This window comes from Crassostrea angulata, chromosome 9 (genome assembly GCF_025612915.1).
Source record: "Crassostrea angulata isolate pt1a10 chromosome 9, ASM2561291v2, whole genome shotgun sequence".
In the NCBI taxonomy this organism is placed as follows: Eukaryota; Metazoa; Mollusca; class Bivalvia; order Ostreida; family Ostreidae; genus Magallana; species Magallana angulata.
The window spans coordinates 17931539-18003627 of record NC_069119.1 but is presented as its reverse complement, the minus strand read 5'-3'; the positions used below and the strand labels follow the sequence as shown (position 1 = coordinate 18003627).

The 72089-nt window shown below is 33.4% G+C and overlaps 7 protein-coding genes and 1 pseudogene across 8 annotated transcripts; all 8 read left to right on the top strand.

Moving 5' to 3' along the window:
- Positions 1-1676: 1676 nt before the first annotated feature.
- On the top strand, positions 1677-9406 carry LOC128162171 (uncharacterized). Its single transcript, XM_052825359.1, has 6 exons — positions 1677-1749; positions 7367-7395; positions 7824-7904; positions 8150-8203; positions 8969-9031; positions 9317-9406. Exons 1-6 carry the CDS (start codon positions 1677-1679, stop codon positions 9404-9406), a joined length of 390 nt encoding a protein of 129 aa, XP_052681319.1.
- A 7014-nt stretch (positions 9407-16420) lies between these two features.
- Positions 16421-19156, top strand: LOC128164360 (uncharacterized; annotated as a pseudogene).
- A 13114-nt stretch (positions 19157-32270) lies between these two features.
- On the top strand, positions 32271-34705 carry LOC128162930 (uncharacterized). The gene is made up of 8 exons (XM_052826358.1): positions 32271-32294; positions 32401-32457; positions 32705-32782; positions 32906-33010; positions 33339-33437; positions 33719-33763; positions 34212-34283; positions 34622-34705. Exons 1-8 carry the CDS (start codon positions 32271-32273, stop codon positions 34703-34705), a joined length of 564 nt encoding a protein of 187 aa, XP_052682318.1.
- A 2561-nt stretch (positions 34706-37266) lies between these two features.
- On the top strand, positions 37267-39567 carry LOC128162115 (uncharacterized). 2 transcript variants are annotated; one of them, XM_052825314.1, is made up of 2 exons: positions 37267-37758; positions 38319-39567. In XM_052825314.1, exon 2 carries the CDS (start codon positions 38327-38329, stop codon positions 39101-39103), a length of 777 nt encoding a protein of 258 aa, XP_052681274.1. In that variant the 5' UTR covers positions 37267-37758; positions 38319-38326; the 3' UTR covers positions 39104-39567. The 2 variants fall into 2 exon arrangements, with proteins under 2 accessions (XP_052681274.1, XP_052681273.1); XM_052825313.1 differs by having other exon boundaries at positions 37267-37761.
- Positions 39568-48306: 8739 nt separating this feature from the next.
- Positions 48307-50287, top strand: LOC128162170 (uncharacterized). Its single transcript, XM_052825358.1, has 5 exons — positions 48307-48324; positions 48722-48802; positions 49031-49084; positions 49840-49911; positions 50189-50287. Exons 1-5 carry the CDS (start codon positions 48307-48309, stop codon positions 50285-50287), a joined length of 324 nt encoding a protein of 107 aa, XP_052681318.1.
- Positions 50288-51720: 1433 nt separating this feature from the next.
- LOC128162169 (uncharacterized) lies at positions 51721-55546 on the top strand. The gene is made up of 8 exons (XM_052825357.1): positions 51721-51744; positions 51858-51914; positions 52097-52174; positions 52286-52390; positions 53988-54068; positions 54297-54350; positions 55099-55170; positions 55448-55546. Exons 1-8 carry the CDS (start codon positions 51721-51723, stop codon positions 55544-55546), a joined length of 570 nt encoding a protein of 189 aa, XP_052681317.1.
- A 1464-nt stretch (positions 55547-57010) lies between these two features.
- Positions 57011-60750, top strand: LOC128162168 (uncharacterized). The gene is made up of 8 exons (XM_052825356.1): positions 57011-57034; positions 57148-57204; positions 57387-57464; positions 57593-57697; positions 59180-59260; positions 59489-59542; positions 60303-60374; positions 60652-60750. The coding sequence occupies exons 1-8, from the start codon at positions 57011-57013 to the stop codon at positions 60748-60750; spliced, it is 570 nt and encodes a 189-aa protein (XP_052681316.1).
- A 1424-nt stretch (positions 60751-62174) lies between these two features.
- On the top strand, positions 62175-64425 carry LOC128162848 (uncharacterized). Its single transcript, XM_052826254.1, has 8 exons — positions 62175-62198; positions 62312-62368; positions 62550-62618; positions 62754-62858; positions 63194-63292; positions 63572-63616; positions 63983-64054; positions 64375-64425. The coding sequence occupies exons 1-8, from the start codon at positions 62175-62177 to the stop codon at positions 64423-64425; spliced, it is 522 nt and encodes a 173-aa protein (XP_052682214.1).
- Positions 64426-72089: the final 7664 nt, after the last annotated feature.

The following is a 72089-nucleotide window of genomic DNA, read 5'->3' as shown; positions in this document are numbered from 1 at the left end:
TGGAGCGTGGTTCTGGACCCGTGAAAATGTGAAAAAAGGGCAATTTTTAAGAAAATTTTGAGACCGTCCCTGGCTATTCTTTATAGTGCTATATGTAAGTTGTACTTGTTTTATTCTGAAATGTTTAAAAATTCTCAAGAGTCGGAACCATGTGTCCCCTGCATGCAAACCAATTTTAGCAAATATAAAAATCCACTGAAAAATTAAATCACATATATGAGCGCTATCTGCCTCACATTTCCTCGACCAAAAAAACTATCCCCTGCCACCTAATCTATGCAAAAGGCCAACGCATACATACACAGAATCAACAGCATTAATGAGAGCAGTATGCAGAGTTGTCGATCATACCTCACAAAGGTATGAATATTTGTTATCCTAGCCACGCTAGCGCTGATCCAGACAATTTTTCCAGTATATGTCCAAGAAGGTAAAATTTGGTTTTCCAGGCCGATGGGTGGTCCGCGACCTATTTATGGAAATCTATGTTAATTTCATATTTGAATTTATTTTTGCGGAAGAGGTAGTCCGGACTCCCCCTCTCCCGGACCGGCGTAAGACCTGCATCTTGTAAACCTTTGAATATTGATAAAATGTTCTGTTGGATCAAATTACAGGAAAAACACCAAAAACTCGAGGTAGCCCATTGAGCGTTAAAAGTGTCCTTTTTCTAACGTTTTTCAATTACCTACGGTTTCAATGCAATATAACATTTCATGCGTGACTCAATCGGGTTGATGCACCTCAAATTGTCCACACCGATATAGCATTGTTTTCTATCGTTAAACTGAGCGTGGTTACAAATGGAAACACACATAGAATCAAGAGAGGTATTTTAATTTTAAATTGAAAATTTCTCTTAATAGCCATCAGCAATATCTTTATTATGGTTTTTTTTAAAATCAGTTACTTTTATGAAATATCTTGATTTTAAAGGGAATAAAAAAAATCAACAAATATCCTGCAATGGATCTTGGTTAACAACAGAAATGTAGGGAAAATTACAATTTTTTTCACTACAATTACCATTTGTACTAAGATTTTGTTTAGAAACAAGGATTTACTTACAATTAAGTTATGTTTCTCTATGATGTACTTGAATACAACAAATTAATTTATTTCTTTAAAAGTTATTACAACGCTCTCGTTATTAACCGTCTTTTAGCTACATGATTTTAAGTTTAGATATTATTTTTTTTTAATGTAACCTGTTACATAAGACATTTAAAAGTACTCAACCAAATTTGAATGCTGATGCTGTAAATATAGATTCTATAGATTCATTCTCTTATAATAATTAATGCTGAATTGGTATGCTGATACAGGAAAGAAATATCTCTCTCTCTCTCTCTCTCTCTCTCTCTCTCTCTCTCTCTCTCTTTACAAATACTATGAATCAACTTACAGGAAAACATGAATTACTATGAGGCACAGCGAGCGGTGAGAATTTCAGCGATTCTAACGTTCTTCAATCGATACCGGATAACAGTATGTACATGCAAACAACTTTAAATGACTTGAAAACTTCTTTTTACCATTTTTGTTCGGCAGTTTGTTTTGGGTTTCGGTTTTTACGTTAGTATGCGCGGTTTATTTTACTGACATTTGTATTATTTTTTTCTTTCGTGCATTTTTTAAAACAAACCTTTTCGTTAGTTGAATGAAAAAAATTAATAATGTGTTGTTGGAAATCAGGTCTCAGGCTGTCTGGAAATGCCTTTGGAGGTGTTGGAGACACATCTTTTAGAGGTAAGAACTATTGTACATGTAGTTTGATCAAATTCTCTATTCTCATATAAATTCATCTGTTGAGTAATATTACCAAAATTTCTACCTGCTGCTCGCTGGGTAAAAGAAAAAAAGGAAAACCATACAAGAAATATCATGCTACCGGTATGTTATAACTTAGCCCAATCTGGCTCATACTTCACCCACAGAGCGCCTTTGGATAAAGGGTGTACAGTGACCTTGAACTATGTTTCTATATAGGTCTAAGCTGAAGGTCATAGCAGAATTATGCTTTTCATCCTATGTCTATTATTTAAGTGGGACCCTTTGGGATGGTCACCATCCCTATGTTTTCTAGTTTTTATGAAAATGGCACCTTTCTTCAAGCAAAAGGTTCATTTTTCTACGGCCATTATTCTACGTCGAAAAATGACCCTTGTCATTATTCTACCGGAGTCATTATTCTGCTTTACACCGGCTGACAATGAAATACACATGCCTACGTCACATTATCGTTTGACACAACTTGCCGAAGTCCAAGGTGTCGTTAAAATATATCTATATCTGTATTAAATTTTTCTACTATCGAAGGTGATTAAAGTAACATCAAAAGTTTTGTTATATGATATATGTGACAGGGTGAATTATTCATTGATACGATATTTCTTTTAATATATTGATATATAATGTCCTAATATTCATATATCATTTTCATAATCCTCTATAAACATAGCGAATTACAGATCACTGGAATTTACTATGTTTCCACATTTCATTCATATTCATGGTGTTTTACATTCATTGGTTGAGTTTGGAGTGTGAAAGGTCAAAGGTGTTTGGGTCATATGAGAGTTGTATGATTGGTTGATATTTAAGAAATTGCGAATGAGTGGTGTTACAAGTTTTTTGACATAACATTGTACATTTTTTAATCAAATTACCACACATGCGCGGATTAAGACTTTTTTTCGGTGGGGTCCCAGGGATATTTTTGTTTGCCCGGGGAGGGGGATCTTTGTTGGTATTTTCCGGTAATTTGGTCATTTTCAAGTTTCATATTTAGGCATTTTGCTGCTGTTTGACATAATTCATATATTCTAATAAACATGCATAAAATACTTATTAAATGTTTACAGTAGGAACCCCCCTCCCCTTCTAGATCCAAGCAAACCACCCATCACAAGTGAAGAAATAACAGTAGATAGCGATGATTGCAGAGGAAAACTAACTTCCAAACCCATAACGCCGGAAAAAAGCACGAGAGCCGTCCCTGGGGCCATCAAAGTTATAGTCAAGCTCACTTTTGATCTCAGTCACACTTTTTCAAAAGGCATATGTAATGGAAATGTGAGACTGAGGACAAAAGTGAGCTTGTCTAAGTTTTATGGCACCAGCGCCAGATCAGGCCAGTTGCCGAGCGACATTAAATATGGTTTAATCATTTAGCACTGGGTCTCGTATTTTTATGTGTAGATTGCCCTTATTCGAGTCTGAACACATGTCTTATCTTTCGCTTCAAAACTCTTAAGGTGGCTCTATACACCCACAGTTCAATAGAAGACCACAAAACATATACTTATCAAATATTAAAATAATGATAGGGATAATATAGGTGTTTTAAAAGAATTTTTAACGATTTTTTTCATGTTTTCGTAAAATATTTTTTAAAATAACAGCTATTAACAAATTGAGAGAATTTTTTGTCATATGATGGATATTTCCTTCGGACACATAAAAAATATAACACTTCTTAACATTCAAAAATGTTATCATTGCAATTTTTTTTAATATTTCCCCAAAACATAGTTTTTCATATTTCTTACTCTGTTTTCAAATCATCTGAAAAAGTTGCTTGATGTTATAAGAAAATGTATTTTAATAAATGTGACATAAAAAGAATTAATGAATATCATTGCAAATAAACACAAAAAATATTTTAAATTTTATTTGGTCTGAAAGTTCCTCAGGTAAGGGTTATCGTTCCTAAGTCCCAAGGCCCAAACACCTTGGGGACTTTCCATTTCTGAGTTGAAGAAAATTTCCTAAATATAATGTTGGAATGATAAATGCTTTAATGCAAAACTAAGAGTCAAAAATATAAAGGTGAAAATTGACTAGGCTAATAGGATTTATGTATCCCAACCTGAGAGAAATTCAAAGCAATCCTCCCATCCTTAAGGTGTCAATATTAATGTGCATTAAAGTATATTATAATTAAAATATTTTCACCGGTTCAGAAATTTTTTTCATCGTATTCAACCAAAAAATACGTTTTATAAAATGTTGGAAAGTTAAAAAATTTATTGTTATCAATGGGAATCGAACTCATGACCTACAAGGTTTGTAGTGAACCCACTAACCCACTGCGCTACGGTGTAACATATCGATGATGGGGAAAAACTATTCAAAAATTTATACTTGATTTTATTGTTTATTTCGATAAATAATACGACACAACGTGAAGGTGTCACATACCACATTATTTGTAAGTAATGAATTTTCCAATTATCAAATTAAATCTATTAATTTAACAAATTTTTCAAAAGAGCGGTCCCATACAATTCGCCTCAGTTTATATCAGCCAGTACCGAAATTGCATGCTTCCAGATTTACTTTTTTGCGTACTGCATCATCAAAAAGTGGTGTATAGAGCCACCTTAAAATCTAAAATATTTTTGGCAGAATTTCTGGAACATATATACATGTACCTTCCCAAAAAATTCGAAAAGAAAGACAACTCAAATTACATGTTCCGATGAAACAAAAATAAATGAGCAAGGTAATCTGCTGTGCACAATGCAACTATATGAGCAGATCCAGAAAAAACTTTTCTGTGGAGGTTTTTAAGCCTATTACAGGGAACTTAATTACTATGTGAATACTCTAAGCGGCCTACCTACCAACCTAGTCCTTGTTGCACATGGGGGAACATAGGGCAAGGTTCTAAGCGGCGGAAGGTCTGAACCCATCCACTCCCACCCTCGACCCCCCTCTAGATCAACGCGTGAAATTTGTTTTACTTATTAGAGGAGATTGTTAGTATTTATCATTTAACACACAGGCAGTCTGAATATGCCCTTAGAAGAACTTGAAGAGAAATACCAGTTGACTAGAAAGTACAGGATTCGACGATTCATACAAGATTGAACAATGGTACGTGAAGTTTGATCGAAGTATTCTTTCAGATGCATATCATTTGCCTCTAATTATATGAAATAGTTGTTGACCTAATAATGTGTATTCAAATAAGTATATGATATGCAAATTTACATCTAATTTACTATATGTTATGTGTGCAACCGTTGGAACTGTGGAACACTTGAAATATTTTGTGCATTATTGTAAACTGGTTGAACACTTGATCAGCCCCCCCCCCCAACATTTTAGACTCCAAAATGTTTAATGTTTATATTATATTATAATAGAGAGGTTAAGCATTTCAACGTGTACGTGTACGTGTAATTAGGGGAATCCCCTAATTTTATGTGTATTACGTCACAATTTCTGTATACGGCATAATTCTACAAGTTGTACAAAACGTGTAGAACCAAAAGTACACGTAGATGAAAACTTGTAGCAATTTTTGATAAGAATATAGACTAAGTGTACATAAGATGTTGTGTAATGTAAAGCCGACGGAAAATTTAGGACAACTATGCTTTTGGTTTCATCAAAGTCATAGAATTATTTCGTAAACAATGAGAGTTAACTGAACATGTTCAAAAGGTTGAATCTAATTATTTTACACGTACGCGTACACCTTCATATAACCAAATTTTGGTACGTGTTAACAGACTTGTAGTTTCACACGTACCCGTAGACGTACACGCTTATAAATGCTTAACCTCTCTAATATGTAAATTGTAAACTGATGGGCTGTGAGGCCAAAAGTTGTATTTCGGAATAAATAATACACCGCTTTGAATGTACAGTTTTGAGTCAACGATTATCATTCATAACTAGAGGTATAGTATCAATGCAAACATATGTTAACATTGAATTGAATTGAAACAATTGTTTCTTAAATACATTGAATGAGTTGCATGCTGTGTGGAAAATAATTATTACGGATTAAAAAAGCACTTTTGATATATTTAGCAAGGTCAACCAAGTTAGATACGTGATCTGAACCCAACAACTGAAGTACATGTAATTTAAAAAACTTGAAGGCTAATGATACTATCAGTTTATATATATTTTTCGTAGATTGTAATATTTTGGACATTGTATAATGAAATGAAACTCGTCTTCAATTTGTTGCATATCACAAACATCATCGAGCCTGCCTGCTCGTACCTTGATATCTTCCTGTTTTAAAATTTAAAAAAACAACAACGTGAAGACAGTCTTTTACATTAAGTATGTATCTTAATATTAATCTGGATTTGTTTTGTTATAATATATGATCATAAATGATCATTCATATCTTTCAATCCTGTTTTATTATACCCCCCGCAAACAAAGTTTGGGGGGTATATAGGAATCACCTTGTCCATCTGTCTGTCCGTCTGTCTGTGCAATCGTGTCCGGTCCATATCTTTCTTATGGGGAAACATTGGAAGTTTTTACTTCACACAAAGATTGCTTATGACCTAAGGGTGTGCCATGACCTTGACCTACGGTCAATTGAGGAAGTTCAAGGTCATTGTTTCAAAAATGCTAAATTCTGTCTGTGTCTTGTCTTGTATTAATGGAAATATTAGAAGCTAAAATTTGAAACAAAGCTTGCCTGTATCAGGCCACATAAAACTATTTTTAGACTATCATCCCCGTCTCTCTGAAAATGGCCTGCCCCGATGAATTTTTTTTGGAAAAAAAACTGTGTGGAAAAAAAATTTCGGAAAAAATCCGGCTCAGTATACCAATAATTCAAAATGTTTACATATTAAATTTTTCTTAGCGGGGGGGGGGGGGGGGGGATCAATTGTGAGCTTGCTCACAGTACCTCTAGTTTTAAAACAATCAACATAAATGTTGGGCGATCCACTGAATATACTTTTGCCAAATTGGCTAGGAAAGTTAGTTTTAACATGCACATGATTTAACATTTACATTATTTATCTACAGGTACATGTACTTTGGTGTTCATTAATTAAACGAATTTTTTTAAACGTATTTAAGAGAAATGACTATGAGTTAGAAATGTTTTAAAGCTAAGAATTATTCATGAAAAAATTGTAAATGAAACGCCTATTATTTTCCCTTTTTCCGAGGCTAAATAAGATATTATGATGAAATATTTAATCAAATAACTTAAATCAGATAACCGAAAATTGTCAACGATGATTACAATTTCCATAAAAACGAGAGTTTGTAAAATATCTTCATTATCAAAGATTAAGGATGAGTTTCATTTCATTCTAATCTGTCCATTTCATAAGGAAGTAAGAAAGTTGTATGGAAAAAAAAATTATGAAAAGCCCTCTGTCTTTATACTTGTTCAATTACTCTCGACAAAGATTATCAATGAGTTGCGTAATTTGGACAAATACCTTTATAAATGCTCAAAATTAAGAAATAACAGTAGATAGCGATGATTACAGAGGACAACCAACTTCCGAACCCCATGTGCCAGACCAAAGCATGGGAGCCGGCCCAGGGGTGGTTAACCAGGTCATGAGCTCGGTTACATTTTGAGGTTGTTGGATCATAATTAACAAGCAAATTGTAAGTGAAATTAAAATCTTCTTCATAACAATTACCATTTATACAAAGACTTTGTGTAGGAGCAAGAATTTGCTTAGAGTTAAGTTCTTTTTCTCTATAATGTACTTGAATACAACAAATTAACCTCCATTTCTTTAAAAGTTATTATTATAATGCTAGCCATAATAGCCGTCTTTTAGCTGCATAATTTTTAAGTTTTAGTTATCAATTTTTTATGTAACATGTTCTATAAGACTTTTAAAAGTACTCAACTAAATTTGAATGCTGTAAATATAGATTTGATAGATTCATTCTCTTATCATAATTAATACTGAATTGGTCTGCTGATCTCTCAAGAAATCTCTCTCTCTCTCTCTCTCTCTCTCTCTCTCTCTCTCTCTCTCTCTCTCTCTCTCTCTCTCTCTACAGTACTATTAATCTATTTACAGGAAAATAACGTATATGAGGAGGCCAAGAGAGCCTTGAGGATTTCAACAATTCTCACATACCTTAATAGACAATGGATATCGGTATGTATATACCTTTTAAAAGACCTGAAAACTTATTTGTATGTATCTTTTTTTTTCTTTTTTTTATTCATAATTTCTTGTTCTGCTACTTGTTTTGGTTTTTTGTTTCTTTGTTTCAGTCATTAGTATGCGCGGTTTTTTTTTTATTGACATTTGTATTAATTTTTTTTCAGTCTTTTTTTTTTTAACTATTTATCGTTTGTTGTATGAAAAAAATTTAATATTGATTTGTTGGGTGAAATCAGGTCGAAGGATGCTTGGAAATGCCTTTGGAGGTGTTGGAGACACATCTTTTAGAGGTAAGAACTATTGTACGTGTAGATTGATCGAATTCTATATCCTCACAAAAATTCATCTGTTGAGTAATATTATCAAAATTTCTACCCACTGCTCGCTGGGTAAAAGAAAAAAAGGAAAACCATACAAGAAATTTCATGCTAGGCTATAACTTAGTCCAATCTGGCTCATACTTCACCCACAGAGCGCCTTTGGGTAAAGGGTGTGCAGTGACCTTAAACTATGTTTCTATATAGGTCGAACTGAAGGTCATCGCAGAATTATGCTTTTCATCCTATGTACATTTATATTTATTTAAGTGGGGCCCTTTTAATTGGTCACCATCCCTATGTTGTCTAGTTTTTATGAAAATTGCACTTATTCTTCAAGCAAAAGGTTCATTTTTCTACGGTCATTATTATACGTCGAAAAATGACCCTTGTCATTATTCTACCGGGGTCATTTTTCTGCTTTACACCGGCCAAAAGTGAAATAGGCATGCCTACGTCACATTATCGTTTGACACAACTTCCGAAAGCCCAAGCTGTCGTCGAAATATATCTATCTCTGTATTTAATTTTTCTACTCACGAAGGTTATAAAAGTAACATCAAATGTTTTGTTATATGGTATATTATTTTACTGCTGGTGATATATACATGATTGTAGTAAATTACATTTTTTTACAAGAACAATCTCTGCTTGAGAATTACAGCTTATAATCTGTATAAAAATAAGACCATTGCCAATTTATCTATTATTCTGCCATTTTAATTTCCCAATTTTCAGACTACAAATTACCAGGATACCCCGTGGTATTATCCATGCTGCATCAATATTCAGAGACAAAACGTAGAAACTAACCTATAAGTATCGTCTTTTCGATTTTATACTTCTTTTCTTTCATTTAAAATATAGCTTTTATACATGGGTGTACCGTTTCATGAATAATATACTAAACACAAAACAAACATATCAAGGGTTAAAATTATATTTCATTGCCTGCTTTAGGATAATTACATCACTTCGAAAACAAACTTTTACGAGTCAGATTTCAGATAAAGTTTTGAGGTTCATAATTGACAAATTGTTAAAAATAAGTGCATGTTAGATATGTTTTCTACTTTTTCTCGCCAGGTTATGGAACCAAAAAGAAAGAAAAGAAACACTGGAGGACTATTTGGAAGAATTCGGAAATTCTTCAGCCGACGGATTGAAAAGAATTAAAAACTTGATAATGCTGATAACAAACGTTAACGGTGTAATACTGGTATATATATTATTACATGTATAAAGTAATAAAGTATTGTTAATTTTGCTTCATTGTGTGACCTGCTTTTCTTCTGATGGAGAGAGGACATTTCATCTCAAAGAGTGAATGATTAATCTCTTGAATACAATTTTGACATTTCATTGTAAATTTTTTAATCAAATTACCACACATGCGCGCATCAAAATTTTTTCCAGTGGGGTCCGAAGGATATTTTTGTTTGCCCGGGGAGGGGGATCTTTGTTGATATTTTCAGGTAATTTGATCATTTTCAAGTTTCATATATAGGCATTTTGCTGCTGTTTGACCCAATTCATATATTCTAATAAACTTGAATAAAATACTTATTGAATGTTCAAGTGTACAGGAGGAACCCCCCTTCTAGATCCAATAAACCACCCATTACAAGTGAAGAAATAACAGTAGATAGCGATGATTACAGAGGACAACCAACTTCCGTACCCCATGTGCCAGACCAAAGCATGGGAGCCGGCCCAGGGGTCATGAAAGTTATAGACAAGCTCACTTTTGATCTCAGTCACACTTTTTCAAAAGACATATAATGGAAATGTGAGACTGATAGGGACATTAAATATGGTTTAATCATTTAGCACTGGTATTTCTATCTCAAGGTATCGCTTTTTTATGTGTGAGTTGCCCTTATTCGAGTCTGAACACTTGTCTTAGCTTTCGCTTCAAAACTCTTAAAATCTGAAATATTTTTGGCACATTTTCTTGGACATATAAACATGTACCTTCCCAAGAAATTCGAAAAGAAAGACAACTCAAATTACATGTCCCGATGAAACAAAAATCACTGAGCAAGGTAATCTGCTGTGCACAATGCAACTATATGCGCGGATCCAGAAAAAAACTTTTCTGTGGAGGTTCCTAAGCCTATTACAGGGAACTTAATTACTATGTGAATACTCTAAGCGGCCTACCTACCAACCTAGTTCTTGTTGCACACGGGGGCACATAGGGCAATGTTCTAAGCGGCGGAAGGTCTGAACCCATCCACTCCCACCCTCGACCCCCCTCTAGATCAACGCGTGAAATTTGTTTTACTTATTAGAGGATATTGTTAGTATTTATCATTTAACACGCAGGCAGTCTGAATATGCCCTTAGAAGAACTTGAAGAGAAATATCAGTTGGCTAGAAAGTACAGGATTCAACGATTCATACAAGATAGAACAATGGTACGTGAAGTTTGATCGAAGTATTCTTTAAGACGCATATCATTTGCCTCTAATTATATGAAATAGTTGTTGACCTAATAATGTGTATTCAAATAAGTATATGATATGCAAATTTACATCTAATTTACTATATGTTATGTGTGCAACCGTTGGAACTGTGGAACACTTGAAATATTTTGTGCATTATTGTAAACTGGTTGAACACTTGATCAGCCCCCCCCCCCCAACATTTTAGACTCCAAAATGTTTAATGTTTATATTATATTATAATAGAGAGGTTAAGCATTTCAACGTGTACGTGTACGTGTAATTAGGGGAATCCCCTAATTTTATGTGTATTACGTCACAATTTCTGTATACGGCGTAATTCTACAAGTTGTACAAAACGTGTAGAACCAAAAGTACACGTAGATAAAAACTTGTAGCAATTTTTGATAAGAATATAGACTAAGTGTACATAAGATGTTGTGTAATGTAAAGCCGACGAAAAATTTAGGACAACTATGCTTTTGGTTTCATCAAAGTCATAGAATTATTTCATAAACAATGAGAGTTAACTGAACATGTTCAAAAGGTTGAATCTAATTATTTTACACGCACGCGTACACCTTCATATAACCAAATTTTGGTACGTGTAAACAGACTTGTAGTTTCACACGTACCCGTAGACGTACACGCTTATAAATGCTTAACCTCTCTAATATGTATATTGTAAACTGATGGGCTGTGTGGCCAAAAGTTGTATTTCTGAATAAATAATATACCGCTTTGAATGTACAGTTTTGAGTCAACGATTATCATTCATGACTAGAGGTATAGTATCAATGCAAACATATGTTAACATTGAATTGAATTGAAACAATTGTTTCTTAAATACATTGAATGAGTTGCATGCTGTGTAGAAAATAATTATTACGGATTAAAAAAGCACTTTTGATATATTTAGCAAGGTCAACCAAGCTAGATACGTGATCTGAACCCAACAACTGAAGTACATGTAATTTAAAAAACTTGAAGGCTAATGATACTATCAGTTTATATATATTTTTCGTAGATTGTAATATTTTGGACATTGTAGAATGAAATGAAACTCGTCTTCAATTTGTTGCATATCCCAAACATCATCGAGCCTGCCTGCTCGTACCTTGATATCTTCCTGTTTTAAAATTTAAAAAAACAACAACGTGAAGACAGTCTTTTACATTAAGTATGTATCTTAATATTAATCTGGATTTGTTTTGTTATAATATATGATCATAAATGATCATTCATATATTTCAATCCTGTTTTATTATACCCCCCGTAAACAAAGTTTGGGGGTATATAGGAATCACCTTGTCCGTCTGTCTGTCCGTCTGTCCGTCTGTCTGTGCAATCGTGTCCGGTCCATATCTTTCTTATGGGGAAACATTGGAAGTTTTTACTTCACACAAAGATTGCTTATGACCTAAGGGTGTGCCATGACCTTGACCCACGGTCAATTGAGGAAGTTCAAGGTCATTGTTTCAAAAATGCTAAATTCTGTCTGTGTCATGTCTTGTATTAATGGAAATATTAGAAGCTAAAATTTGAAACAAAGCTTGCATGTATCAGGCCACATAAAACTATTTTTAGACTATCACCCCCGTCTCTCTGAAAATGGCCTGCCCCGATGAATTTTTTTTTGGAAAAAAACTGTGTGGAAAAAAAATTTCGGAAAAAATCCGGCTCAGTATACCAATAATTCAAAATGTTTAAATATTAAATTTTTCTTAGCGGGGGGGATCAATTGTGAGCTTGCTCACAGTACCTCTAGTTTTAAAACAATCAACATAAATGTTGGGCGATCCACTGAATATACTTTTGCCAAATTGGCTAGGAAAGTTAGTTTTAACATGCACATGATTTAACATTTACATTATTTATCTACAGGTACATGTACTTTGTTGTTCATTAATTAAACGAATTTTTTTAAACGTATTTAAGAGAAATGACTATGAGTTAGAAATGTTTTAAAGCTAAGAATTAATTATGAAAAAATTGTAAATGAAACGCCTATTATTTTCCCTTTTTCCGAGGCTAAATAAGATATTATGATGAAATATTTAATCAAATAACTTAAATCAGATAACTGAAAATTGTCAACGATGATTACAATTTCCATAAAAACGAGAGTTTGTAAAATATCTTCATTATCAAAGATTAAGGATGAGTTTCATTTCATTCTAATCTGTCCATTTCATAAGGAAGTAAGAAAGTTGTATGGAAAAAAAAATTGTGAAAAGCCCTCTGTCTTTATACTTGTTCAATTACTCTCGACAAAGATTATCAATGAGTTGCGTAATTTGGACAAATACCTTTATAAATGCTCAAAATTAAGAAATAACAGTAGATAGCGATGATTACAGAGGACAACCAACTTCCGAACCCCATGTGCCAGACCAAAGCATGGGAGCCGGCCCAGGGGCCATGAAAGTTATAGACAAGCTCACTTTTGATCTCAGTCACACTTTTTCAAAAGACATATAATGGAAATGTGAGACTGATAGGGACATTAAATATGGTTTAATCATTTAGCACTGGTATTTCTATCTCAAGGTATCGTTTTTTTATGTGTAAATTGCCCTTATTCGAGTCCGAACACTTGTCTTAGCTTTCGCTTCAAAACTCTTAAAATCTGAAATATTTTTGGCACATTTTCTTGGACATATAAACATGTACCTTCCCAAGAAATTCGAAAAGAAAGACAACTCAAATTACATGTCCCGATGAAACAAAAATCACTGAGCAAGGTAATCTGCTGTGCACAATGCAACTATATGCGCGGATCCAGAAAAAAACTTTTCTGTGGAGGTTCCTAAGCCTATTACAGGGAACTTAATTACTATGTGAATACTCTAAGCGGCCTACCTACCAACCTAGTTCTTGTTGCACACGGGGGCACATAGGGCAATGTTATGCAAATTTATATTTAATTTACTATATGTAATGTGTGCAACCGTGGGAACTGTGAAACACTTAAAATATGTGAATTATTGTAAACTGGTTGAACACTTGATCAGCCCCACCCCCCACCCCCCCCCAACATTTTCAGACTCCAAAAGGTGTAATGTTTATATTATATTATAATATGTAAATTGTAAATTGATGGGCTATGTGGCCAAAAGTTGTATTGCTAAATAAATAATATCATACTGCTTTGAATGTACAGTTTTGAGTCAACAATTATTAGTCATAACTAGAGGTATAGTATCAATGCATAACATATGTTAACATTGAATTGAATTGGAACATTTGTTTCTTAAATACATTGAATGAGTTACATGCAGTGTGGAAAATAATTATTACGGATTTATAAAGCACATTTGATTTATTTAGCAAGGCCAACCAAGCTAGATACGTGATCTGAACCCAACAACTGAAGTACATGTAATTAAATTTACTTGGAGGCTAACGATAACACTCGTTGTTATATATTTTTTTCGTAGATTGTAATATTTGGACATTGAAGAATAAAATGAAATTCGTCTTTAATTTGTTGCGTATCACAAACATCATCGAGCCTGCCTGCTCATACCTTGGTATCTTCCTGTTTTAAAATTTAAACAACGTGAAGACAGTCTAATGCGAGAAATTTGTATCATATTATGAATCTGGATTGGTTTTGTTATAATATATGATCATATATGATCATTCATATCTTTCAATCCCGGTTTTTTAAAAAACAAATAACATAAATTTTGAGCAATCCCCTGAACATACTTTTGCCAAATTGGCTAGGAAAGTTAGTTTTAACATGCACATGATTTAACATTTACATTATTTATCTATAGGTACATGTACTTTGTTGTTCTTTAATTAAACGAATTTTTTAAACGTATTTAAGAGAAATGACTAAGAGTTAGATGTTTTAAAGCTAAGAATCAATTATGAAAAAGTTGTAAATGAACCGCCAATTATCATCCCTTTTTCCGAGGCTAAATCTATACTACTATATATTAAAATAATAGACTCGAATTTTTGGGCTTTAATACCGAGAAATCGGAGGAGTACCGTCTTTTGTTTTATATATTCTAAACATCATTGGTACTTGAAGATTACCAATTTGTTTTTATTTTTTCTCAATCAAGCTTCGTTGAAAATTCCTTTAAAAAATCCGGAAATCATCTGGGTTTTTTTTTGGATTTTACAATCTTGCGCATGCACATTACATTCACGCTAAATCACGGGAGGCTCTTTAGTTTATGTTTCCACAATATTACATTTGCATGGATGAACTCAGAAACGATAATAGAAATACGTGTAAATTTTCATTGAAAAATTGTCTTATATTCTGTTCATCAAAGAAAACATGGCAGATAACTCTAACTCAGTGCATTAAATATGAAAAATCCCGAGAGTTTGAGTGTCAACATGGTGTGTAAATTTGAAGCCAGTGAAAGACGTTGGTAAAAAAGTGTTGAATTATTCTTTAATATGGATGAAATTTTTAGATGAAAGGTACTCACAGCCTAAATGGTTTGTTATGAATAATTTGACTGTTAATTTAAATGCAGCTTCATTAATTTTCGGGCATGTTGCATCGGGGGGGGGGGGGGGCGGCTTTTTCTTAATATTACATATAAAAAATCGAATTAACATGGAGTCCCCCCCCCTTTTTTCTGTGACCATGTTAAAATTGAATTGAAAATAAGGAAATAAACAGTGAAATTGAAGTGAAAAGTATACCTACCTCCCCCCCCTCCCACGGCTTAGGATTTTCAGGATTTTGGAGATTTGTTGCTATATTACGGATGTATGGGAGGCATTTTAACTGTGGCAATGGCCTGTCCTGAGACAGTTGGATAAGTCTAACTAAGCAGAGTGTAGTGAAATTAATAGCATTACTGTAGGCTTAAAGCTTGGTTCTGTAAATGTCAACAATACGGTGTGTCCGATATCATATATATAATATGTCAACCCGTGCACGCACTGGTCAAAGTCTAGTATGATATTATGATGAAATGTTTAATCAAATAACGTAATTCAGATAACCAAAAATTGTCAAACATGATTACCACTTCAATAAAAACGAGAGAGTTTGTGCTCATGCTACATGTGTATCCATGTCCTTAAAGAGAGAGTTTGTAAAATATCTTCATAATCACAGATTAAGGATGAGTTTCATTTCAATCTAATCCGTTCATTTTATAAGGAAGTAAGAAAGTTGTATGTAAAAAAAAATATTATGAAAAGCCCTCTGTCTTTAAACTTGTTCAACCACTCTCGACAAAGATTATTAATGAGTTGCGTAATTTGGACAAATACCTTTATAAATGCTCAAAATTAAGATAAAAATATATTGTTTTTGTTTTGAGAATATACTCTTCATTATCATGTTTACTTTTATATTAATTTTATCATATTCATTTTTTCATTGTAATACATATGTACACGGCTATAAACACTGCTATGTAGGCTCTTACGTCCACCCGCAGGCGGATTTTAGATTGCGATTTTAAAAAAAAGTCAACTTATGTACACTTTTCTTATGTATATATGTTAAACCTATAAATCGTATGGTTATTGGTAAGAAACAACCCACAATACCAAATCGGTGTAGACAAGGTTAGATGAATCCACCCGATCGAGTTACCTGGGTTTGGGGCAGATTGAGACAACCAGCGTATCACGTATCAAGTATATCTTAAATTTCCTTTCAGCGAGTACTATTGGACAAATTTCCACATGATGTTTTGTTGATGAGGTTAACCAGGTCATGAGCTCGGTTACATTTTGAGGTTGTTGGATCATGGTTAACAAGCAAATTGTAAGTGAAATTACAATCTTCTTCATAACAATTACCATTTATACAAAGACTTTGTGTAGGAGCAAGAATTTGCTTAGAGTTAAGTTCTTTTTCTCTATAATGTACTTGAATACAACAAATTAACCTCCATTTCTGTAAAAGTTATTATTATAATGCTAGCCATAATAGCCGTCTTTTAGCTGCATAATTTTAAAGTTTTAGATATCAATTTTTTTATGTAACATGTTCTATAAGACTTTTAAAAGTACTCAACTAAATTTGAATGCTGTAAATATAGATTTGATAGATTCATTCTCTTATCATAATTAATACTGAATTGGTCTGCTGATCTCTCAAGAAATCTCTCAAGAAATCTCTCTCTCTCTTTCTCTCTCTCTCTCTCTCTCTCTCTCTCTCTCTCTCTCTCTCTCTCTCTCTCTACAGTACTATTAATCTATTTACAGGAAAATAACGTATATGAGGAGGCCAAGAGAGCCTTGAGGATTTCAACAATTCTCACATACCTTAATAGACAACGGATATCGGTATGTATATACCTTTTAAAAGACCTGAAAACTTATTTGTATGTATCTTTTTTTTTCTTTTTTTTATTCATAATTTCTTGTTCTGCTACTTGTTTTGGTTTTTTGTTTCTTTGTTTCAGTCATTAGTATGCGCGGGTTTTTTTTATTGACATTTGTATTAATTTTTTTTCAGTCTTTTTTTTAACTATTAATCGTTTGTTGTATGAAAAAAATTTAATATTGATTTGTTGGGTGAAATCAGGTCGAAGGATGCTTGGAAATGCCTTTGGAGGTGTTGGAGACACATCTTTTAGAGGTAAGAACTACTGTACGTGTAGATTGATCGAATTCTATATCCTCACAAAAATTCATCTGTTGAGTAATATTATCAAAATTTCTACCCACTGGTCGCTGGGTAAAAGAAAAAAAGGAAAACCATACAAGAAATTTCATGCTAGGCTATAACTTAGTCCAATCTGGCTCATACTTCACCCACAGAGCTCCTTTGGGTAAAGGGTGTGCAGTGACCAAGAACTATGTTTCTATATAGGTCGAAGCTAAAGGTCATCGCAGAATTATGCTTTTCATCCTATGTCCATTATTTAGGTGGGACCCTTTGGGATGGTCACCATCCCTATGTTGTCTAGTTTTTTTTTATGAAAATGGCACTTATTCTTCAGGCAAAAGGGCCATTTTTCTACGGTCATTATCCTATGTCGAAAATGACCCTCGTCATTATTCTACGGGTGTCATTATTCTGCTTTTCACCAGCCAACAATGAAATAGACATGCCCACGTCACATTATCATTGACACAACTTCCCGAAGTCTAAGCTGTTGTTAAAATATACCTATATCTATATTAATTTTTTCTACTTACGAAGGTTATAAAAGTAACATCAAATGATTTGATATATGTCACAGGGTGAATTATTCATTCATACAATATTTATTTTAATATATTGATGTATAATGTACTAATATTCTTATATCATTTTCATAATCCTCTATAAACATAATGAATTACAGATCACTGGAATTTACTACGTTTCCACATTCATATTCATGGTGTTTTACGTTCATTGGTTGAGTTTGGAGTGTGAAAGGTCAAAGGTGTTTGGGTCATGTGAGAGTTGTATGATTGGTTGTTATTTAAGAAATAGTGAATGAGTTTTATATTTAAGTGCGCATGCTTGGCGGCAAATACTAAATCTATCACACTTCACCCCCAGAGAGCGGAGAGAAAGGAAGACTTTATCTCCTTCTCCATAATTATATGATCTATTTTATAATTATAGTAATATAAAAGATCTGTCAATTCGGTAAGTTCATTTACCACAGTTACCTATGTTATTTGTTGAAATGATCAATCATCTAAAACAAAGATTAACAATATTCAAACATCTTAAAATATATCTAATGCGTGAATCTTAATTAGTTGTGTGAGTGTGTATTTTATTATATTCATTTCTGTAATAATTGTTACAGATCACCATCATTTTTATATATTGAAAAATATAAATTACACGAACACAAACAGCTGAGTTGTTCATTTTATCAACAACAACGATTTGTGTTAACATCAAAATACGGCTGTGACATGTATTATTTACCGTTGGTGATATATACATGGATGTAGTAAATTACATTTTTTCCCCAAGAATAATCTCTGGTTGAGAATTACAGCTTATAAACAGTACAAAAATAAGACCATTGCCAATTTATTTCGTATTCTATCATTTTAATTTCTTCTACAGATTACAAATTACCAGAATACCCCGTGGTATTATCGGTTAATTCATGCTGCGTTAATAATCAGAGACAAAAGGTATAAACTAACCTATAAGTATCGACTTTTCGATTTTATACTTTTTTCTTTCATTTAAAATATAGCTTATATACATGGGTGTACAGTTTTATGAATAATATACTACACACAAAACAAACAACACGGGTTAAAATTATATATCATTGCTTGCTTTAAGTTAAATTCATCACTTCGAAGACAAGCTTTTACGAATCAGATTTCAGATGAAGTTTTTCACTTTAGTTTTGAGGTTCATAATTGACATATAATTAAAAATAAGTGCATGTTTGATATGTTTTCTACTTTTTCTCGCCAGGTCATTAAACCAAAGACAAAGAAAAGAAGCACTGGAGGACTGTCTGGAAGAATTTGTAAATTCTTCAGCCGACGCTCTTCAGAAATTAAATGACGATTGGAAAGAATTAAAAAATTTATATTGTTATATTTACATTTTCAACTGTCTTTGTCTGTAATAACATTACAAATCAATTTTGAACCCTAAAACCGAATAACATCAAAAAATATGAGTGACACAAAATGGGCGTGTCTTATAGCAAAACCGAAAAACGGTATTGGCTGCGCGGCACGTGAAGTAATTCATTGCATGTGCTAAATAGTGGTTTTGAAATGTTTTCTTTTCGCACACAAAATGAATGAAAATTAAAATGAGCATGTTAAGATTACCATTTAAATTAAAATTTATAGAAAAATATCTTAATATGCAATTTAAACATTTTAAATAAACGACCGTCTGCTGATGAATAGATTTCTTATCATTATCGTCTGCTGATCAGTTCAATTCTTATTTCAATCGAATGCAGCCACCATGAATATACACCACGATATATCAGATGCGGTAAAATATGGCGATTTTGAAGTATTTAGTGGGGATAATTATGAAGCCCTCCTGCCATAATTAAAATTAGAAGGTATTGATTCTGATTTTGACATTTTTCTATCCGAAATGGTCGTTTCGGACATCGATATAACTTTAACCAACAGGCATTTGCCGATTTGAAAAAATCCGATGATTCCGGGTTGCCAGCCCCAGAAACGTCAACAAGTAATCGTTTTGCGAAGCTTTCCGACGACGAAATTAAAGGATTTCAGGAACTCACACAATCAAAGGCTAAAAAAAAAACACCAAATGGGGTTGTAAAGATTCTTACAGGTACGCTTCTTTTTTCTAAAAAAGTGAATACTAGTAAGCAGCAATTAAACGCAAACAAAAACAGCCCATTTCATGCAGTTATAGTTTTTTCTCAAATAACTGTCAAAACATTGATATCATTTTGCGTTTTCTATTACAGATTGGCGTATTGAAACGTTTGGAGTCCCTCTAGATCTGGCTGAGATTTGCGAGGAGGATCTGGCGAAAAATCTCAGTCGCTTTTACTGTGAAGCAAAATCCTAAAACCCGAAAAAAGGAGCATACCTCCGAATATCATAAAAATACAATGAAAGCAAGCAGAGCCGCCATAAACAGACATTTATCCAACATCGGTCGAAATATAGACACTGTAAACGATAAAGCGTTCAAAACTGCAAAAAAAAGTTTGACCGGTCTCATGAAGCATAGAATGGTCACTGAAACTTCTCGCCCTACAACTCATAAGGAGATCATTTACAAATTAGATTTACAGAAAATTTCTGCTTACCTGGAGAGTGCATATTCTTCTCTAGTCAATCTGCGACTTGCAATGTGGTACATCATAGCGATACATTTTGTGTCTCGTGGTCTTGAATTCCATCATCAGCTTCGTGTAGATTCCTTTGATTTCAAAGTTGACAAAGAAGGCTCCATATATGCTTGTTTGAAGCATGAAACAAAACAATAAAACTATCAAGGTGGCATTCACAAACTTGAAGCACTGAACGACAAAAGAATGTATGAAACTGGAAACTAAACTTGTCCTGTAAAGATGTTGAAGTTCATCTTGTCTAAAAAGGACCCCAATGCGTATCATCTTTTCGAAAAATGCGTTAAAGGTGCCATTTCTTACCCGAAAGATTGCAACATATGGTACACAGACGATCCCATGAAAAAGCGATCAAATGTTAATTTCCTTCCGGATATTTGCAAGGCCGCAGGATGCAAACGTTACACAGCTCACTGTGTAAGAGCGACAGCAATTCAGGCCATGAACGACGCTGGATTTGAAGCAAGCAACATCATGTACTTCTCTGGCCATTGTAACGAAGCTTCCATACGTAGCTATTATCGTGAACTGTCTTCTACCCAAAACAAAAGTGCGAGTGCAACTTTATCTACAATAACCACCACAAGTGTCAAAACAAATGATCAATCTGAAGATTCATGTGTAATTTCCGGTCAACAATCACAGAATCTTCAAATCGTTCCCTATACACAGGATGAATCTCTGCCATTCAGTCAACTGAAAGGTAAATGAAATTTGACTGAACGGCATAGCTATGCCATTCAGTCACCTTTCCAGACCATTCAGTTAACATTCAGTTGACTGAATGGCAGAGATTCATCCTGTGATAATTCTGTAAATTCCAACTTACCTATCAAAAATGAACTTTATTGTTCAACCATGTCCCACTCGAGCATTAAATCTGGAGTTTTGAATAATTATTTGTGAATGATCTCCTTATGAGTTGTAGGGCGAGAAGTTTCAGTGACCATTCTTATTTTGTAAGTGAAGGAGATATTGAGCCTTACTTAAAAAAACACTGGCGAGTTTTACAATATCTATAGATCCAATTTATTATTATCTTATCCAAACTTAAAAACAGAAAACTTTTTCTGAAAAATTATAAAATATGGCAACTTATCATGTACTGTGTACATGAAGGCAAACACCTTCGATAGTTTAGGATAAAGGAAGATAACTCTTGCTGATTGAAGCATTCTAAACAACAATGTCATATTACGAGCTAAGAGGCATCGTTTCATTATATATTGTATGATGCATTGACAGCGTTTGTAACTACTTATTATTTTCATTTAATATTTTGAATTTTATACTGCGATGGTAAAAATTTGCTTTTCCTATTTGCTATTATGATTATCAAATACATTATCATTTTTTGACATATCTAGCAGCGTTTCATCACTTTTACTTTCTTTTGTTTGAAGGTAATGATATTGAATGATGAAAATCAAATCAGAGAACATTTAAAATATGAGGGACAATTTAAATTTTATGATTTAGAACAGAGGGACATAACATCTTAAAGAGTGAATTATTAAGCCCTTAAATTACATTTTTGACATTTCATTGTAAAGTTTCTATTCAAATTACCACACATGCGCGGATAAAGTTGTTTTTTTTCAGTGGGGTCAGAGGGATAACTTTGATTGTTCAGAGGGTAGGGGGTATCTTCTTTTATTTTCCGGTAATTTTATCATTTTCAAGTTTCAAGTTGTAGGAGAGAACATATATAAGCATTGTGCCTGCTGTTCGATCTAATTCATATATTCCTATATACTTGAATAAAATACTTATTAAATTAAATTTTCAAGTTTACAGGAGGAAACCCCTTCCCCTTCTAGATCCAAGCAAACCATACAGCACAAGTAAAGAACAAACACTTGATAGCGAACGGGAGCGCACGGGAGCTGATCATGCTAGTTGTCAAGCGACATCAATTTCTATTTCAAGGTTTCGTATTTTTATGTGTAAATTGCCCTTATTTGAGTCTGAACATACATGTATGTCTTAGCTTTCGCTTCAAAACTCATGAAATCTAAAAAGTTTTGGCAGGTTTTCTTGGACATATATATACATGTACCTTCCCAGGAAATTCAAAAAAAAAAGACAACTCAAATTACATGTTCTGATGAAACAAAAACCAATGAACAAGGTAATCTGCAGTGCACAATGCAACTATATGCGCGAATCCACATAGGGCAAGGTTCTAAGCGGCAGAAGGTCTGAACCAATATATCCCAATCCTCGACCCCCTCTAGATAAATGCGTGAAATTTTTGTATTAGAAAAAATTGTTAGAATTTATCATTTAACACACAGGCAGTCTGATTATGCCCTTAGAAGAACTTGAAAAGAAATATCAGTTGGCTAGAAAGTACATGATTCGACGATTCATACAAGATAGAACAATGGTACGCGAAGTTTGATCAAAGTATTCTTTCAGACGCATATCATTCGCCTCTAGTTATGTGAAATAGTTGTTGACCTAATAATGTATATTCAAATAAGTATATGATATGCAAATTTACATTTAATTTACTATATGTAATGTGTGCAACCGTGGGAATTGTGAAACACTTGAAATATTATGTGAATTATTGTAAACTGGTTGAACACTTGATCAGCCCCCCTCCCCCCCCCCCACAATATTTTAGACTCCAAAAGGTTTAATGTTTATATTATATTATAATATGTAAATTATTGTAAACTGATGGTCAGTGTGGCCAAAAGTTGTATTTCTCAATAAATAATATTGTACAGTTTGGGCTCAACAATTATCATTCATAACTAGAGATATAGTATCAATGCATAACATATGTTAACATTGAACTGAATTGAAACATTTGTCTCTTAAAGGCCGAACATTTTACGAACGCCCCTTTTTTACCTGCATCGACTTCAATCAATTGCCGCCTGTCAATCAAGTAGGAAAACAATAGCGCTAGACTTGATTGACGTGATCGCCAGAGCGTGAAACTACCTGGACCGTACAGCGATCAGGTAGCGCAACTAACTTTTTTCTCTTTTATTTGTACCGCCAGGTAAAAATAGTAAATCAAAATTAATTATAGGAAAAGCGCGATAATGATGAGTACGTAATTATTTTATAATTAAATATTACAGAATATTTGAGTGTGTGTGCATTTGTTCATTTGTTTGAGAGAAATCCATACAACATGACTACGAGAGTAACTGTCCGTCTTTTCGAGGAAAAGTTAGCAGCGATCCAGGCCTTATTTGCCTATAATGACTGGAGCTGGGACCCCGAGGATGAGTCTGACCAAGAATATCCCGTAACAGAACATCGTCCGATCATTCCACCATCAGATGGACGTTTTGAGTGCCCCGACTGTTTTTGTAGGCCGTGTGTCACGAGCGACCAGAATCGGCAGCTTTGGTGGCCAGAAAGATGCAGAGAAGGCTCGCAGAAAAACAAACACTACAGAAAAGGACTTTACAAAAAGTTCTAGACAATGTTGTGCCACAGGGGACTGTGACAGGATGAACGATAACTAGCAAGGAAGTCCGTAGCAGTTCGTATTGACAGTCGTCATCGCTGTTTTGTATGGCAGTCCCACGCTTACAAGCGAGAATTTATGCCGGATTGTGTTGTGCGGCAGGTTAGAGAATGGTTTCCCAATCTGCCAAGTCAGCCATACATGGGACATTTGTGGTAGTGATGTTGAAATAAAGTTATGAAAACACATATGCACACATACATGCAGTTAAAAAAAAAAAGGCTCTACATAAGGGAGGCCTCCACGTGGCTAGAGCTGGAAACATTATTCTTTACAGTGATCAGATTTTTATAAAATATTATTTCCATATCTAAATGATCGCTGTAAGAAATAATGGCTGACGTCCTTACACATTATCTGAATTTACATGTATATATGTATGTGTGTGTGTAATAATTAGATTTTTACACAAATTTACACAAATATATGCACATGATAGATAATTTATATAATTGATAACTATCACTATGAAGACGAGTGATCGCTGTAAGAAATAATGGCTGTCGTCCCTACACATTATCTGAATTTACACGTGTATATATATATGTGTGTGTGTGTAATAATTAGATTTTTACACAAATTTACACAAATATATGCACATGATAGATAATTTATATAATAGATAACTATCACTATGAAGACAAGTTCATGTGGACCAAAAACACTAGTAAGAGAGGGGGAAATACATGTACACCAGACAGGGGGTAAGGGGGGGGGGTTATTGTTGCAGTACAAACAATGTTTGTTGACAAGCAATATACACTGAGTATAAAGTCACCATACTGAGATCACTTCGTTTACGTTTCTCTCCGAGTGAACACGTATCTTTTGAAAATCTTAGTGTTTGTGTAGAGTATAAAATATTGTATTTTTCGAGTATCATAACGATGGATAGCGCCCCTTCAACGCCCAAAACTCCAAAGACGCCAGAGAGTGTGAGAAAAAGATCGGCTTCCTTCAGACTAGAATTACCCAGAGGAGATGCGTTGGCCTCAACGACACATCAGAAGATGGTGACGCTGAAGGAAAAGTTCAGAGCCAAGGACCAGCGCCTAAACAACGCCGACATCATCGAGAGGGCCTTGGACGCATTACTTTATAGTGACTTCGAGTCTCCCGATTTTTCTCCTCCGGATGTGAAAGTTGAAGATACCAGCTCGGCTACTTCAGTCAGCTCATCACCACAACAGTGCCTGCCAGAATCAGCTGTCCTTCAGACCGGAGCAAACCTTGATGTGCGGGACTGTCGCGGTTTTCCATTTTTCTTGTTCGTCGGGACATATATTCTCGTGGAGTAGTTCTGTTTATCTCTCTAACGGAACTTTCCTAGCCAACGCCAGATGGACCCATTCATTACTTAGCACAGGACTTTTACCAAACCAAGTGACACGTCTTCAGGAACCATCAAGTTCTTTCCCTTACGTGATGAAGATGCGGAAGATCTGCTGTCCAAGTATACCACAGCTGTGCTGACTGGACAGGATTATTCGTGTGACCAAGCCCTTTGGGAAGAAATCGTCCAATCTCAGGACAATGACGGCGCTATCAGCATCCTTACTGACGCGAGGAATGGATTTCGGAAGAACTCAAAGGACACGAACGTTGTGTGCATCGGGAATGCAACGCATAAGGTGATTCGTGAAGAACATGTCACTCGGACGGATGACCAGAACACGGAGACTCTACGAGTTTTTTGACAGCAACATTCCTAGCATCGGCGGTCCAGTTACAGTTCATCTCCATGCCCATGACCGTAATGCCAGTATAAATAAATTCATCAGAGAGGAGCGCCCTGATACCACAAACCAGAACGACACCTGGTATGCGGCGAAAGCAGCTGAGAAAGAAATATCAAAAGTGTCCAAAGGACCCAAAAAAAAAACCTTTGGTGTTCCTGGCATGAAGAACTTACAGTCAAAGTCCATTCCGTGCGTCTACACCTCCAGTATAGCATGAGGAATTGCAACCATAATCCAGATATTCTTTGTCAGCGACTTGACAACATAGTCTTCCGCTATAAGAACATCCATGCCAACTGTCCTGCAGAAAGCCGATGCAGCACGGATCAAAACTATGAACCAAGCAAGATTGTGATTGGAGATCCTGTGGCAGAAAATCTCCTCAACAGCACCGTCCGGAACACAGTCGTGTACAAGTGCCCAGAGGACTACATATTCGCAATGGATACTTACTACGTGGGGTCCTTCAACAACGTCCTCAACATCTTCCATGACAAGCAGATCAGCTTTGGGGATGACTCCTACGAGATGAGAACTGCACTAGCCATTTGTCACTGGACTGAAAACGTAGACAGGCACAACACAAGTGTGTACGAGACATTATCTGGAAAAGTGAAGAAGACATTGGTGCGCCGGACTTACGCATATCGACACAAGATCTGGTTCAGGTTCCTGGACTTACTCAAAAACTGAGCGTAACCAATTCAAAGCTGTCACAGGAAAAAAATGAGAAAAAAACCCCACAAAAAACACGCACACACAAACATGGCTCTACAGAGAGGAGGCCTCCACGTGGCTAGAGCTGGAAACATCTGCCAATTATGCATATTTCGTTAATAAAAATAAATGCATAATTGACCAATGGCCAACGTCCTCTGAATTTATTTTTATTCAATTATAAATTCAACTTCATTGATAATAATATCGTTACAATCTTCATCCGTTATTCTGCAGTTTTCAGTACATTCTCTCAACCAATTTACGCATTCTGCTTGATAAAAAAAACACAGTTTTAACATAATTAGATTATTACATGAATGAGTTTACATGGATATAATCAATGGTATCAAAATAAATATTGACTTCTTTTTTATTCCTTATTTTCCAACATGCAATGTATGAGCCATACAGGTACATTTTAGCAGCTCGAGTATTGTCTGTGTAAAGAATCATTTCCTGTGTATATGAATTAGCAGCGTTGACGACCACGCGTAGACTTCAAGCCCTAGAGGCATTCAAGCATGAAAAAAATTAAGCCCCGCCCTAACCTGAGATTTACCACCCGGTAAAAATGTTCGGCCTTTAAATACATTGAATGAGTTACATGCAGTGTGGAAAATGATTATTACGGATATATAAAGCATATTTGATATATTTAGCAAGGCCAACCAAGCTAGATACGTGTTCTGAACCCAACAACTGAAGTACATGTAATTAAATATACTTGGAGGCTTAAGATAATACTCGTTTATAAATATTTTTATCGCAGATTGTAATATTTTGGACATTGAAGAATGAAATGAAACTCTTCTTCAATTTGTTGAGTATCACAAACATCACCGAGCCTCCCTGCTCTTACCTGTTTCTTCCTGTTTTAATATTTAAACAACGTGAAGACAGTCTAATGCGAGAAATGTGTATCTTAATATTAATCTGGATTGGTTTTGTTATAATACATGTATATGCTCATATATGATCATTCATATCGTGAAATACCGGTTTTTTTTAAACAATCAACATACATTTTGGGTGATCCACTGAACAACAGACTTTTGCCAAATCGGCTAGGAAAGTCAGTTTTTACATGTACATAATTTAACATTTACATTGTTTATCTATCGGTACATGTACTTTGTTGTTCATTAATTAAAAGAATTTTTAAACGTATTTAAGAGAAATGACTAAGAGTTAGAAATGTTTTAAAGCTAAGAATCAATTATGAAAAAGTTGTAAATGAAACGCCAATTATTATCCCTTTTTCCAAGGCTAAATAAGATATTATGGTGAAATGTTTAATTAAATTACGTAAATCAGATAACCGAAAATTGTCAACTATGATTATAATATCCATAAAAACGAGAGTTTGTAATCTATGCTCATTATCACAGATTAAAGATGAGTTTCATTTTATTCTAATCCGTCCATTCTATAAGGAAGTAAGAATGTGTATGTAAAGAAAAAATTGTTGTTAATAATCAATACAAAACAAAACGCAATGGTGCGAACAAGCTGATCCATGATCGAGTCACTTTGGCGATGTTTCATCACGATTTGGGGCGATGTTTCATATGCTCACTAAAGAATAAAATGTCCCCTATATACCATTGGACAAACTTGTCCACGTGATGTTTTTTTATGAAGTTAACCAGGTAATAAGCTCGATTAAATTGTGAGGGCAGACAAACATGGATTTTACAAGCGAAAAACAGTTATGTTAATTTCAAATTAAAAGTTTCTCTCAATAGCCATCTGCAATATCTTTATCATGTTTTCTTTGAAAATCGGTTACTTTTATGAAATATCTTCATTTTAAATGGGAATTTTAAAAAATCATCAGATTTTTGGATCTTGGTTAACAACCAAAATGTAGGTGAAATTACAATCTTTTTCATAACAATTATACCATGTATACAAAGATTTTGTGTAGGAGCAAGGCTCTCTCATACTATTTATCAAATAACAGGTAACCAAGGGATGTATCGAGGAGGCCAAGAGGGCCTTGAGAGTATCAGCCATTCTGACTCTCATCAGAAAACGGCGGAAAACAGTATGTACATGTATATATCTTTTAAAGACTGTCTGTATCTTTTATTTCTTTTTTTTACCATTTTTGTTCTGCTATTTGTTTTTAGGATTTTTTGTCGTTTCAATCATTAGTATGTGCGTTTTCCTTACGAAATTTGTATTGATATTTTATTTCATGCATTTAAAAAAAAAACAATATTTCGTTTGTTATATCAAAAAATTAATATTGTTTATTTGTATGAAATTAGATTGCAGGATGTCTGGATATGCCGTTAGAGGATTTAGAAGAAGTCTTGATAAATGTAAGAACTATTGTACGTGTAGTTTGATCAAACTCTCAAATAAATTCATCTGTTGAGTAATACTATCAAAACTTCTATCCGCTGCTCGCTGGGTAAAAGATAAAACACTTACAGGTAATTCTAAGATTTGTAATAACACAACACAATCAATATGGTCACTGGTCAAATATTTGATACATGTATGTACGTTTTTCTTTAAATACATTTTTATAACTATTTAATACTTATTTATTTTCTCAATATTTTCAATTATTTTTCTTATTATAATGTGAATGTTTGTACATTTCACATAATATTTCTGTGACAGGCACGTAGCTTCGTTTTTTGAAAGTGGGGGGGGGGGGCACTCTAATCCGAATAATCTTGACAAGATAAAAAAGGAATCCGCAAATTTTCAAAAGCCTAATCCATGGGGATGGAAGGGGGGATAGTGTAGTACCAAAAACTTATATTTTAGGCTTTAATATATTTATTTACCTAAAATGTTTCCATTCCTCTTCAAAGTGGCGTGGGGGGGCACCTTCTCTAAAGTTTAGTTTTCTGTATGTTAATTCTAGAAAAATAGTGTCCCCTCCTCAAAAGACCCATGTACCTGCGTAAAAACATATAGTAGCATCAGATAATGGATTTTATTATGACTTTGGATGGATTTTACTGAAAAATATATCATGCGTTTTTTATTGTAATAAAATAAATGAATATTTTAACATATTACTATATTTTACTAAAAAGAATATTCCCCCTCTGTTTTATTTTTGTCCTCGTTGTCAGCTTTTAGACAGCAGGAGAATTCTTAGGTTTTACGATATCTCTCTTTCAACACACCCCTGTGCCTGGGTAAATTCAAGGCAGAGTGAAACCGTTTGCAAGTGTAGAAGGGCGAAAATTTCCCTGTTAAATATAATATGACCACTGTCAAGCTTTTTATTCTTTTATTAGACAGGTGATCAACACCAGAGTACCCCTTGGTACTACTGGTTTATACCTTGCCGGCACAGTACCCCAAGACAAAGGTATATATTTATTGACCTATAAGTATTGTCCTTTTAGTTTCATAAATATAATTAAAAAGGTGCTTGTTTAATATCTGGTCTTCTTTTTCAGGCCAGGTACTGACGCAAAGGAAAAAAAAGGAAAAGATTGAAAGAAAAAGTGAAAGAACTTAGCAGTTGTTGTTTAATATGGAAAAAAAAGTAAATTGAAAATGATGTTTTTAAAATTTTAGTTTGTTAAGATTATGATTTAAAGATGTTTTAAAGATGTTGAAAAAAAATGTGTTAGAACAAAATATTCTTTCATAAAATGTTTAAATTATTTAAATTGTTATTTGTATTTCGTCAGAGAGAGAGAGAGAGAGAGAGAGAGAGAGAGAGAGAGAGAGAGAGAGAGAGAGAGAGAGAGGGGTTGTGATTCTTATGGATATGATAACGTTCTTGATGTTTTAGGCCACAGAATCTCTGCATGGAAATTTTTTATTTCTTTCTTTATAGCTTGTTCACAGGCGTAAATGTATTATGACTGGGAGAAATCATGACTTAGACAATTGCAAACCCTCTAGACTAAGTTAGCATCATTTCAAACAAATAACAGTTCAAATATTCAGAATTGAATAAGTGTTTTTTGTTCTGAGAAATGAAGTGTCAGAATTTTTTTTATTTAAAAAAAACCCCCACCAATATCACATATTGTATAAAACTAGATCAATATCCCGATATAAAGATCACACACCATTTTCCTTTGATTCCCTTTTGTGTTTTAGCAAAATGCTCTGGTTTACATTTTAACACATAGATCCAATTAACTATTATCTTATCGAAACTTAAAAATAGAAAACTTTTTCTGAAAAATTATAAACTATGGCAATTTAGCATGTACTGTACATGTATGCAAAACCTTCCATATTTTGCGATAAAGAAAGATAACTCTTGCTGATTGAAAGTGCTATTCTGAGCTAAAAGGAACCGCTTCATTATATTTTGTCATATGAATTGCCAGTGTTTGTAACTTGATATTATTTTCATAATCATTTAATATTTTTAGTTTTATGCTGAAATGGTAGATATCTGCTTTTTCAATTCATTATGTCTAGTTTCCTTAATAATTTGATAAGACACATTAACAATTTTCGAAATTTGTTTCATTCAGACATTTGAATGTAATGATATCAAATGATGAAATATATAGTAAAATTAATAGCAGAGGGGCATTACATCTTAAACAGTGGATGATCAAGCCCTTAAATTACAATTTTGACATTTCATTGTAAAGTTTCATTGTAAAATCAAAATTACACGTGTACCACACATGCGCGGATTAAGAATGTTTGCCCCACTGGAGGTCCGAGAAATAATTTGCTTTGCCCAAGGGGGAGGGGGTACATATATAATATCTTCGTGTTTTTTTCCGGTAATTTAATCATTTTTAAGTTTACAGGAAAAGCCTCCTCCTTTAAGCAATCCCCCTATTACAAGTGAAGGACAAACAGTTGATACGTTGTTGAAAGCGATGATTGCAGAGGACACCAAACTTCCGGGCCCCGGGCCCCGGACCAAAGCACGCAATCTAATCAACTGAGTGTACGTCTTTAGATTGTCCTTATTCGAGTCTGTAAAAATGTCTAAGCTTGCGCTTCAAAACTCTTAAAATATGAAAATATTATTGGAAGAATTTCTTGGACATAAATACCTTAAGGGAAACGAACTTCGATCTTTCGAAAAGAAAGACAACTCATATTAAAAGTTCTGATGAAGCAAAAACCATTGAACATGGTATTCTACAGTGGGACACACACCACAATTATTTTTCCCTTTTATTCCTTTATAAAACAAAAACTCATGTAAAAAAATTCCAGTGGCTCAAATCTATTCAAATATGGCATAATAACAGACAAACATTTGTCCAGCAACATGTCCAAAAGTACAGGAAAATCAATCGAGAGGGGGCTGAGAAATGGCCCCTACAATAACCCCCACCTTGCAATATCCACTTTCACTTCGGAATATTTATAAACATTGGCCTCTTAACACCCTTCCTATTGCGCCTTTAAAGATTGATTTTACCAATTTTTTACAGCTAGTATTTTTTTTTCAAACTTTCTTCTTTCCATCCATGCCCTAAAAGGAACCAAATTCGCCCATTCGCCCCTCAGAATTTTTGGAAAAAAACATACATTTTTAGAACTACTTGCGCGATAGTGGTATGTGACCAGTGTACAGAATACTAGTAAATTAATTTAATAATCAACAGGATCTTAATTTTTAAAACTTGTATAATTCCTTAAAAACGTCAAATGTGGATTCGCTCCAGCTACAAATCTCCTGATGCGTGTTCTTCAAAATAATTTCCCTTTCCACTGAAGCGCAACGTAATACGCCAAATCGGAGACTTGACGGAAAAGGCCGAGCGGTGTTCCGATTGGTAATACGCCATCTAGCGAGAAACTTATGACGTAGTTATTCTATTGTGACGTCATCAGTATTGTTAATCACCTATTCATCAAGAGAGTAGTAACAGTGTTTGTTGCAAAGAACGTTTTAGCGATATGGACAAGACCGACATTACAGAGGTAACCGTATAGTTTTTAGTTTGAAACATCATTGTCTTACATATATATATGTTCCAATTTTTATCTCATGATACCAGAAACTAACGAAATATCATAATTTTGTAAGGAGATCATGGAAAAACCACAAGAAATTATGCGATGGTTCCCGCCTACCAACCTAAAGGTATGGTAAAATTAAATTTATTTCATTACATATAAGCGTAGTACCGTTTGTGTAAAGAACACATTCCTTAATGATATAAAGGAAAACTATCAAACATTTACTTCTTAAAAAGTTACAGTGTGTTCGCATCTATAACCTTAATAAAGCAACATGCACACAGTATTATTTTAGATATTATATTTCATTCATATGACCTACATAAAACTAATTCAAATCTCTGGTAAAATAATGCCGAATTGGTTTGCAGAAACTGGACGTTTGTGTACGTCTTCAGGAAGATTTCGGGAATCCCCATCAACCAGCGACTGATGATTCTCAGTATCAGGTTACAATCTCTCTCTCTCTCTCTCTCTCTCTCTCTCTCTCTCTCTCTCTCTCTCTCTCTCTCTCTCTCTCTCTCTCTCAAGATAGCCATTTCTTCTTTACAATAACATGCATAAAATTACAGGAGCACTATAGCTACACAATTTTAAGATACGGAAACGACTCTGAGGCCCAGCGAGCACTGCGAATTGGGACGATACACACATTCTTTCACAGCCATAAAATCACAGTATATATGGATTTTATTTCAAAATACCAGAAAAAATTATTGAATCTTTATTATTACTGAAGATTTCGTTGTCGTCGTGGAATTATTAAATTCGTGGTGTCTCAGTGTTTGTGCTCTTCGTGGGTAGTCTTACCCAACTAACTTCCATCCTCAAAGGAAAGTTAGTATTAGAGATATCTTTCTTTCTAAAACTGAAAATGGATGCATCAACGAAATTACATCCCCGCGGATTAGCAAACAAACCCACGAAGTCAATGATTCCGCGATAATGAATATGTTCAAGTTTTTCCTATTAGGTTATTATGATAATTGCTTTGTATGTAAACAGGTGGCTGGCGCTGAAAACATGAGCCTTGAGGAGCTTGAAATGAAATATCAGCTGGCAAAGCTATTCATGTATAGGAGACTTGTACAAGAAAGATTCATGGTAACCTTTGACACTTTCTTTCCTTTCGAAAACTATGTTTTAAAGCAAGGTTTTCAAATTTTGGGGCACTTTGCATGTCAGTATTTTTACTTAAATTTTTTAAAAAGCCAATCAATATAATTTTAAAAAAAACAAGTAACAAATTAAACAATATACATGTAAGAAATAATGAAAACAAATTGTAATCAAACAAACCTAAAATAATTAAGCTGAGTACTCATCACTCTATACAAAACCAAACCTATTCAAGTTGATTAGAACAACTTTATTTTTAATTCTAGGCCATGGAAAGGGAAGAAGGGAAGTCAACATGTATCATTACAGAGGTGAATAAGCATGCGCAGAGAGATTGATGTATTTTCTACTTACGAAGCACGTGCAGATCGTAATTTGGGGGGGGGGGGGGTCCAGACCCCCAAGACCCCCCCCCCCCCCCCTGTAAATTCAAATTTCTTTAAATTTAATAAAGAGATAATAAATTTGTATGATAACATCATAACCTCTTTACATTACAAAATTATCAAAAATATGCCTCAGGCCTCTCCTGGCAAACTATCGGAACCCCCATCCCGGAAAAATTTTCTGGATCAGCGCATGCGAAGGTTTTAATAGCAACATCAAATGTTTTGTTATATGAAATAGTTTTCACTATTAGTGATAAATACATTAATTTTTTCCAAGAACAATCTCCGCTTCAGAATTACGGCTTATACATTGTATAAAAATAAGACCACTGGCAGTTTTTTTTATGTTACTGTTTAATTTCCCCCACAGATTACAGATGACCAGGATACCCCGTGGTATTATCGGCTAATTCCGTGCTGCCCAGGTACCCAGAAACCAAAGGTATTGACTGACTTATACGTATCATCTTTTCGATTTTACACATTCAATTTGATTTCTTTTATTCAAAATATAGCATAGAACCCGTGTACATGAATTTACTGTTTCTTGAATAATATACTACATACAAAAGCACACAAAACAAAAATATCAAGGATACAAATTATACATAATTATATTGCCTGTAATTATATTGCCTATAATTCCATATCTTCCATGATAAACTTTTACGAATCAGATGTTGTAAGCAAAGACAGTTTTTCACTTTAGTTTTAAGGTTCATAATTGACATTATTAAAAATAAGAGTATGTTAGATAAATTTTCTACTTTTTCTCGCCAGGTAAAGAAACCAAAAAGAAAGAAAAAAAGCACTGGAGGATCCAGACTGTTCTCAAGAAGTCGGAAATTCTTCTGCCGACGCTGAGCTGTCAGAAATTAAATGAAAATTGAAAAGGATTTAAATTTGAAAATGTTATATACATGTATTTTAAGATTATGAGAACAAAGAAGCTGCAAATAATGAATGTTTAAAATAACGTTTTTCTATTAAAGTATTGTTTGATTTGTCTGATTGTGTGACCTGTTTTTCTCCAGAGAGAGAGAGAGAGAGAGAGAGACTGAATACTAATACATGCCCAAAATTATGAATGCAAAAAGTGATATAGGTTTTAAACCTATATAATACCGATCAAAAAAAAATAAGGGGGGGGGGGGGCGCTATGTAGTGAAAAGCATGCAAGTCAAAATCAAACCCTCTTATATAAGCAAAAGGCCAACGGCTTTTCGCATACATACACATTTGATTGAGAAAGAATACATCAACAGCATTAAGAGCAGTATGCAGAGTTGTCGATCATACTTCACAAAGGTATGAATATTTTTTATGCGCTGATCCAGACAATTTTTTCAGTACATGTCCAAGAAGGTAAAATTTGGTTTTCAAGGCCGATGGGTGGTCCGCGACCTATTTTCGGCAATCTATGTTAATTTTATATATTTGAAATTTTTTTGCGGAAGAGGTAGTCCGGACTCCCCCACTCCCCCTCCCCCGGATCGGCTCAAGACCTAAATTCAACCCTCAGCTCACTCTGATCATTGTGAAGTAATTCTGCATGATGATAGTTAAAATTGCTATTCATAATTTCCGAGGCATTTCTGATTATGATGAATGTGCATAAAAATGTATATGGATTTTTTTTTTGTTTATCATAGTATTCATTACATATAGAAGTGTCTCTTTTCTGAACGATCCCATTCATAGAATCAAAGTACTGAGAATACTGAAAGACGGGGTCTTGAAAGTTTGAATTTGTAATTGTCCTGGATTTCCTCGAATATGCTTCCAAAATTTATGAGTTTGAATTAGTTGTTACAATCTATGTTAATTCGGCTTTTTCGCAATTGTCTGATACTTTGTCTACTAAATTTTACTCAATCCCGGCCTTCATAATTGTAGAAAATTGACACAACGGTATATTATGTAAAATAAGACCCGAAGGAAAATTTTTAAAAATTACTACTAACCGGGAAATCAAACAACTATATTAAAGTAGATAATTTCAATCATTAGATTTATTCAATTTTGTGATCCAAGGGAAAATCCACAAGTCGGACGGTATCCGTAATTAAAGTTTTATGAAAATCCCGAAAACTCTAAAACTGCTGAATTAACAAAGAAAGTGAACATTTGTATACCGATAACAAACACAGGCACCTGACGTTAGAAATATTTTTTTGATTTTTGATTTTTAAGACCGACTTATCTGACACGATTTTTTTTTCATTTGCGATTCATGCAAAATTAATAGGTAAAAATAAATCCGTTCGCCACTTACTGCCTCGGGGAAATTAAATAACCACTAGAGATAGTATTACCTCCAACAAAAACTTGACTGTGGTGTTTACAAACTTGTTGACAGCTGACAGTTAAAGTGACGTAGTCAAAACATCGCGCGACTAAATGCCGCACTCTGATTGGCTAATGTAGACAAAAAGGAAGATCAGCTAAATACTCAAAAGTACTCAAAAATTAGAATTACAATTATATTATGACTAGACTACTATTTTTGGTACCAGCATAAAAATAACATATCACAATTTACATAAATGCTATTATTTACAATAATGCTGTATTATGTAATATTGTTGATCTGTCTAGGATTGATAGAAAAATATAAAACTTGGTTGTGTGTATGTACTGTAAAAAAAATATACAGCACATAAACACATCAGTTTACTTCTGACCTGTGTTATGTTATGTGTAACCACATCATGCACATAGTATAGATAAATGTTATACATGAATCACACTTTGAATAATGTCCAATATAAGACAAATGATAGGGAATTGTGATGAGAACTGAATTTTGACATACAACAAATCTATGCATTGAATTAAAAACACGAACAATGCATATCAGATACAATTATAATACACAGCAGTTAACTTCTGAACTGTGAAAATCTTACAAGAAAAATATATATACATAGCATTTCCTATACATATTCAAAATGTAAAGCTTGACAAACGTGTGTATCTGCAAATAGCATCAGATTTTCATCTTCCCATTTACTAAATGCCGCACTCTGATTGGCTAATGTAGACAAAAAGGAAGATCAGCTAAATACTCAAAAGTACTCAAAAATTAGAATTACAATTATATTATGACTAGACTACTATTTTTGGTACCAGCATAAAAATAACATATCACAATTTACATAAATGCTATTATTTACAATAATGCTGTATAAAGTATTTACAGGTTCATGTTCACTATCGGGTTCAAATTTTATGACTTATACAAGATTGCTGTTTCGCTTGTAGTTCTCAAAGTAAGGTTGGTCCCGTAACATTTACCGGTACACGCTAATGGCGGGGTTGACAATCTCTGTTATTTATGTCTCTGATTTTCGGAGTATAATTTTTAATGAAAGGAACGGTTGTATCGTAATTCGTGTAGTTGATGCACGAGTTTACACAAAAAAGTAGGCTCCGTCCAGACAATGGCGATAGATGTTTGTACACGTATAATCGGTCATTCGTTCATTCGCCGTTCGAACGACTCTCACGATCTACGGAATTTCTGAATTTCCTCAAACCTCACACTGTGTGTTTCATCCGTGAAAATGACTTGTGCCATGCGGATCCACGGAAAGTGACTACTGACATTTTGTCATATGCGGAATACCTCAATGAGGGGGTTGGTATCCTTACAGTTATTATAGGGCAACTACTTAGACGTCAACCATGGGCCTCTCGGACATCCTTCAATGATGTCATCATTGTCATGACTGTGAACAGCCAGCTCAAGTCAGAGACTGAAAAGCTTCATGGAATTCATTTTTGGTCTCATCGTGGTTTCTGGGCGGACCTGACCTACCTGGGGAGAGATGGGGGTCAACATTGAATCTGGTTCTCGCCACATGGAGAAATACCTTCACAACATTAGAATAGCTGTCCTTCAACATTCAAGATAAGCAGTCTGACATATTTTTATTATTCTTTGAGCTAAATTGCATTCATAGTGTTCAATATATTCACAGGCATATGCATTCAATTCAGTCGTGTGTACTAATTTTGATTCACGTGCAGAGTCGTGTGTACTAATTTTGATTCCCATGCACAGTCGTGTGCAATATTTTTTCTGGTTCACGTGCAGAGTCATGTGCACTATTTTTCTGGTCAGCATGCAGAGTCGTGTGGACTATTTTTTCTGTTTCTCACTCATGGTCATGTGGACTATTACTAATGCACATGCAGATTCATGCACACATGCTTTATTTGTATTGTTACATGTAATTGTATGTAAGTTTACATGTGAATCGAGAGATATACACTGTTTTGGCGCAAGTCCTATAATTTCATTTTCCTATTTAATGTTTGTGTGTCAAAAATTGCAATTAATCACATAATAATTAGCTCGTGTGCACCTATATCCGCATGATTTGAGTGAAAATTTGTACACTCAAAAGTTGCATTAATTGTATATTGGGTACATTTAGAAAATTGATTTTAACAGTTTTGAAATATCTTGTAGGCGTTACCATGCCAAAACGCAAACATCCTGTGGAGACAAGTGAAGGTACTAGAGCAAAACATAAACCTCAGGCTGAACCAATCGATTACCAAAGACTTGCGCAAGAAATTGTTAAATTGCAAAAACCCAACTCTGATGCATCAAGCAGTACAGTGGTACCCCTAGAAAATGCTGCATCTGCTACATATGCAAACACCGTCAATGAGTTACCTGCACCAACGACTGCTTCTTCGTCTATGCAAGATAACCCTATATTGTCAGTTGTATCTCAACTTTTAGAAAACACAGGTGAGCCAGTAGGCACAAACAAAGGTTTCTTCAATTCTGATAATCTTATCTCTGTAACAGAAGGTATTCCTCTTGGTGCGACAATACCACAAAAGATAAAGGCAAAAATTTGGTCGAATGATTTTTTTGATTTAAAAGTATTATTGTCGCACCAAGATGAAGAACCTCTTACGTTGTGCATTACTCCAGGGGTCATTAATGTGCAGCAAAGTTTAAAATCAAAAACCCCCATGTTCATCAGTCAGTGGACTGATGCCTTTCTTATCTTTATTAACATTAGAATTCAGAAACACCCATCAGAAACTCCCCATTTATTAAAATACATGAGCTTTATTAGAGAAATGAAAAGACTGCATGGGGATGTTGCTTGGAGATCATATGACGAATCTTTCAGAAAGTTTAGGGAGTCTTTGGCTGTAGATTGGCAAAAACCTATTGAAGAATTAAGAGGTAAATGTATTGCCATGTCCAACATTTGCAGTGAAAAATCTTACTAGTATTATTGATTTTGTTGGTTTGAACCCTGCTCTATACAAGGGTCACAGCTTCAGGATAGGGGCAGACACTCATGCAGCACATTTGGGTTATTCTGAAAACCGCATTCAATAAATGGGAAGATGAAAATCTGATGCTATTTGCAGATACACACGTTTGTCAAGCTTTACATTTTGAATATGTATAGCAAATGCTATGTATATATATTTTTCTTGTAAGATTTTCACAGTTCAGAAGTTAACTGCTGTGTATTATAATTGTATCTGATATGCATTGTTTGTGTTTTTAATTCAATGCATAGATTTGTTGTATGTCAAAATTCAGTTCTCATCACAATTCCCTATCATTTGTCTTATATTGGACATTATTCAAAGTGTGATTCATGTATAACATTTATCTATACTATGTGCATGATGTGGTTACACATAACATAACACAGGTCAGAAGTAAACTGATGTGTTTATGTGCTGTATATTTTTTTTACAGTACATACACACAACCAAGTTTTATATTTTTCTATCAATCCTAGACAGATCAACAATATTACATAATACAGCATTATTGTAAATAATAGCATTTATGTAAATTGTGATATGTTATTTTTATGCTGGTACCAAAAATAGTAGTCTAGTCATAATATAATTGTAATTCTAATTTTTGAGTACTTTTGAGTATTTAGCTGATCTTCCTTTTTGTCTACATTAGCCAATCAGAGTGCGGCATTTAGTCGCGCGATGTTTTGACTACGTCACTTTAACTGTCAGCTGTCAACAAGTTTGTAAACACCGCAGTCAACCCACCCTCCTTCCCCTTCATCACCTTTGTAGTTGGGGATTTATTTTGCAATGTATTACACATGTTTGTTGCTGTTGATGTATGAAATGCTGTTTTTGTTCAACAATATTTTTGTTGCATGTATATTTGGTACATGTTATAATGTATACATCTTTGTTTAATATGGGGGAGGTCATTTGCTCACCTTTTATAACTTACATTCAATGTCTGGTAATGGATATTATGACTGTTTGAAGACCTCCCCTTATTGCCTAATTTTTCTTATTAGCAAAAATAAATGGCAGTACATACACACAACCAAGTTTTATATTTTTCTATCAATCCTAGACAGATCAACAATATTACATAAATCATGTTTTATTTATGAAATATTTACAATAACTCTTTATTTAGTTTTTAAATTACTTTTTAAAAACTTATTGACTTTTCACAAAGTAATAGTAATGCATTACTTTACTCATGTAATGGTAATGTAATGCATTACTTCAAGAAAATTAAGTAATGTTAATGATATTTAATGCCCTAATTCATGAAGTAATGGTAATGTAATGCATTATTTTACAATGTAATTCAGCCCAAGCCTGATTCCAACTAAGCCGGAAAACATGCATGAACATTAACATTTAACTTGGTTCTTCAATCGATAATATTGTATATATTATATGATGTATAAGTCTTCCAAAATGTATAATCTATTATAGATTATGCTTACAATGCATTGTTTAAAATTTAAATTCAGTTTAATCAACTAAAGAGCCAACGAATGAGAAGACAAATCCAGACTTGTTTTTATTTTCTTTGTATAAAATTCCTTTAGAGACGAACAGCAGTCATACCGCAAGTAGACAGGAAGCCAATGAAACAGCTATTTAATTTGTGAAACATCTGTGTATAACCCGTCCCGATTTTAACTTCGGCTTGCGCATGAATCGAAGTTTGGTAGTATTCAGGTGAAAGATTGTCAAAATAAAATTCACAATTTTTTTCAAAAATGGCACATTGCGTTTGGGAACTTTAATTTCGATTCCACCATCAACCTCTTCTATTGATTAATGAGCTCGTACACCAACTGAATCGTCAACGGCGCTGTGCATTCAGATACGTAACTTATTCCACATTTGAACCCGAGCAAGAATATTTTGATCAATAATATACAATTAGTTAATGCTTGAGCAGTCAATAGACCAGAATATTTTTCCCGAGGTGCAGGGAACAGATCAGTATGATCTATTGCCCGAGGCCAACGGCCGAGGGCAATAGATCATACTGAGCTGTTCCCTGCACCAAGGGAAAAAATTCTGGTCTATTGACTGTTCAAGCATTAAATAATTGTTTTATGACCTAATTCCTTTTTTAGTTTTCGGGGTTTACAATTTGCATATTGTAGGTGGTTTTCGTGCCATTATGCAATATACTAAGATTTTTTTTCCTCTTTTACATGCACAAAACCAGTTGCATGCATTACAGCATCTCAATTTAATATTAGTTTACACAAAGAAGGTGGTTTTCAACCCATTAGATTTTAAATAGTCTTTGACCTTATATGAGGCTTTAAAACTGTTGATTATTTGATACTCCATTTTGATAACATTGTATTTGGTTTCACCAAGCACTAAAAACAGCGTCAATGTAAAGGAATATACATTCCTTGAGAACTATCGAAAGGATGTAACATTAACATACCCGCGTTCTGATATACGTTGCCGGTCCAATAGATCGCAGTCTATTGACCGGTGTAATGAAGAATAATGACCCCCGTAGAATAATGACCGGGGGTCATTTTTCGATGTAGAATAATGACCCCCCTAGCTGAAGAATAATTGGATTTTTCTGAAGAAAAAAGACCCAGGGGTTATTTTTCTTCATGTTAAACATGAAAAAAAATGACCCCCATAGAAAAATGACCCCTTCCCCGTAAACATGAATAGAAATTGGTTACACCGTATCCAAGATATGACTTTGAAATTTACTTAATTTTCACTCTGTTCAACTGCTTTTGAAGTTATAAACACCGAATTTGTAAATAAATCGCTGTATATAGTTTTTCATATCGGTAGCAGGCATACACAAAACACTCTTATATTGCCGCAAATTGATTATTAACAGTTACGTCACTTCTCTCATCGACATACGGCGGGAAATGACGCAAACAAAGACAGATTCATACACATTGAGCATATTGTGTGATAATTAACGAACAATAATCATGAAAGAATAAGTGTTGTAATAATATTAGCAATATTCACTGGTGAATGAATTGTCAATCTTAGAATGATACATGTATATATCTTTATGGAAAAAGACTAAGGGGACAAGTAACGTAGGAATATGAATTCTTCTTATTTACATTTTTTGAGGAAAGCGATTTAAAAAAAATCATTTTGCGTTAGTTTGGTTTACTTCTATGTGATACATGAACATCAATATTCTAAACATTTGTTGTAATGTTGTATTTGTGATCATGAATAGACTTTGTTCTGTGAAGAGTACCTGACTATAGTAGATCTTAATACATAATAAACACTGATCGATAATAATAAGAAAAGATTGTTTCTAAAAGCGTTGATAAGAGGTTAGGGCCCATGTTAGGGGTTTATATCCCCCTTGATTTTGATCACACGATCTTTTTTGTATCCAAAGTAACCAATGCTCATACAAACTATTGTTGCATTAATCATCTTGATATTAACTAAACTTACTAAAGTATGCCGACGATAAAGTAAAGTATATTTTCTCAGTACTTTGACGATTTTCCTTATTGGCTGTTAACCTCTACTGGCGTAATGGCTGCTGTCAGTGCCTACTAACATCAGCTTGGTTATAATGCCTAACAGTGGAGTAAACTTTTCATAATTTTGGTTTCATCATTAATTCCACTTGCATACCCAGCAGTTTGTAATAGTGGAAATCCTCAAGGCATGTATAATTCATGAACAATAGGAAGAATATAAAAGATGTGACGGCGAAGCGCGAAGATGCAAAGACGAAAGTGCCAAGTTGCGAAGGTGAAGAAGTGATACTACTATCGCTTCTTTGCCTTTGCAACTTCGCAATCTCGCCTTCGAATTTTCGCGCTTTCGCCTATTTAGCTCACCGAGACGAAGTCAAGGGGAGCTTATGCTATACTCCCGGCATTGGCGTCCGGATCTGGTTAAAGTTTTTGGTGCAGGTCCTGTATCTAAGCTATTACTACTTCACCTAACCTGAATGGATGGTGAGTCCTATGATACAGATGCACCTGACAGGCACGTATGCTGAATCAGAGCCATAGGTTAGGGATGCTTTAGGAGGTAAAGGTTTTAATTGCTGGTGCCCTCTGATGATGATATCTTAGTTATTACTGGTCCTAACTTCACCAAACTTTCATGGATGGTGCGTCTTATGATACTGATGCACCTGACAGGCTTGAATGCTGAATCTGAGCCATAGGTTTATGATGCTTGATGTGGTTTAGTTTTTCGGAACAGGTCACACGTTTTATAGATGATAGCTTGCATAGTTGATTAAACTATATTATAAATAAAACGCAGAGGTTGCTTCAGATGCAGAGCCTGATCTCCATTATCAAGGATGCTAAAGAAATCTCCTACCTCACTCAAACCTGCTTGATAGATAGATGTAGTTGTTGTTAAATGATATAACATGATTCCTATGATATAGTATTGTATGATATGAAACACTATTGTTCAATAGAATACAATATAATACCATATGTTATATTGTCAAACGTTATATGATACGATATAATATTGTATCATTTTAAAAAATATTTTATGATATGATATTATATCATGATATTGTTCTGTATAGTATTGTATATTATGATACAATATTGTATAATATTATATTGTTTTATTAATTAATTATTAAATCACATTATACTATTACATATGATATTGCAAAATATAATATTGCATTCTATAATATAATATTGTATATTCTATGACATTTTATCATACAGTATTGTATAATATGATATTGGTTTCTGTAATATAGAATTATATCAAATGAAATTGTATATATGATTTTGTAATATTATAAAATATCGTATCATAAGATATCGTATGATATTGGTTTATATGATATATTATCATATAACATGAAATTTTATTTTATGATGTTGTTATATATAGTATTGTATCATATGATACAATATGTATAATATAATTGTATTATATAATATTTTATTTTATCCCATGATATTGTTTCATTTGATATGAAACAATGTTGTATCAAATTATATTGTTTCATATAATACAATAACATATTTTTTATCAAATATGATACAGTATCATACAATACAATATTATACTATATAATACAATATAATAACACATGTTTCAATGTTATGATGTTTAATTGCAATATGATATTGTTTCATATAATAATATATTGTATTATGTTTTATGATATTGTTTTATTTGATCAAATACAATAATGTATAACACAATACAATGTCATATCAAACGTTACAATATCATATCTCACAATTTTTGTACGGTATTTTATGGTATTATATGATGTATATTGTAAGTATATATGATGCAATTTTTAATTTCATATTATCGTATTGATTAACATATGATCATATGAAAATCATACAATTTTTTAACAGATGATATACGATAATGTGTCAAAACAGAATCCATGAATATCCAAGATCATAAAGGATGAATTTCATATAATATGATAAAGGTAATCTCATAAAGGTGATGCCTCGTCTCGGTTTGTAATCTGTGATCACCTATGTTTTATAATTGCGGAGCTCTCTATCGTTTAAGGGTTCCAAGGCATATTTTGTAAATTTTATTTTTATAAAATTAATAAAATTAAATTATTCAGGGGGATACTGTCCAGACCCCCTCTCCCCTTTTACTGCGTGAAATTATTAATATTGAATTGTCCCTGGGGGACGGACCCCCTCTCCCCCCTTTAGATCCATGCATGAGCAAGGAGTGTCGCATAATGAAATTAGAATTTTACTGTGTTTGGTCCACGGTAAACAGACAGCTGGTAAGTGATAGGAGTCTGGAAGTGCATACATGTATGTACACATTATGGTGGACATTAAATTTTGTGTGAAGTATATAATGATTAGGCATAGCCAGCATTGGTAAACATATATGTCACATGTACACATTAAAATATTTATAAACATTCATAGTAAGCGCGATGGCCTAGCGCATGCGTACCAATAACAGCCTGGATTAATCGAAAAACCTTGGCGAGTACGGTGCCTGCATTAAATTCTATGTATTCGACTAAGACTTGCTGAATGCAAAGGCGAAGGCGAAAGTGCGAAGATGCGAAGGCCAGAGTGCGAAGTTGGGAAGGAGCGTATCGCTCCTTCGCCTTCGCATTTTAGGTATCACATCTTCGCGCTTCGTCGTTGCATCTTCGCACTTTTGCTCTTTCGCCTTCGCACTATCGCCTTTTCAACTTCGCATCTTCGCCCTATTTAAGGTCGGAGTGGCCCTATCGGAACACCATAGATATATGTAAATGTAATTGTTAAAGGGGCATGGTCACGATTTTAGTCAAATTCTATTTTTCTGTTTTCATTATTTACAATGCTTAAGGAAAGCATTTCTACTAATCAAATGAAATTTGAGGGTCAGTTGTAAAGTTATAAGCAAGATACAGGGCTCACAATTCTTTGTCATGTAAACAAGGCTCGTGCCCTGTTGTTGTTTACATAGGTTCAATATACCAGTAAAAAATCTTTTTCAAGCTGATTTGTCTATCGTCTTATTCATTTTAAGTATAAATAAACAGTTCCTTAAGTTTAACACATTCACTAGGTCTAAAATTAGAATTTTCACTTCAACATTCAAAATGTAAATAATGACACTCAAATTTTGGTTGCCTATTAAAAACGCCTTACTAAAGCATTGTGAACATTAAGATCGGAAAAAAAATTTTGGACTAAAATCGTGACCATGCCCCTTTAAGATGACAACCATACCCCGATGCAATACGTCAATGTCTTGTTATAACGGAAGGATTTTTATTTTCTAACCTATACCCCTTCATTCACTTTAAGTTTATTTGAATATGAATTATAATTTCTGTTACTTTTGTAAACTGCAGCAGTAAAAATTACAATAGTGTAAAGACTATTTCACAAATACTAAAAAATATACTGAAAAACTTTAATCTACAAGGGGGTCATTATTCTACAGGGGTCACATTTCTTCATGTGGAGTGTGCTCATTTTAATGAAAATGACACTTATTCTTCAGGCAAAGGGGTCATTTTTCTACGTAGAATAATGACCGGGGGGTCATTTTTCGGCGTAGAATAATGACCGGGGGGTCATTATTCTACGTCGAAAAATGACCCCCGGTCATTATTCTACGGGGGTCATTATTCTTCATTACACCGGCAGTCCAATAGATCGAAGTCTATTGACCGGCGGTCTAATAGATCGCAGTCTATTGACCGGCAGTTCAAAATAGACGCAAATATTCAATTTGTAATATAACAACAAAATCCTTTTGATTAGGTAATAATACTATTTGTTTATTTTCTTAATAGAACTTTATTTATACACAGAGGATTTATAAAGATTTAATGTGTGTTTTCATGATACGTATTTACTAAAATGCATGAAAACTTTCTGCACTAATGTCTCCTTTGTTGTTTTTTTCGGATAAGATCTTTTTCTCCATTTGTTAAGTTCAGGGAGCAATGGAATATTGCGCTAAATAAGGGCGGGAATTTTCCAGTACGATCGCCGTATGTAAGGCTATTTTTTCGCTTGAGGAGCACCAGGCGTTTATGCGACGTCGACTAGAAACTTATTCAAAAGAATGTATTTTTAATTGATCGAGACATCATCAATGAAATTTTTTTTACTAATACGCAAATATTAAAAACTTATCATATCTTAAATTTTTCTATAAATTAAACAGATTAAACACATTTGAAATTTTACATACATGCGTATAACGTTTTTAACTTACATTGATCAATTTAGCCTATAAATCGACAGTAATGTAATTGATAGCAGAAATTCTAAAAACGATATTTATTTAAAAAATGAATATGCAAAAAAAAAACATTTCCAGCAAACATAGAAGAAAAGGAAGGATTGAGTTTAAAAAGACGCGGATCCAGAAATATTTTAAAAGAATAGGAGGGGTGATGGAAAATTTGGATGTATGAAGTACATGTTCGCTTGCAAGGGTTTTCAGAGGGAGGGGGACTTGAGGCTGCATAGAAACTCCAGCTATGTTTAGGAGGTCCATGCAGCGAGGCAGTCAGTGGCTCCTTTTTTTTTTTAGATTTGAATTAGTATAAACGAAACCGTTAAATTAGCATCTGCATTGGTGTCCCCGTAATCTATGAAAATTTCATTACAACCAAAAGTTGCACAAACACATTTTTCAGCAAACCTTTATTAATGTAAAGAAATTTCTTACATGTCTGGTTGATTTTCTTTTCCCTTTCTCTCCCTCTCTTTTGTTTTTGGTGTTTTTTTTTGGGGGGGGGGGGGTTAGGGTCAAAAGGACGGAGGTGGGAGGGGTACCCCCTTCAAAATCCGCAACTCTAAAACCTTTAAAATATGAAAAAGAAACAATACGATAATCCAGGATTGTGAATCATACCATGGACCTATCACATCTGATGATAAAATGAACAACCACCCCCCCCCCCCCCGAAAAAAACCGACTGACATAAATTTTTTTTACAAAATGGAAAAGTCTTAGACCTAACTTTATATGAAAATGTTTTTCATCTCATTATATATCTGCATTTATTTTAGATTGTGATTTTAAAAACATGTCTACAAATGTTTGTACACTTCACTTATCTGTATTTGTTAAACCTATTAATCGTATGAGATTCTTGCTTGTAAAAGGCAAAATCTGCACACCCGATAAAGTTACCTGGTTAAAAGTTAATATGGAAACACTATATATATAGCCTATTTGGGACAGCATTACATGAAATAAACTGATGTGAACACCCGATATAGTTTCCTGATCAACTCGCGCTTAATAAGGAAATACTACACAATAACATAGAATACCTGTAAATAGCCTATTTGGGACAGCATTACATGAAATAAACTGATGTGAACACCCGATATAGTTTCCTGATCAACTCGCGCTTAATAAGGAAATACTACACAATAACATAGAATACCTGTAAATCCTAATACGCGATTTGTCAAATTTCCACGTGATTATAACACCCATACACGTAGTTTGTTGCAGAGAATTGTGCTGCAAAATGAAGAGTTACAAGACAGAAAGAAGAGAGATATTTTATTTTTAATTTAAAAATGACTCAAAATAGTCAACCAGCAATACCTTTATTATGTTGTCTTTAAAACCAATTAGTTTTATGAAATAACTTATTTCAAAAGAGAACAGAAGAATCAACAGATATCCTGCAATGGATCATGGTTAACAACCAAAACGTATGTGAAATCACTTTTTTTCATTACAATTACCATTTATACAGAGATTTGTGTAGGAGCAAGGATTTGCTTAGAATTAAGTTTTGTTTGTCTATGATGTACTTGAATACAACAAATTAACATTATTTCTCTAAAAGTTATTACAACGCTCGCTTTAATAATCGTCTTTTAGGTACATGATTTTGAGTTTTAGATAATAATTTTGTTTTCATGTAACCTGTTACATAAGACTTATAAAAGTATTCAACTAAATTTGAATGCTGTAAATATAGGTTCAATAGATTTATTCTCTTATATAATTAATACTGAATTGGTCTGCTGATATACAGGACATACATCTCTATCTCTCTCTCTCTCTCTCTCTCTCTCTCGACAAATACTATGAATCAACTTACAGGAAAACACCAGATACGAGCTGGCCCAGCGAGCGTTGAGAATTTCAGCGATCCTCACGTACTTAAATCGATACCAGATAACAGTATGTACATGTATATAACTTAAAAAGACTTAAAAACTTATTTGTATGTATCTCTTTTTACAATTTTTTGTTCTGCTATTTGTTGTGGTGTTTTGTTTTGTCGTTAGTATGCGTGGTTTATCTTAATGACATTTGTATTAATTTTTTATTTCATGCATTTTTTCAAACAAACTATTTTTCGTTAGTTGTATGAAAAAAAATGATAATGATTTTGTTGTGTGAAATCAGGTCGCAGGCTGTCTGGAAATGCCCTTGGAGGTATTAGAAGAACGACTGCTAGAAGTAAGAACTATTGAACGTGTAGTTTGATCGAATTCTCTATTCTCACATAAATTCATCTGTTGAGTAATATTATCAAAATTTCTACCCACTGCTCGCTGGGTAAAAGAAAAAAAGAAAACCATACAAGAAATTTCATGCTATGTTATAACAGATAATGTTATAATATCAAATCTGGCTCATACTTCACCCATAGAGCGCCCTTGGTTTAAGGGTTTGCAGTGACCTTGAACTATGTTTCTATATAGGTTGAAGCTGAAGATCATAGCAGAATTATGCTTTTCACCCTATGACCATTATTTAAGTGTGGTCACCATCCCTATGTTGTCTAGTTTTTGTATGAAAAAGGCACTTATTCTTCAAGGAAAAGGGTAATTTTTCTACGGTCTATACGTTGAAATATGACCCTCGTCATTATTCTACGGGGGTCATTATTCTGCTTTACACCGGCCAACAATGAAATAGACATGTCTATGTCACATTATCGTTTGACACAACTTCCCAAAGTCCAAGCTGTCGTTAAAATATATCTATATCTGTATTAAAATTTTCTACTTACGAAGGTTATAAAAGAAACAACAAATGTTTTGTTATATGGTATATTATTTTACTGTTGGTTATATATACATGAATGTAGTAAATTTCATTTTTTATCAAGAACAATCTCTGCTTGAGAATTACAGCTTATAAACTGTAAAAAAAATATTAAGACCATTGCCAATTTATTTCTGATTCTACCATTTTAATTTCCCCCACAGATTACAAATTACCACGATACCCCGTGGTATTATCGGTTTATTCCATGCTGCGTCAATATTCAGAGACAAAACGTAGGAACTAATTTATAAGTATCGTCTTTTCGATTTCATAATTTTTTTCTTTCATTTAAAATATAGCTTATATACATGGGTGTACACAAATCAAACATATCAAGGGTTAAAATTATATAATATCATTGCTTGCTTTAAGATAATTTCATCACTTCGAAGACAAGCTTTTACGAATCAGATTTCAAATAAAGTTTATCATTTTAGTTTTGAGGTTCACAATTGACATATCGTTAAAAATAAGTGCATGTAAGATATGTTTTCTCCTTTTTCTCGCCAGGTCATTAAACCAAAGACAAAGAAAAGAAGCAATGGAGGACTTTTTGGAAGAATTCGGAAAGTCTTCAGCCGACGCTCTCAGAAATTTAATGAAGATTGAAAAGAATTTAAAAAATGATATTGTTATAAACACGATAAGATAAAAGACACTGCTGATAACGAACGTTAACGGTTTAAACTATGTATTATTATTAAAGAATTGTTCATTTTGTTTGATTGTGTGACCTGTTTTTCTTCAGAGAGAGAGAGAGAGAGAGAGAGAGACAGAGAGATGTTGAGGTGTCATTTCTGGTCGAAAGAAGATGGGTGTTAAATGCCTATACACGGACGATTAAGATACTGAAAAATAAATATATAAAAAAAAATCTGATATATTTTTTGAATGATTATTAAAAACAATATATATTTAACATATCATCGATTTGTAACGCTTAAAGGTGTTCAATACTTTTTTTGGTTGTTTGTTAAATATATTAAAACTGAATATATGTAGAAACTGTGCTTTTAAAATAATTACGCACATTTTTGCTAACATGAATTTGGGGTTTTCCGACAAGTATTCCGAGCACAGGGGCCAAGCCCGTTTTAACATTAATTTCAATGTAACCAAAACGGGCTTTGTCCCTGTGATTCCGAGCAGTAGATGGAAAACCCCCTACATATGAATCATTGTGAGAAACATTTAAAGAGAGAATCTCTACGATGCATTATCAAATATGTATCAGTAATCTAAATATATTTGGAAAATTGTATCCAATCAATTGTTTAACAAACAAATAATAATAAAGTCTAGTCTACGCCAGTACTGGTTCTACCTTTAAATTAGTTGTCTGTCATTGATTCCAAACGCTACCGCTGTAGAGACAACGCTACTCCAGCGTAGGAATACAATTAAGTACAACAGGTAAATAAGTTTCCTCAAAAAACAATTCTTCTGAATACATTACATCGAATAAATCGATTATCTTCTAATACTTCGTGTAAGAGAGAGAGAGAGAGAGAGAGAGAGAGAGAGAGAGAGAGAGAGAGAGAGGTTGTGATTCTTATGGATATGATAACTTAAGGCATACAAGATTAATATATAAGAGAAAAAGAAAAGGGGGTATATAAATATATAAAATAGTACATATCTGACATGATTTTACAAAAAAACTTTTTTTTAAAAAGTATCTTAAATGATAAATAGAAAAATTGTTCTGTTTCTTCATAAAATATTTTTGTTAAAATATCTGTATATTTCATGTTCATTAAACAATTAATAATGCATAGAAAGTCCATATAATTAAAAGTACAATAAACAAAGAGATCATGAGGATCTCCTCCCTTGTTCAAACTAAATTAACCCATGGGTCCCGGGCTTTCGGAAAAATTCTGGATTCTCCCGTGCTGAAGCGTAATTCAACTTAATTAATTCGCCATCTAGCGAGAGACGAATTACCTAGTTACTCTATTGTGACGTCATCAGTATTGTTGATCATTTAATCATCAAGATAGCTCTAGTAACAGTGTGTGTTGCAAAGAATTGTTAGCGATATGGACAAGACTGACATTACAGAGGTACACATTTTAGTTTGATATATCATTGTGTAATTACTTGTAGTTATACCGGTTTATGATCTAAATTTTATCTCATGATACCAGTAACTATCAAAATGTCATAATTTTGTAAGGAGATGGAAAAGCGGCCACAAGAAATAATGCGATGGTTCTCGCCTAAAACGCAAAAGGTAGGAAGAAACTGAATTTATTTTCATTGTACAAAAGCCTCTAGTAGTACAATTTGTGGGGAAAAAAACAAGTTAATGATGTAAATGAATATATTTCATACAAATGACCTAAATAAAACCATTTATTCAAATTATCAACTAGATATACACTCTCTTGAAAATAATACTGAATTGGTTTGCAGATACTTGACGTTTGTGTACGTCTTCAGGAAGATTTCGGGAATCCCCGTCAACCAGCGACTGATTATTCTCAGTATCAGGTTAGAAAATCGGTCTCTCTCTCTCTCTCTCTCTCTCTCTCTCTCTCTCTCTCTCTCTCTCTCTCTGAGACATAGCCATTTTTTTTTAAAATGCCATGCAGAAAATTACAGGATCATTATAGCTACACAATTTTGAGATACGGAAAAGACTATGACGCCCAGCGAGCATTGCGAATTAGGAAGATTCATGCATTCTTCCACCGCCATAAAATTACAGTATGTATAGATTTTATTTCAAAATGCCAGAAAATATTTGAATTAGTATAAACGAAACCGTTAAATTAGCATCTGCATCGGTGTCCCCGTAATCTATGAAAATTTCATTACAACCAAAAGTTGCACAAACACATTTTTCAGCAAACCTCTATTGATGTAAAATGTATATATGTAGGTTATAAAGAAATTTCTTACATGTCTGGTTGATTTTCTTTTCCCTTTCTCCCCCTCTCTTTTGTTTTTGGGTTTTTTTAGGGGGGGTTAGGGTCAAAAGGATGGAGGTGGGAGGGGTATCCCCTTCAAAATCCGCAACTCTAAAACCTTTAAAATATGAAAAAGAAACGATACGATAATCCAGGATTGTGAATCATACCATGGACCTATCACATCTGAAGATAAAATGAACAACCACCCCCCCTCCCGAAAAAAACCGACTGACATAATTTTTTTTTACAAAATGGAAAAGTCTTAAACCTAACTTTATATGAAAATGTTTTTCATCTCATTATATATCTGCATTTATTTTAGATTGTGAGTTTAAAAACATGTCTACAAATGTTTGTACACTTCACTTATCTGTATTTGTTAAACCTATTAATCGTATGAGATTCTTGCTTGTAAAAGGCAAAATCTGCACACCCGATAAAGTTACCTGGTTAAAAGTTAATATGGAAACACTATATATATAGCCTATTTGGGACAGCATTTCATGAAATAAACTGATGTGAACACCCGATATAGTTTCCTGATCAACTCGCGCTTAATAAGGAAATACTACACAATAACATAGAATACCTGTAAATAGCCTATTTGGGACAGCATTACATGAAATAAACTGATGTGAACACCCGATATAGTTTCCTGATCAACTCGCGCTTAATAAGGAAATACTACACAATAACATAGAATACCTGTAAATCCTAATACGCGATTTGTCAAATTTCCACGTGATTATAACACCCATACACGTAGTTTGTTGCAGAGAATTGTGCTGCAAAATGAAGAGTTACAAGACAGAAAGAAGAGAGGTATTTTATTTTTAATTTAAAAATGACTCAAAATAGTCAACCAGCAATACCTTTATTATGTTGTCTTTAAAACCAATTAGTTTTATGAAATAACTTATTTCAAAAGAGAACAGAAGAATCAACAGATATCCTGCAATGGATCATGGTTAACAACCAAAACGTATGTGAAATCACTTTTTTTCATTACAATTACCATTTATACAGAGATTTGTGTAGGAGCAAGGATTTGCTTAGAATTAAGTTTTGTTTGTCTATGATGTACTTGAATACAACAAATTAACATTATTTCTCTAAAAGTTATTACAACGCTCGCTTTAATAATCGTCTTTTAGGTACATGATTTTGAGTTTTAGATAATAATTTTGTTTTCATGTAACCTGTTACATAAGACTTATAAAAGTATTCAACTAAATTTGAATGCTGTAAATATAGGTTCAATTAATAGATTTATTCTCTTATATAATTAATACTGAATTGGTCTGCTGATATACAGGACATACATCTCTCTCTATCTCTTTCTCTCTCTCTCTCTCTCTCTCTCTCGACAAATACTATGAATCAACTTACAGGAAAACACCAGATACGAGCTGGCCCAGCGAGCGTTGAGAATTTCAGCGATCCTCACGTACTTAAATCGATACCAGATAACAGTATGTACATGTATATAACTTAAAAAGACTTAAAAACTTATTTGTATGTATCTCTTTTTACAATTTTTTGTTCTGCTATTTGTTGTGGTGTTTTGTTTTGTCGTTAGTATGCGTGGTTTATCTTAATGACATTTGTATTAATTTTTTATTTCATGCATTTTTTCAAACAAACTATTTTTCGTTAGTTGTATGAAAAAAAATGATAATGATTTTGTTGTGTGAAATCAGGTCGCAGGCTGTCTGGAAATGCCCTTGGAGGTATTAGAAGAACGACTGCTAGAAGTAAGAACTATTGAACGTGTAGTTTGATCGAATTCTCTATTCTCACATAAATTCATCTGTTGAGTAATATTATCAAAATTTCTACCCACTGCTCGCTGGGTAAAAGAAAAAAAGAAAACCATACAAGAAATTTCATGCTATGTTATAACATAGTCGAATCTGGCTCATACTTCACCCACAGAGCGCCCTTGGTTTAAGGGTTTGCAGTGACCTTGAACTATGTTTCTATATAGGTTGAAGCTGAAGGTCATAGCAGAATTATGCTTTTCACCCTATGACCATTATTTAAGTGTGGTCACCATCCCTATGTTGTCTAGTTTTTGTATGAAAAAGGCACTTATTCTTCAAGGAAAAGGGTAATTTTTCTACGGTCATTATTCTACGTTGAAATATGACCCTCGTCATTATTCTACGGGGGTCATTATTCTGCTTTACACCGGCCAACAATGAAATAGACATGTCTATGTCACATTATCGTTTGACACAACTTCCCAAAGTCCAAGCTGTCGTTAAAATATATCTATAACAGTATTAAAATTTTCTACTTACGAAGGTTATAAAAGTAACATCAAATGTTTTGTTATATGGTATATTATTTTACTGTTGGTTATATATACATGAATGTAGTAAATTTCATTTTTTATCAAGAACAATCTCTGCTTGAGAATTACAGCTTATAAACTGTAAAAAAAATATTAAGACCATTGCCAATTTATTTCTGATTCTACCATTTTAATTTCCCCCACAGATTACAAATTACCACGATACCCCGTGGTATTATCGGTTTATTCCATGCTGCGTCAATATTCAGAGACAAAACGTAGGAACTAATTTATAAGTATCGTCTTTTCGATTTCATATTTTTTTTCTTTCATTTAAAATATAGCTTATATACATGGGTGTACACAAATCAAACATATCAAGGGTTAAAATTATATAATATCATTGCTTGCTTTAAGATAATTTCATCACTTCGAAGACAAGCTTTTACGAATCAGATTTCAAATAAAGTTTATCATTTTAGTTTTGAGGTTCACAATTGACATATCGTTAAAAATAAGTGCATGTAAGATATGTTTTCTCCTTTTTCTCGCCAGGTCATTAAACCAAAGACAACGAAAAGAAGCAATGGAGGACTTTTTGGAAGAATTCGGAAAGTCTTCAGCCGACGCTCTCAGAAATTTAATGAAGATTGAAAAGAGTTAAAAAAATGATATTGTTATAAACACGACAAGATAAAAGACACTGCTGATAACGTTAACGGTTTAAACTATGTATTATTATTAAAGAATTGTTCATTTTGTTTGATTGTGTGACCTGTTTTTCTTCAGAGAGAGAGAGAGAGAGAGACAGACAGAGAGATGTTGAGGTGTCATTTCTGGTCGAAAGAAGATGGGTGTTAAATGCCTATACACGGACGATTAAGATACTGAAAAATAAATATATAAAAAAAATCTGATATATTTTTTGAATGATTATTAAAAACAATATATATTTAACATATCATCGATTTGTAACGCTTAAAGGTGTTCAATACTTTTTTTGGTTGTTTGTTAAATATATTAAAACTGAATATATGTAGAAACTGTGCTTTTAAAATAATTACGCACATTTTTGCTAACATGAATTTGGGGTTTTCCGACAAGTATTCCGAGCACAGGGGCCAAGCCCGTTTTAACATTAATTTCAATGTAACCAAAACGGGCTTTGTCCCTGTGATTCCGAGCAGTAGATGGAAAACCCCCTATATATGAATCATTGTGAGTAACATTTAAAGAGAGAATCTCTACGATGCATTATCAAATATGTATCAGTAATCTAAATATATTTGGAAAATTGTATCCAATCAATTGTTTAACAAACAAATAATAATAAAGTCTAGTCTACGCCAGTACTGGTTCTACCTTTAAATTAGGTGTCTGTCATTGATTCCAAACGCTACCGCTGTAGAGACAACGCTACTCCAGCGTAGGAATACAATTAAGTACAACAGGTAAATAAGTTTCCTCAAAAAACAATTCTTCTGAATACATTACATCGAATAAATCGATTATCTTCTAATACTTCGTGTAAGAGAGAGAGAGAGAGAGAGAGAGAGAGAGAGAGAGAGAGAGAGAGAGAGAGAGAGAGAGAGAGAGAGAGAGAGAGAGAGAGAGAGAGGTTGTGATTCTTATGGATATGATAACTTAAGGCATACAAGATTAATATATAAGAGAAAAAGAAAAGGGGGTATATAAATATATAAAATAGTACATATCTGACATGATTTTACAAAAAAACTTTTTTTTAAAAAGTATCTTAAATGATAAATAGAAAAATTGTTCTGTTTCTTCATAAAATATTTTTGTTAAAATATCTGTATATTTCATGTTCATTAAGCAATTAATAATGCATAGAAAGTCCATATAATTAAAAGTACAATAAACAAAGAGATCATGAGGATCTCCTCCCTTGTTCAAACTAAATTAACCCATGGGTCCCGGGCTTTCGGAAAAAATCTGGATTCTCCCGTGCTGAAGCGTAATTCAACTTAATTAATTCGCCATCTAGCGAGAGACGAATTACCTAGTTACTCTATTGTGACGTCATCAGTATTGTTGATCATTTAATCATCAAGATAGCTCTAGTAACAGTGTGTGTTGCAAAGAATTGTTAGCGATATGGACAAGACTGACATTACAGAGGTACATATTTTAGTTTGAAATATCATTGTGTAATTACTTGTAGTTATACCGGTTTATGATCTAAATTTTATCTCATGATACCAGTAACTATCAAAATGTCATAATTTTGTAAGGAGGTGGAAAAGCGGCCACAAGAAATAATGCGATGGTTCTCGCCTAAAACGCAAAAGGTAGGAAGAAACTGAATTTATTTTCATTGTACAAAAGCCTCTAGTAGTACAATTTGTGGGGAAAAAAACAAGTTAATGATGTAAATGAATATATTTCATACAAATGACCTAAATAAAACCATTTATTCAAATTATCAACTAAATATACACTCTCTTGAAAATAATACTGAATTGGTTTGCAGATACTTGACGTTTGTGTACGTCTTCAGGAAGATTTCGGGAATCCCCGTCAACCAGCGACTGATTATTCTCAGTATCAGGTTAGAAAATATCTCTCTCTCTCTCTCTCTCTCTCTCTCTCTCTCTCTCTCTCTCTCTCTCTCTCTCTCTCTCTCTCTCTGAGACATAGCCATTTCTTTTTTTTACAATGCCATGCAGAAAATTACAGGATCATTATAGCTACACAATTTTGAGATACGGAAAAGACTATGACGCCCAGCGAGCATTGCGAATTAGGAAGATTCATGCATTCTTCCACCGCCATAAAATTACAGTATGTATAGATTTTATTTCAAAATGCCAGAAAATATTTGAATTAGTATAAACGAAACCGTTAAATTAGCATCTGCATTGGTGTCCCCGTAATCTATGAAAATTTCATTACAACCAAAAGTTGCACAAACACATTTTTCAGCAAACCTCTATTGATGTAAAATGTATATATGTAGGTTATAAAGAAATTTCTTACATGTCTGGTTGATTTTCTTTTCCCTTTCTCCCCCTCTCTTTTGTTTTTGGGGTATTTTTTAGGGGGGTTAGGGTCAAAAGGACGGAGGTGGGAGGGGTACCCCCTTCAAAATCCGCAACTCTAAAACCTTTAAAATATGAAAAAGAAACGATACGATAATCCAGGATTGTGAATCATACCATGGACCTGATGATAAAATGAACAACCACCCCCCCCCCCCTCCCGAAAAAAACCGACTGACATAATTTTTTTTTACAAAATGGAAAAGTCTTAGACCTAACTTTATATGAAAATGTTTTTCATCTCATTATACATCTGCATTTATTTTAGATTGTGATTTTAAAAACATGTCTACAAATGTTTGTACACTTCACTTATCTGTATTTGTTAAACCTATTAATCGTATGAGATTCTTGCTTGTAAAAGGCAAAATCTGCACACCCGATAAAGTTACCTGGTTAAAAGTTAATATGGAAACACTATATATATAGCCTATTTGGGACAGCATTACATGAAAAAAACTGATGTGAACACCCGATATAGTTTCCTGATCAACTCGCGCTTAATAAGGAAATACTACACAATAACATAGAATACTTGTAAATCCTAATACGCGATTTGTCAAATTTCCACGTGATTATAACACCCATACACGTAGTTTGTTGCAGAGAATTGTGTTGCAAAATGAAGAGTTACAAGACAGAAAGAAGAGAGGTATTTTATTTTTAATTTAAAAATGACTCAAAATAGTCAACCAGCAATACCTTTATTATGTTGTCTTTAAAACCAATTAGTTTTATGAAATAACTTATTTCAAAAGAGAACAGAAGAATCAACAGATATCCTGCAATGGATCATGGTTAACAACCAAAACGTATTTGAAATCACTTTTTTTCATTACAATTACCATTTATACAGAGATTTGTGTAGGAGCAAGGATTTGCTTAGAATTAAGTTTTGTTTGTCTATGATGTACTTGAATACAACAAATTAACATTATTTCTCTAAAAGTTATTACAACGCTCGCTTTAATAATCGTCTTTTAGGTACATGATTTTGAGTTTTAGATAATAATTTTGTTTTCATGTAACCTGTTACATAAGACTTATAAAAGTACTCAACTAAATTTGAATGCTGTAAATATAGGTTCAATTAATAGATTTATTCTCTTATATAATTAATACTGAATTGGTCTGCTGATATACAGGACATACATCTCTCTCTATCTCTCTCTCTCTCTCTCTCTCTCTCTCTCTCTCTCGACAAATACTATGAATCAACTTACAGGAAAACACCAGATACGAGCTGGCCCAGCGAGCGTTGAGAATTTCAGCGATCCTCACGTACTTAAATCGATACCAGATAACAGTATGTACATGTATATAACTTAAAAAGACTTAAAAACTTATTTGTATGTATCTCTTTTTACAATTTTTTGTTCTGCTATTTGTTGTGGTGTTTTGTTTTGTCGTTAGTATGCGTGGTTTATCTTAATGACATTTGTATTAATTTTTTATTTCATGCATTTTTTCAAACAAACTATTTTTCGTTAGTTGTATGAAAAAAAATGATAATGATTTTGTTGTGTTAAATCAGGTCGCAGGCTGTCTGGAAATGCCCTTGGAGGTATTAGAAGAACGACTGCTAGAAGTAAGAACTATTGAACGTGTAGTTTGATCGAATTCTCTATTCTCACATAAATTCATCTGTTGAGTAATATTATCAAAATTTCTACCCACTGCTCGCTGGGTAAAAGAAAAAAAGAAAACCATACAAGAAATTTCATGCTATGTTATAACAGATAATGTTATAATATCAAATCTGGCTCATACTTCACCCACAGAGCGCCCTTGGTTTAAGGGTTTGCAGTGACCTTGAACTATGTTTCTATATAGGTTGAAGCTGAAGGTCATAGCAGAATTATGCTTTTCACCCTATGACCATTATTTAAGTGTGGTCACCATCCCTATGTTGTCTAGTTTTTGTATGAAAAAGGCACTTATTCTTCAAGGAAAAGGGTAATTTTTCTACGGTCATTATTCTACGTTGAAATATGACCCTCGTCATTATTCTACGGGGGTCATTATTCTGCTTTACACCGGCCAACAATGAAATAGACATGTCTATGTCACATTATCGTTTGACACAACTTCCCAAAGTCCAAGCTGTCGTTAAAATATATCTATATCTGTATTAAAATTTTCTACTTACGAAGGTTATAAAAGTAACATCAAATGTTTTGTTATATGGTATATTATTTTACTGTTGGTTATATATACATGAATGTAGTAAATTTCATTTTTTATCAAGAACAATCTCTGCTTGAGAATTACAGCTTATAAACTGTAAAAAAAATATTAAGACCATTGCCAATTTATTTCTGATTCTACCATTTTAATTTCCCCCACAGATTACAAATTACCACGATACCCCGTGGTATTATCGGTTTATTCCATGCTGCGTCAATATTCAGAGACAAAACGTAGGAACTAATTTATAAGTATCGTCTTTTCGATTTCATATTTTTTTTCTTTCATTTAAAATATAGCTTATATACATGGGTGTACACAAATCAAACATATCAAGGGTTAAAATTATATAATATCATTGCTTGCTTTAAGATAATTTCATCACTTCGAAGACAAGCTTTTACGAATCAGATTTCAAATAAAGTTTATCATTTTAGTTTTGAGGTTCACAATTGACATATCGTTAAAAATAAGTGCATGTAAGATATGTTTTCTCCTTTTTCTCGCCAGGTCATTAAACCAAAGACAAAGAAAAGAAGCAATGGAGGACTTTTTGGAAGAATTCGGAAAGTCTTCAGCCGACGCTCTCAGAAATTTAATGAAGATTGAAAAGAATTAAAAAAATGATATTGTTATAAACACGATAAGATAAAAGACACTGCTGATAACGAACGTTAACGGTTTAAACTATGTATTATTATTAAAGAATTGTTCATTTTGTTTGATTGTGTGACCTGTTTTTCTTCAGAGAGAGAGAGAGAGAGAGAGAGAGACAGACAGAGAGATGTTGAGGTGTCATTTCTGGTCGAAAGAAGATGGGTGTTAAATGCCTATACACGGACGATTAAGATACTGAAAAATAAATATATAAAAAAAATCTGATATATTTTTTGAATGATTATTAAAAACAATATATATTTAACATATCATCGATTTGTAACGCTTAAAGGTGTCCAATACTTTTTTTGGTTGTTTGTTAAATATATTAAAACTGAATATATGTAGAAACTGTGCTTTTGGAATAATTACGCACATTTTTGCTAACATGAATTTGGGGTTTTCCGACAAGTATTCCGAGCACAGGGGCCAAGCCCGTTTTAACATTAATTTCAATGTAACCAAAACGGGCTTTGTCCCTGTGATTCCGAGCAGTAGATGGAAAAACCCCTATATATGAATCATTGTGAGTAACATTTAAAGAGAGAATCTCTACGATGCATTATCAAATATGTATCAGTAATCTAAATATATTTGGAAAATTGTATCCAATCAATTGTTTAACAAACAAATAATAATAAAGTCTAGTCTACGCCAGTACTGGTTCTACCTTTAAATTAGTTGTCTGTCATTGATTCCAAACGCTACCGCTGTAGAGACAACGCTACTCCAGCGTAGGAATACAATTAAGTACAACAGGTAAATAAGTTTCCTCAAAAAACAATTCTTCTGAATACATTACATCGAATAAATCGATTATAGAGAGAGAGAGAGAGAGAGAGAGAGAGAGAGAGAGAGAGAGAGAGAGAGAGAGGGGTTGTGATTCTCATGGATATGATAACTTAAGGCATACAAGATTAATATATAAGAGAAAAAGAAAAGGGGGTATATAAATATATAAAATAGTACATATCTGACATGATTTTACAAAAAAACTTTTTTTTAAAAAGTATCTTAAATGATAAATAGAAAAATTGTTCTGTTTCTTCATAAAATATTTTTGTTAAAATATCTGTATATTTCATGTTCATTAAACAATTAATAATGCATAGAAAGTCCATATAATTAAAAGTACAATAAACAAAGAGATCATGAGGATCTCCTCCCTTGTTCAAACTAAATTAACCCATGGGTCCCGGGCTTTCGGAAAAAATCTGGATTCTCCCGTGCTGAAGCGTAATTCAACTTAATTAATTCGCCATCTAGCGAGAGACGAATTACCTAGTTACTCTATTGTGACGTCATCAGTATTGTTGATCATTTAATCATCAAGATAGCTCTAGTAACAGTGTGTGTTGAAAAGAATTGTTAGCGATATGGACAAGACTGACATTACAGAGGTACACATTTTAGTTTGAAATATCATTGTGTAATTACTTGTAGTTATACCGGTTTATGATCTAAATTTTATCTCATGATACCAGTAACTATCAAAATGTCATAATTTTGTAAGGAGATGGAAAAGCGGCCACAAGAAATAATGCGATGGTTCTCGCCTAAAACGCAAAAGGTAGGAAGAAACTGAATTTATTTTCATTGTACAAAAGCCTCTAGTAGTACAATTTGTGGGGAAAAAACAGGTTAATGATGTCAATGAATATATTTTATACAAATGACCTAAATAAAACCATTTATTCAAATTATCAACTAAATATACACTCTCTTGAAAATAATACTGAATTGGTTTGCAGATACTTGTACGTCTTCAGGAAGATTTCGGGAATCCCCGTCAACCAGCGACTGATTATTCTCAGTATCAGGTTAGAAAATCTCTCTCTCTCTCTCTCTCTCTCTCTCTCTCTCTCTCTCTCTCTCTCTCTCTCTCTCTCTCTCTCTCTCTCTCTCTGAGACATAGCCATTTCTTTTTTTTTACAATGCCATGCATAAAATTTCAGGATCATTATAGCTACACAATTTTGAGATACGGAAAAGACTATGACGCCCAGCGAGCATTGCGAATTAGGAAGATTCATGCATTCTTCCACCGCCATAAAATTACAGTATGTATAGATTTTATTTCAAAATGCCAGAAAAAATTGAAATTATTGAATCTTTATTATCACTGAAAATGTTGTACGTTGTCGTCGTGGAGTTATTAGAATTCGTGGTGTCTCAATTTTTGTGCTCTTCGTGGGTAGTCTTACCCAACTAATTTACATCCTCAAAGGAAATTAAGTATTAGAGTTATCTCTCTTTCCAAAACTGAAAACCGATGCATCCACGAAATTACATCCCCACGGATAAGCAAACAAACCCACAAATTCAAAGATTCCGCTGTTGTGAATATGTTCAAATTTTTTCTATTAGGTTATGATAATTGATTGTATGTAAACAGGTGGCTGGCGCGGAACACATGAGCCTAGAGAAGCTTGAAATGAAATATCAGCTGGCAAAGCTATTCATGTATGGGAGACTTGTACAAGAAATATTCATGGTAAGCTTTGACACTTTCTTTCCTGTCGAAAACTTTGCTTTAAAGCAAGGTTTTCAAATTCTGGGGCACTTTGCATGTCAGTATTTTTACTTTAATTTTTTTAAAAAGCCATTCAAAATAATTTTCAAAAAAGAACTAACAAACAATACACATGTAAGAAATAATAAAAAAAAAATCTTGTAATCAAACAAGCCAAAAATAATTAAGCTGAGTACTCATCACTCTCTACAAAATTAAACCTAATCAAGTTGAGTAAAACGACTTTATTTTTAATTCTAGGCTATGGAAAGGGAAGAAGGGAAGTCAACATGTATCATTACAGAGGTGAATAAGCATGCGCAGAAAGATTGCTGAATATCTGTATCAACTTTTTCTACTTACGAAGCATGTGCGGATCGGGGGGGGGGGGGGTCCAACCAATTCAAATTTCTTTTTTACATTACATAATTATCAAAAATATGCTTCAGACCCCTCCTGGCAAACTCAAATAACTGTCGGAACCCCCATCCCGGAAAAAAATTCTGGATCAGCGCATGCGAAGGTTTTAATAGCACCATCAAATGTTTGTGATAAATATACATGAATTTTTTCCAAGAACAATCTCCGCTTCAGAATTACAGCGTATACCATGAATAAAAATAAGACCATTGACAATCTTTTTTTTATGTTATTGTTTAATTTCCACCACAGATTACAGATGACAAGGATACCCCGTGGTATTATCGGCTAATTCCGTGCTGCGCAGGTACCCAGAAACCAAAGGTATTTACTTCATCTTTTCGATTTTATACATTGAATTTGTTTTCTTTTGTTTAAAATATAGCATAAAACCCGAGTATATGAATTTACCGTTTCTTGAATAATATACTACACACAAAAGCACACAAAACAAAAATATCAAGGATACAAATTATACATAAGTATATCGCCTGTTTTAAGATAATTCCATCTGTTCCATGACAAGCTTTTACGAATCAGATGTTGTAAGCAAAGACAGTTTTTCACTTTAGTTTTTGAGGATCATAATCGACATTATTAAAAATAAGAGTATGTTAGATATACTTTCTACTTTTTCTCGCCAGGTAAAGAAACCAAAAAGAAAAAAAAAGCACTGGAGGATCCGGACTGTTTGAAAGAATTCGGAAATTCTTCTGCTGACGCTCTCATAAATTAAATGAAAATTGAAAAGGATTTAAATTTGAAAATGTTATATACATGTATTTTAAGATTATGAGAACAAAGAAGCTGTATATAACGAATGTTTAGAACAACATATTTATATTAAAGTATTGTTTAATTTGTTTGATTGTGTGACCTGTTTTTCTCACGAGAGAGAGAGAGAGAGAGAGAGAGAGAGAGAGAGAGAGAGAGAGAGAGAGAAAGAGAGAGAGAGAAAGAGAGAGAGAGAGAATACATTCCCAAAATTATGAATGCAAAAAGTGATATATGTTTTAAAACCACATAATAACGATCCAAAAAGAGAGGGGGGGGGGGGGGCAATGTAGTGAAAAGCATGCAAGTCAAAAGCAAACCCTCTAATACATGCAGAAGGCCAACGCATACATACAAATTTGATTGAGAAAGAATCAACACAGCATTAAGAGCAGTATGCTTGCTGATTATCCAGAGTTGTCGATCATACCTCACAAAGGTTTGAAATTTTCGTTATTTTATTTTTTTTATTCTCTGCGATATTATCATGTCAGTGCCTACGGTTCAATTGGAGTCTTTCATGTTTTGACGCAGGTTATGCACATTAGAATACAACAAAAGTAAGCATGCTATATATGGATGTTTAGATAATTTATTGTAGAAGAAAATGGTACTAAACACTTTTGCATTGCATTTCGTATAAAAGCGAAAACGACTGCAACACACGGGAGGGGGTGGTTTACCTCATTCGGAGTTAGATACCTTGTGTTATTATTATACTATAGGGTAAATTTTTTTTCTCAGAAAAAAGTGCCTGTGGATTATAGCTGCAGGTCTGTAGCTCCCGGTCTGAAATAATTCGGATGGACGACCTGGGAGCTACAGTGCCTCCCATAGTAAAAAACTGCAATTTACGGCGCACAAAAAATTGCGCAAGTTTTGGACTGATTAACCTTATTTTCACACACATTCTGTGAAAACAATTAGTACAATTAAATTCTTCAGACAATTTACTACTAGTATTGTTATTTCACTTGCCTTAGACTTTCTCTGAAACATGCAAACCGATCACCATGTCCGTGTACGCCGCTATAACAGTGTATCCAAGTGTATTAATTCACGTCGAGATCGAGAGTCGCCATTTTTACATGCAAACAAACTGCACCACTTCACTTTACGGGGCTGGTGATGGTGTTAAAAGAATATCAGAGGCAAGCAAAGTAACGATATCTGTAGTAAATTGTCCGAGGAATTTTTGGGAATCAAATATTTGTACAAAATATGTACGGAATTGAGATTAATCAGTCCAAAACTAGCGCAATTTTTTGTGCGCCGTAAATTGCAGATTTTTAGTATGGGAGGCACTGTAGCTCCCAGGTCGTCCATCCGAATTTTTTCAGACCGGGAGCTACAGACCTGCAGCTACGATGATTATAGTATCCATAAAAACAAGAGAGTTTTTAAACTATGTTCATTATCACAGATTAAGGAAGAGTTTTATTTTATTATGATCCGTCCATTTTATAAAGAAGGAAGAAACATATATCATAATATATATGTAAAAAAATTATTATTATAAAAAGCCCTCTGTCTTTAAACTTGTTTAATTACTCTCGACAAAGAATATCAATGAATTGTCTAATTTGGACAAATACGTTTATAAATGCTCAAAATGAAGATAAAAATATATTGTTTTTGTTTTGAGAATATACTCTTCATTATCCTGTTTACTTTTATATTAATTTTATCGTCCTCATTTTTCATTGTCATGTATATACAGTCGCACCTGTTTTAAGAGGCCACTTGTGGGACAATGACAAACTGGCCGTTTAAGACAGGTGGCCTCTTATTTCAGGTTTCAAATTAATGAAGAAAAAAACCCACCGAGTTTATTTTGGCTCTATTACACGGGTTTATTAAAAGCATCTGTTATAGCGGCGTACACAGAGATGGTGATTGCACAGCTCGGATTGCTGAATAAACAGTTAATATTAATTTTGAATTTAATTTGATTTATCTATCAAGAGCAAAACATTTTATGCTAAATACGCCCAAACAATAATTGTCAATTGATTAAATTTGGTAAACAATCAGAAGTAGCGTTTCCGTACAAAGGCTATGTACTGAACTACGATAGCCAATGTTTAACCTCTAATCAAAGTACTGATAGTACTGAAAAGCGCTAACCCAGCTTCTGTTGGTATATATATAAAAGATATATGTATACAACATTTCAGTTTCTGTATACTGTAAATTCCTAATTAAACGCGATGAATTAATATCCGCGTAAAATCGCGAGAAGGCCGTCTCGCGAATTTTAAAATCTCGCTTTTAATTTTTGAACATATGTAAACTACATGAAACTATGATAAAATTTCGACATTCGCGATTTTATGTTCTCGCGATTTGATGGAAAACCGTTGAATCGCGGAATTAAGTACTCGCGTAAAATAAGGAATCTACAGTACGCAATTTATTTCCACATCACTGCGTGGCAGTTATCAGACCTATAACACAATAAATTATCTGTATTCTTCTTGTTTTATCGTTAAGGCACTGATAAAACACAGGTAAAAATCTAGGTAAAATCTTTGACCGAAAGCAGACTATAATTGCTATCAATACACAAATCACACCTATTGTTCTATACCCAATTATCAAATGTGTGCAAAACGGGAACACACCATGTAAACAACACAAAACAGTGTTGTAATCAATTATCTCATTAAATCTCAGCAGACTTCAAATTACACCCTCAATTATTTGTCATTAACTCATTATCAGCTGTCAATTCAATTCAATTCAATTTATTATCCTTGAGCTTTACAACTCATCGGAATACAAATTATAATACATATAAAATTATTTACAAATGTGCAGTAAGTGAATGGACATATTAAGACAATATAATCATGTACATATCTTAAGGTATCCCACTCCTCAATGTTGTTGTATCAAGATTTTTCTTGAGAAGTATATCATTAAAATCTGTAGACAAAACAAACTTAAAAAATACAAAGATAATGGGGGATCAGTATCTATCCCTCTGAATTATGGCCCATTTAATTTGACCTTTTTGCACCTAAAATGCAATTTCATCCTGATTAGGATTTGTTGTCAGTATTTTTGATTAAGCAAACTTATTTCTTCAAATATTGTTTTTAATTATGCACAATGGTCACACTGAATAGAGGGATTACGAAAAAAATTTGTACAAAGCTGCATAAATTTTTTTGTGACCTTTTTGCACTTAAAATAGACAATTTCTATAATAGTTACAATTTTATTTGAAATGAAAACTTCTTGAATATCAAGAATTTTATAAGATTAATCCAGTTTGCCTAAATATGTATTCAGTATCATTTTGACATAATATAACATGGGGGTCAGTGATGTCAAATTTTAAATATAGGGCTTCAAAGGTAAAATTCTCGCAAAATTTGGCTTAAAAAAATTCAGACATGTTCTATTATATGCATGATTTTATGCTAAATAGCTATCACATTCTCAAGATTTGATGTTGTACATGTCACACAGAACCTATAAAATATGTTACAAACCTACCAAATGTTAAAAATGTGAATTACGAATAAAGTATAATAAAAAGAAATGTATATTGAAAATTCATAAAATTGATTGTTTCTGTCATTTTCGTCTAAAAAACCTTCCGCAGGAAAAAATAGTTCCCCCAAAAACTTGTTTGTTTCTTGAATTCAAATGGATTTTCTTTATGAATGTTGTGTAATTCTGAAATAATAATTTATCTGTGATGATTAAATAAATAAAATCATATTCATTTTAAATATAATGATCATCTGCGCAATGATATCAAAACATGAGGAGTGAGATACCTTAAGATATGAATGGACATAAATTTATGATAAGTAGCTTAAACTGTAGCATTATTACAATGCTGCGCTCTCAATTTGGAAGCGCTAGACAAATATTTCCCTAAATTATTGAGTTCCTTTGTATTGTTAACACTTAAAAGTTTAGCTAGCTTAAAAACATTTGGTTTTTTGTAATAAAAACTCTTTATATATTTATTTCGTAATTCAGCGTAAAAAGGACATATGAGTATAAAGTGGAACTCACCTTCTAAATCTTTTTTATTACAATGATTGCAAAATCTTTCATTTCTTGGCACCTTGTTGTGTCGACCTTTTTCATTATTTAAAGAGTGTGATGAAGTTCGAAAAATACTTATAATTTTTTTTGAAGCATGATTAATCGGTCTTCTAAGATAAGTTTGCAAACAAAAATTATCCACAAGGTGTTAATATAACCTACTCTTCGATGATGTCGAAAAAGATGACATCAAACTTTGTTTATAAATATCTAATATTCTACACTCAATTATCTTGTAGGTTTTACATTGATTTGAACAAGTTTTGTCAAATATTTTAGACCAATGCTAGATAACTCGCTTTGTATGGAAACCACCCAGTTATCGTTATTGACAAGCATGCTTTCGTATGCCTCCTTCAAGATAATGTTATTTATATTTTTAATTTTTAACCAGTATTTGAAAATTCGTAGTTTTCTTCTAATATACAAAGGAAATGTACACAGTTCATAATACACTAAATTATTTGTAGTTTTTTTGTTGACCCCAAGAATTCTCTTACAAAAATTGAGATGTACCTTTTCTATATCGGGTGCTTTGTGGAAACCCCAAATTTCACAGGCATACGAAAGAATACTATGTAGATACGCATCAAATACATAACATTGAGTTTCAACATTAAAAGAATAATTTTTCATAGTGTTTGATATTGCAAAAAGTGTTTTCCGTCCTTGATCTGCTACATATTTTTGTGCTTGTAAAAATTTTCCATTGAAGTTAAATAACATACCAAGGTACTTAAAGTATTCACAACTTCTAGTTTTTGTTCAATTTATGACCAGCTTTCAAGATCTAACATTTTTCCACCATTTCTAAAATTGACAACATTGTTTTTAGACACATTTACAATCAGATCCCATTCTGTAGTGTATTCATTAAGTGTATTTAACATACTCTGTAACCCAGCAGGGGTTTCAGCAATCAATACCATGTCATCTGCAAACATTAGCAGGGAAATATTAATCATTTACAGTTCAATGGATGGACAATTGTTTTATTTATAAAGTTTATCTCAAAATCGTTGACATAAAAAGCAAAAAGTAGTGGTGATAACACTTCACCTTGCATAAGACCCATGTCATTACTAAAGTAATCACCACCATATTTGACACATGACTTCACATTATTATACAGTGATTGTATAACTTGTAATAATTTCCCTCGTATACCAACTTTATATATTTATCCCATAACTTGCATCTGTTAATAGAGTCAAATACCTTTTGAAAATCCACAAAACAAAAACATAGACGTTTTTTGTTACATAGAGTTTTGTTAATAAGTGATTGTAAAACAAATATAGCATCTACTGTACTAAGTCCAGGTCGAAACCCAAACTGAGCATCAGTCAAAATATCGTATTTGTTATCCCATTCTAGGATTCTATTATTTAAAACTCTTGTAAGTAGTTTTCCAAAACAACTGACAATAGAGATACCCCTGTAGTTGTTTACATCATCAATGTCACCTTTTTGTGTACTGGTACAATACAACTTTTTGTCCACAGATCAGGGAATAAACCTCACATTAGTATTTTGTTAAAAAGTTTATGTAACACAGGCATCAAAATATCATTACATCTTATAAATAACTCATTTACAATGTAGTCCTCACTACAACTTTTGTTACATTTTAGTATTTTAAATTTCATCATAGGTAATTTCTTTATCTAACTCTTCATATACGGCATTATAATTCACAGATCACAAGTACTTTCTGTGTTGTCAACGCTGTTACCTTCAATAAGTCTTAAAATATGCTTGGAAGTCGTCATTCGTTAGGCTACATTTACCAGACTTGCTTTTCCCCTTAGAGAATAAACTGTAAAAGTGTTTTGGGTTGTGTTTTCTCAAAAAATAATGTCCCCCTCATATCGTTTGTATTTATATTTTGATTTTTTCATGTATTTTTGGTATTTTTTCTTGGCAACTAAAAGTGTTTCTTTCATATGATTTTTCATTATTGTATGTATGGAATAGCACTTTGTATTCTTTCAATAGTTTTTTACAAGTTTCGTCAAACCAGGGTTTGTCCTGTTTCATATTCCCACATGCGTTATTTTTATGTATGGTATGTTGTGCTTTAAATACTTTAACATCCATGTAAGGTAAGACACAGTCATTCAATATACTGCAAATATTGTTGATAGAAGTATTGAGATCTGAAGAATTTTTGAAATCAATATCTAATTCGCCGAGTAGAAAATTTTGATTTCGTGTAATATCAGTCAAGATAAATTCCGCAATGTCATTGATCCACTTTACTGATTTGCTATTAGTTCTACCCGAAGATACACTCGTTCTATGCAGTTGTGTTTCTAGGCAAATACCATTGATGGTAAAACTTAGTGGTGAATGGTCAGAAAAAAATTTAATATACCAGTAGAAAAATGGCCTATACTTAAAAAACAATGAACTTTCGGTCAACAGATAATCAATAACACTATTTCCTCTAGAACAGAAATAAGTATAGTCACCAGGTACATCCCCGGGATGTCTACCATTAACAATTCGTTGACCTGATGACTTACATAATTCTAATAATTTTCTACCATAATTATTGATGTGTTTACCTTGATTTTTTCTTTCACAAAGAACTTCGGTGTCTTCATATAGAAATGGTAGATTTCCATCAGATACAACATATTTCAAAAAATCATCAGTTATGTAATCGTTTCTGACACCCGTTCTTGCATTCAAATCTTCTGTAACATATACAGAACCCATATTTTTATAATTACTTATTGACTCCTCTAATAATTGGAATATACAGGTATCAATATTAAAATGTTCATAAAAAACACTGTTTTCAGGAGGTAAATAACACATAGCAATGTACATGTAGATATTTTTGTTTTCAGCATTTGTTAAAATTTTACACCATATAATGCTGTCGTATATATTTTCAACAATACTAATGTATGGAGATAGGTGTGGTTTACAATAGATAACAATACCCCCACCTTTAATTAAGTTTTCTTGGAAAAATACACTTTTCATAGCCATCTATGTATACAACATCTCCAGGAGCAAGCCAGCATTCACTAAGGAAAATTATGTCGTATTCATTTATAATTGAATGTAATTCGGGAAAGTTTATTTTATCACGAAGCGACCGACATATCTGTCCAATATATATTCCAAGATATAAACGACAATTCACTCACTGCACATCCCTAAGTTGAATGATTACCCCATACCGGTGGGTGATTGGCGGTACGTACATCACAGCCGTCAAAATTTTGCTTCTTTCCATACGGGGTCACATATCAGAGTCAGAAGTCATGGGATCAAGGTGGCCGTAACAGCAGGTGCGAGTGTATGTACACGGCTATGTAAGCTCTTACGTCCACACGAAGATTGATTTTAGATTGTGATTTCAAAAAAGATGTCAACACAAGTACACTTTACTTATGTGTATATGTTAAACCTTTGAGTCGTATTGGTCTTGGTAATTACCTCATAAAAAATCACTTGGAAATTTTTCAAATAGTGTAGCAAATTTTTCCTATCAGATCAT

Bases quoted from the DNA above. Each gene is read 5' to 3' on its own strand.
- LOC128162115 (XM_052825314.1), top strand. From the start codon at position 38,327: ATGCCAAAACGCAAACATCCTGTGGAGACAAGTGAAGGTACTAGAGCA.
- LOC128162169 (XM_052825357.1), top strand. From the start codon at position 51,721: ATGGACAAGACTGACATTACAGAG. The intron at 51,745-51,857 runs GTACACATTTTA...TAATTTTGTAAG, and splicing joins ACAAGACTGACATTACAGAG to GAGATGGAAAAGCGGCCACA. The intron at 51,915-52,096 runs GTAGGAAGAAAC...ATTGGTTTGCAG, and splicing joins TCTCGCCTAAAACGCAAAAG to ATACTTGACGTTTGTGTACG.
- LOC128162848 (XM_052826254.1), top strand. From the start codon at position 62,175: ATGGACAAGACTGACATTACAGAG. The intron at 62,619-62,753 runs GTTAGAAAATCT...ATAAAATTTCAG, and splicing joins CTGATTATTCTCAGTATCAG to GATCATTATAGCTACACAAT. The intron at 62,859-63,193 runs GTATGTATAGAT...GTATGTAAACAG, and splicing joins TCCACCGCCATAAAATTACA to GTGGCTGGCGCGGAACACAT.
- LOC128162930 (XM_052826358.1), top strand. From the start codon at position 32,271: ATGGACAAGACCGACATTACAGAG. The intron at 32,783-32,905 runs GTTACAATCTCT...ATAAAATTACAG, and splicing joins CTGATGATTCTCAGTATCAG to GAGCACTATAGCTACACAAT. The intron at 33,764-34,211 runs GTGAATAAGCAT...TTTCCCCCACAG, and splicing joins CAACATGTATCATTACAGAG to ATTACAGATGACCAGGATAC.
- LOC128162171 (XM_052825359.1), top strand. From the start codon at position 1,677: ATGTGTTGTTGGAAATCAGGTCTCAGGCTGTCTGGAAATGCCTTTGGA. The intron at 7,905-8,149 runs GTATGTATATAC...GGGTGAAATCAG, and splicing joins TTAATAGACAATGGATATCG to GTCGAAGGATGCTTGGAAAT. The intron at 8,204-8,968 runs GTAAGAACTATT...CCCAATTTTCAG, and splicing joins TGGAGACACATCTTTTAGAG to ACTACAAATTACCAGGATAC.
- LOC128162168 (XM_052825356.1), top strand. From the start codon at position 57,011: ATGGACAAGACTGACATTACAGAG. The intron at 57,465-57,592 runs GTTAGAAAATAT...AGAAAATTACAG, and splicing joins CTGATTATTCTCAGTATCAG to GATCATTATAGCTACACAAT. The intron at 59,543-60,302 runs GTAAGAACTATT...TTTCCCCCACAG, and splicing joins TAGAAGAACGACTGCTAGAA to ATTACAAATTACCACGATAC.
- LOC128162170 (XM_052825358.1), top strand. The intron at 48,803-49,030 runs GTATGTACATGT...GTGTGAAATCAG, and splicing joins TAAATCGATACCAGATAACA to GTCGCAGGCTGTCTGGAAAT. The intron at 49,085-49,839 runs GTAAGAACTATT...TTTCCCCCACAG, and splicing joins TAGAAGAACGACTGCTAGAA to ATTACAAATTACCACGATAC.